The sequence below is a fragment of the Megalobrama amblycephala genome, linkage group LG7 (genome assembly GCF_018812025.1).
Source record: "Megalobrama amblycephala isolate DHTTF-2021 linkage group LG7, ASM1881202v1, whole genome shotgun sequence".
NCBI lineage: Eukaryota > Metazoa > Chordata > Actinopteri > Cypriniformes > Xenocyprididae > Megalobrama > Megalobrama amblycephala.
The window spans coordinates 43934262-43989708 of NC_063050.1; the positions used below are offsets into that span (position 1 = coordinate 43934262).

Here is a 55447-nt window from a genome sequence, read left to right on the forward strand (position 1 = left end):
TTGTCCGTACGAACCAACACATGGTAACCTCTCAGATCTGGGAGAAAGTGTTTTAAAGCTAGGAACACTGCCATCATCTCTAGCCGATTTATGTGCCAAGAGAGCTGATGGTCTTCCCATAGACCCTGAGCTGAGCGACCTCTCATGATCGCTCCCCAGCCCGTGAGGGAGGCGTCTGTCGTAAGCATTACGCGACGAACAGTGGCCCCCAACACGGGTCCCTGGGACAGGAACCGGGGGTCTTTCCACATGGTCAGAGAACGAAGACATCGTTTTGAAACTTTAATCATGCAGAAGGGATTTCCCCTCGGGGGAGAACCCCCTGGTCCTGAGCCACCACTGTAGGGGTCTCATGTGCAGAAGGCCAAAAGGTATTACGTTGGACGCAGCTGCCATCAGACCCAGCAGTTTCTGGAACTGTTTTACAGTGAGTGACTGGCCTAACTTCACCCCTTTCATAGCCATAAGAATGGCACTCACCCGAGCGGGAGACAAATGTGCCCGCATCGTGGTGGAGTCCCACACTATACCCAGATAATTGGTGGATTGAGCTGGAACTAGCACACTCTTTTTGGCATTGAGCCTCAGCCCAAGCCTCTTCATATGGGACAGAACAACATCTCGATGTTGAACTGCTAGTTGCTCTGACTGAGCTAGAATCAACCAATCGTCGATATAATTCAGTATGCGAATGCCCTGGATCCTCAATGGAGCCAGAGCTGCGTCCACGCATTTCGTGAATGTGCGGGGTGATAATGATAGGCCAAACGGAAGAACCCTGTACTGGTAAGCTTCGCCCCCGAAAGCAAACCTGAGGAACTTCCTGTGAGAAGGATGGATGGACACATGAAAGTACGCATCTTTCAGGTCTATTGCCACAAACCAGTCCTCGGATCTGATCTGTGGTATAATCTGTTTGAGTGTCAGCATCTTGAACTTGAGCTTTTGTATTGAGCGATTTAGCACACGTAAATCTATGATAGGTCGTAGACCTCCATCCTTCTTTGGAACAATGAAATAACGGCTGTAAAATCCTGACTGATTGCTGGGAGGAGGGACCCTTTCTATAGCTCCTTTTCGCAAAAGTGTCGTAACTTCTTGTTCCATAACCAGAGACTGCTCGGGGGTTACCACTGTGGGAAGAATCCCGTTGAATCTGGGCGGGCGAGACCCGAATTGAATCTTGTAACCCTCTTTTATAGTGAGCAGCACCCATTTCGATATATTCGGGAGAAGTTTCCATTCTACCAGAAAATCTACTAAGGGAACCAGTCTCTCGAGGCCACTGGCCTCTGGTGTTTCTTGAGCACTCAATTCGACGCTCTGAAGCGGCGCACCGGCAGAGGACAATCGAATCAAGTGGCCGGCCCTCCTCGGAGGGTCGGCAGAGACCGCTGCGCCCTGACGCACACTGGGTGGCAGGGTTGGCATAACGATCCCCTGAGGGCGCTGAAGGGGAGCGGCTGTTAGATATATTTTTCGCCGGCTCCCTTCGGAGGGGGCCGCCCTCATCGGTTCCTGACCCACAGACATCAGGACCGCTTCGAAGCCTTCCGGGCCAGGATAACGGCGCGCAGGTCCGTTCTGCCCCTAGCTGATCTTTTGTTTCGCTCTGTGGTGCACTGAGGAGCTCGTCGACGGCCGAGGCTGCTCCCGCTCAACAGCCTCGGGGGGAGGGTTTCTAGGTTTGCAGGGGATGAACCTCTGGAACGCCGCAGACTGTTTCTTAGCCTCCTGGAACCTCTCGGCGACTGTTGCAACAGCGTCGCCAAAGAGGCCCGCAGGAGACAGCGGCGCGTCCATAAGGGAGGCTTTGTCACGCTCCCTTATGTCCGAGAGGTGCAGCCACAAGTGCCTCTCCGTAACCACCAATGCTGCCATAGAGCGGCCGATTTCTTTTGCCGTCTCTTTGGTGGCACGGAGAGCCAGGTCAGTTGCCATCCTGATTTCCTGGATGCACTCATACGTGGCCTCCCCGCTGTTTTCCACTTCCCCCAGCAGGTCAGCTTGATATGCTTGTAAAAGCGACATGGTGTGCAAACATGCCGCCGCCTGACCTGCTGCCGCGTAAGCCTTGCAGAGGTGTCGAGGTCATGGAAAAAGCCTGCGTCATATCGTGTATTCAGCCCCCAGACCTCACTGTACAGTAACATCGTGGGCCTTGGGTGGAAGAGACGCTTGCGGGCTATCTCTCCCCTGAGTCCGCATTGTCGCTGAAAACCCCGATGTTGCCCACCAAGCCACTAAAGACCACATCAAGCTTGGTGGGCAACATCGGGGTTTTCAGCGACGATGCGGACTCAGGGGAGAGATAGCCTGCAAGCGTCTCTTCCACCCAAGGCATCGCCGCATAGCCTTGTTGTTTCAGCCCCACGATGTTACTGTACAGTGTGGTCTGGGGGCTGAACACACGATATGACGCAGGCTTTTTCCATGACCTCAACACCTCGGTGTGGAAAGCGCTGTAAATTACTGTATTGTTTGCTTAAAATGAACCCAAAGTATGTTGTAAATTAACATTTATTAATATATGAACATTTATTAAGTTTAATGAATAATAAAACAAACATTTAAAATTTAAATTGCCTATTAATAAATGTTTTATTGTTGCATCTAGTAATTATGTGTCTGATTTTTAATTTCCAACCTATTTTGGGTTCATTTTAAACAAACAATACAGTAATTTTTAAACAATAGTTGGGTTAAATAAAACTGCCCAGCAGGTTGGGCAAATATTTAACTCAACCACTGGGTTAAAACAACCCAATGGCTGGGTTTGTCCATTTTCAACCCAACTTGGGTTGTTTTTAACCCAGCATTTTTTAGAGTGCAGAATTAAGAATGGAGTTGTCCTCAAAGGAGCACTATGAAAACATCAGTGCAAGTGAAATTTTTTTCATTGATAACATACTATATCGCTCCACAGTGATAAGTAAACATTTTTAAAGCTTCATTGATTAAACATAGCCTATTTAAACTTAGCCTATTTATATTACATATTATCTGTTAATATTTATATTCATTTGAACTAAATAGTAAAAATGTGTAATGGACTGAACGTATATTATACAATTAATATATCAATCATATAAATGCTGCATCATTGGAATATCCATTCTGATTGGTCAGTTTAGTAATGAGAGAAGCCATGCTGTTATTCTTCTCTAAAGGCCAATTTACACCACACCGCACCGACAAACAGCAACAGACACTTCATCGAGTTTTGTCGGATCAGTGTGTTACCTCTGTTGGAGTCTGTTGGAGTCTGTTGGAGCTTGTTTTCGCTGATTGAACATGCTCAATCCTTGTTAGAACAACATTACATTACAAACAAATACTGAGGCACACAAAGACAAATACAATCTTGCAGCTACATAATACAGCGACTCAGAGTCTATTGCCCCAAGTATCGCCAGTCTTTAACCAGCTTACAGGAAGTGCAGAGACCACCATGACTTTTACTGGCTGTGACAGTCAAGGGATGAAGTGGATTTCCTCTTTCTGTCCTCTTTTTCTACCTCTCACTCACTTTTTTTTTCTTGCCATGGGCTACCAGAGTGAACCTAATCACCATAAAGGGTTTATGGATAGTGAAGAATATGTAAAGAGATTTACTGGCAGAGACTTGCTTGCTTGTAACATGAGTTTGTCTTTTCTGAAATAATATGTCAATGACAGGTCTTTCCAGGATCTTTAGCAATAGTTGGGATTCTGCATGCCAAAAAGAAAATTCTGTCATCATTTGCACTCTCATGTAATTCCGACCTATGGATTTCTTTTTTCTGTGAACAATAAAATATGTTGAGAAATGTCTCAGTGTTTTTCATCCATACAATAGAGGTCAGTGGAATGCTTCAAAACATATTTTCTTTCTTGTGCAGAACATAAAAGAAGATAATACAGATGATGTAAATACAAATGATGAATACAGATGAATTATATCTTTAAAAGAAGTTAGAGATTATATTGTATGTGCAAAACACTACATGGGTATTTGTTAAACTTCAAGCATTTATATATTACATTTATATAACTTTTTTATTGTAACTAAATTTTTGTTATATTAAAATACATGACAAATATATCACATTTATTTATTTATGCACCATAAAAAGATATTATACATTATTTCCAGTCAACGTGTAATTGACAAATTATGCAATATGTGTGACGATTGTCATTTATGAAATTTAGCCTTAGCAAAACAAAGTCATTTTATTACAAAAACATTTAAAATGTCATTCCCATCACAGGATGATATTAAATACAATACATCGTTCAAGGTGTGCTGGAAATGACACTGTGGAATTTGTCTGAAAAACTGATGCAAAAAATGATGCATGCATGTCCACTGTTGAACACTGTTAGGACACAAATGAAATAAACTATAGTGAGTATTTTCTAAAAGTCACAAGAAACATGTGTCATAACATATAAATGGAGACAGGATTAATTTTGAATTCAAGTATGTAATTCGCTTGCAAATTTGACCTTGTGTATAGACCCCAACTGGGTTTTAAGGAGTCATTATGTGCTTGTTTAGAAATGACAGCTGTGTGGTTAGTGTTAGCAGTAAACGTCACTGCACTCTCTTATTTTTAATCTTCAGTGGCAGAAAGAGTGATCAAACGCAAGCACAGCTAGTCTCTCCATAAGCCTCTGGGGACGTGCGACCTTAAGACAATATTTAATGAGAGATATCTGGGAGAAACTCACAAGCTAATGAAATTATGTGTGTTTTTCTATGTGCGTGTGTGTGTGTGGCAGTCGCTCCTCAGATTACCCAATTCTAATGGTATTTATAGTTTACTTTGTCACATGCTTTCTTCATTTTTCCTGTCTTTCTCGTTCTCTCACTCTCTCTCACTCCATCAACATTTTAAGATGGGCAGTATTCCATGAGTAGTATCAGAGCAAAACAACAGGCAAAGAGCTGTCTGGCAATGCTGCAGAAGATTGGTTTGACTGAAGGGCCTAGCAGTTTGCACTGATAATTCTGGCAAAACAAGCCCAGAAATGCCACATTATAAACCAAAGCAAACATTCTAGAATAATCTGAAGAGCTCTGGAGGTTCTGTAAACTTTTATACACTTAGTGAGAGTATTTCATTCCTATAAAACAGTTTTAATCAATCAATCAATCAATCAAATTAGAGTGCAAAAAATGTCAAAAATCTAATACAATGCAAAATCATTTAAAGGTCATCCCCCATACACACACAAAATTATTAATGACGCTCATGTCAAGTAATTTCGTTATATGCGCTCAGCGCTAAGGACTAGTCTTCTGTCTCGTATAGCATGAAACAAGCGCTTATGGTATATATTTAATTCAAGAGACACTAGAACCAAAAAACACATCTCTCCTTTCTCCACACTTCAGAATGCACCAGTGCATATGTGAGAGTCTGACAGTAAATATGAAAGACGTCGATATCTCAGCACACTATAAGCAATGGATAGGCATTTCTGCTGATCAGCAGCATTGCAGACAACAACGGCTGTCTCTGCTGAGGCAATGAAGTTTCCACCATGTTAAATCTTCCCCTCGACATCATCGCTATGGGCAGCTGAAAATATATGTGCAAATAAAAAAATAAATATATAAATAGACCTGACAGGCCATACAAAATATGGTCTCTCAACAAATAGCATATTTCATGGATTTTTTTGTGGGTCTGTTCTTCTTACTTTACAGCCACAGTATTCTTATATAGCTCTAATTGTTTCCTTATTTCAAATCATTTTTTTTGTCAGTCAATTTAAGATCAGATTAAGTGCATATGAACAGCTTCTTGTGAGCCTGTTATTAAACAATAATAAGATTTAAACAATACATTAATATTTTATGTCCACTCTGGGAAGTAATTTGTTGACATGACAGACTGTAAGAGAAGAGTCGAGAAGAGGACATTCCATTACGTCTTATATGTTTTATGTTGTCATTCAACCACTCACAATGAGATAAGCAATTAAAAGATGAATGCAGGCATCAGAACAGACCGTAAATGAAGACAGTGTGTCTCTGTTTATATGTGCAGACACACAACATACTATACATAAAGGCTTACTCATGCTCATTCACACTCTGAGGAGAGATTCTTAGTGGATTTTGGAAAAAAGAATAATTTGGGTGGGAAAAGATCATGTTGTTCACAGACATTCACACACACACAATGCAAGGGTGGCAAAAGAAGAGAATAGATTCCCCCCTCCTCCCATTTTTTTTTTTTTAAAATTACTTCTTAAACTGAGTTAGAGCACTCAGGTCTGCTGAGCGTTTACTCTTGGTTGTCCCTCGATCACGGCTGAAGAGTAGGGGTGACCGTGCTTTTGCGGTGGCGGCCCCGAAGTTCTGGAATAACTTGCCCCTATATGTTAGGCAGGCCCAATCATGTTTAGCTTTTAAATCCAGTTTTAAAACTCAATTTTGTAATTTGGCATTTAATTAAGTATGAGAGCTGTTCTTTTTAAAGGGGACTTATTATGCAAAATTCACTTTTTGCAAGGTGTTTGGCTATAAATGTGTGTTGGCAGTGTGTGTACACAGCCACCCTATAATGATAAAAATCCAACAACTCCTTTTTTTTTAATCCCCATAAATCATAAGCAGTGTCTCAGAACAAGCCGTTTCCAGATCCCTGACATCACAAAAGCCACAGGCCCTGTCCACGAATGTAGACAGACACTGCCATTTTAACATAGAACCGCCCTGAGCGAGTTCACAGCGAGTTGTACACAGTCCGCCATTGCTGCACTGACGAGAATGTCTCCCAAGCGTTTTAGGTGTTCTGTAGCTGGATGGATTAATCCACATAGCTCTCTCCATTTACTCCCGAAATCTGAGCCGCTGAAGACGAGGTGGATTCATTTTGTTTTCGAAGAAAATGCTCCCTCAACTCTACTGAATATCGTTTATGTCTGCGCGAATCATTTCACACCGGACTGCTTTGTGAAGGAATGTCAAGACAAAGGGTCAATACAAAACAGAGGTTGTGCTAAAAATGTGTTACTCAAGGGTAGATCAGTAAACTGTTCACGATCCACAGCCTCCAGAGTGATACTGGATATGGCAGTAATGAAGGCGAGAGCACTTTATTAGAGTTCATCAGAGATAATTTACGGATATAAAGTTTACCAGTTTATTAAGCACCACCCGAAAAGGCATAAGGTCTTTATATATTTGTTTACTGTTAGTTGTAATGAGTGTTTCTGTGTAATTTGCTGTGTATGTTGATGATAATGCAAGGGGGAGAAAGTTTATGGATAATATTTTAATGCACACTTTCACTGTGTTTTATTAAGCTTTACAGAGATTTTCTTGAGTGAAAACAGATGCTTCATCTTTTGTGTGAAGTAAAATAAACGTCATAAAACTCATCGGTAAAGTCGAACGGGGTCCGGTACAACAGGCTTGTATTAATATAGTAATATAGTAAACTAAACTATACCTGTTCTATCTCCATGCAGCATATATTCGGAGTTTCTGACATTATAGTGCGTCCTGACTGAATCCTGACAGGGGAGAATGAGCTCTTGAAGCTCCGCCCTCTTAGGCCGAGTGCAGCAGCTCATTTGCATTTAAAGGGCACACACTGAAACGGTGCGTTTTTGCTCAACCCCAAAAAGTGGCAAATTTAACATGCTATAAAAAATATCTGTGGGGTATTTTGAGCTAAAACTTCACATACACACTCTGGGGACATCAGAGACTTATTTTACATCTTGTAAAATGGGGCATAATAGGTCCCCTTTAAGTTTCTATGATCTTGTTTGTGTTTTGTTTTTGTTATATCTTGATTATGCTTGTAAAGCGTTTTGGTAAATACTCTGTTTTTTAAAAGTGCTATATAAATAAACGTTGTTTTGTGTTGAGTTGAGTTAAAATGGATGTGAGGACAGTTTTGATGCATTCTAGCTTTGAACTTTGTCTTATTGGGTCAAACGCTGGTACCAATTTTCACTTAGATGGTTAATTTGTCTAGCATGCTGCCTGATGGCAGGGATCCCAATCTTGCATTCTTGCAAATTCAGTGATCATTAGGAATACATTTAGGCATTTTCCTAGCACACTAAGTGGCTCATCAACCGCCATTGTAGGTGCACTTCAGGTAGAACATCAGCTATTCCTGGAAATCAGACCTTGAAAAAAAATCACATAGTTTCATTCATATTCTATGTGCTTTAACCCCATAAAGCCTATTGTTTCACATTTGATATGCAAAATTTAGGCCTCTAAATTATCAATAATATTGTGAGTAATATTTCAAGATGAACACTTACTGGACTGAAGCTTACCCTAGTGAAAAAAAAGTATACTTTATTGTATTTTAAATATATTCCCTTTTTCTATAGTACACTGCAAATATGCTAACAAAAAATGTACTATCATTAAATATATAAAAAGTATATTAGTATCATATTTTCACAATGCAACTTTTAACACACTTTAAAATAATTGTACTTTAGTATATTTTCTAAAAAATATATTTTAGAAAAATATACTTGAAGTGTAAGTTCAGTTTATTTTTTAAAAGTGTGTTTATTTGCACTTTATAAAAATATATTTGAGGTATATTTTAACAGTGTGCTGAAAATGATCATTGTAACAATGCACTGAAAGTATATTTAAAAAATACATTATTTAATATCCTGAAGTTGTAGTGTATCTAATGTTAAATTTGAGTATATTTTTTAAGTTTACTTCTTCATCCTTGGAATTCATTATATTACTTGTGCTATTTATTTCAGTATGAATGCATTAATCCCATTTAGTAAATGCAGTGTAGCCTATAATTTCCAAATATGTGTAAATGTTTATTAAGTTTACACTGGCAGAATCATTTTACAATCGTACACACAAATCTATATTAAACAACACACCAGCAGCACAAGTAATGCGAAAAAATATGTCGAGTGGTTAAACTTATCGGAATTCAAATGTCTCTTCAACTGTTCTTCACGCTATCAGACACAATGAGAAGCTCATCAGAAAATGGAATATAATGTGTAATTTGTATTTGTGTATAGAGGGTCACCATGGTCCAATATTTGTTTTTTCTTTAATGAAAAACATGGTAAGTTATGCTGGATCTATATTAAGTTTAAATAAAAACTATTGGATTTGTCAATGAAATGTCTCTTCATTAGTGATGTTCTTATATTTTATTTAATTGAATGGCCTTGAAAACAAATGCATTCAACTTTGGGAAAATGTGTTAAACTCTTTAAATAGTAGCACAACTGTATTGTGTGAGATTATGTAATTCAAAGTACAGTAGTCAACATTTGAAGTGGATCAAAAAAGTTAGGACAACTTTGATTAAAGGTTTTGATCCGCTTTAAATGTTGACTATATTATACAAAGTATAAGTAATAACAAAGTGTATTGTTATTGACTGCAAAGTGTGTAATTTTTAGTATTTGGAATAAGCCAAAGGTGAAGACACTCATAATTATTTTGTAATGTACTTATAACACAAAGTGTACTCATAACAGAAATAAAGTATACTTATAACACAAATAAAAGTATACTTATAACACAAATAAAGTATATTTATAATTCAACTTATATTGTAACAAAAAAATATATACTTATAACACAAATAAAGTATACTTATAATAAAAATTAAGTACACTTTAATATCACTAATCAAGCATGTAATTAGTCCCTACACAGACATATACTTAAAGTGTACTAAGTATACTTGAAGTTGTTCCAATTTAGTACACATAAGTATACTAAATATACTTAAAGTTGTATTTTAATACTACTTAATTTCAACTTAAATATACTTAGTACAAAATTAGTTGTTTCAAAATAACACACTTTAAATGAACTAATCATTAACACACTTGAAATATACTAATAATTAGTCTTGCTGCAAGTATACTTAGTATACTTTTTTTTCACTAGGGTAGGTTTACTTGATTATACATTTTTAATAAATATCATGCTAAAATGTGTATCAAATATAATACATCAGTCTTTTGAGGAATGTTTAGTTGTTCATCTCTCAATCATCATTCTATTGCATTGCATTATATGTTATGACCAACAAAATTAAAACTTCAGATCTTTGATCGTAAAACCAAGCTTTATAATGGCAGTGAACGGGACCAACAAGTATGAAGCTCAAGAAAATGCATCCATCCATCCATCCATCAAAAATGTACTCCACACGGCTCTGGGGGATTAATAAAGGCCTTCTGAAGCGAAGTGATGCGTTTGTGTAAGAAAAATATCCATATTTAACAATTTATAAAGTAAAATATCTAGCTTCTGCCAGACCACCTTCCGTATTCAACTTACGTGAGTTGCATACGGAAGGCACAGGACGTAGCCTAAGCGCTTTGAACCCCCAGAGTTGTTACACTTTCTTCGTAAGTTGAATATGGAAGGCAGTCTGGCAGAAGCTAGATATTTTACTTTATAACTTGTTAAATATATATATATATATATATTTTTTTTTTTTTTTTTTTTTTTTTTTTTTTTTCCCAAAACGCATCGCTTCACTTCAAAAGGCCTTTATTAACCCCCTGGAGCTGTGTATGTTTATGATGGATGGATACACCCAATGCACTTTCTTGAGCTTCATACTTGTGGGTCCTGTTCACTGCCATTATAAAGCTTGGACGCATCAGGATACTTATTAATATAACTCTGAATGTGTTCATCAGAAAGAAAAACGTCAGATACACCTAGGATGGCTTGGGGGTCAGTAAATCTTGGGCTTTTTTATTTTATAGTGAACTAATCCTTTAACTATTCCATTTTTAAAATTTTGATTTTTCTGACTATTATTTCATATGTCAGGCTTTACAGGGTTAAACAAACATTTATTTTTGAGGAATAATGTGTACACATAATTATACTGTATATGAAGGTGCCAAAATGAAACAAATAATATTAAAAGCAATTCTAATTATGTAATCACACATTCATGGTAATATTTGAAAGGATTAAGCTGTTGCTTTAAGAGTTAAAACTTTAAGGGTTTACCCCTTTACAGGGAATAATGACATGAGGAAGATTACTTTACAATAAACAGCACACCCATGTCTCAGTGGTTTCCATGGCAATGGAATATTTTCCATGCTAATGTTAAAGAAAAGATTAGCAAAGGCATCTACATTCATTCTGTTACCCGGCACCTGCATGTTATTGAAGTATCAGTAAAAAGGCTAAAAGTTTGTCTTTGTATTAGTAACTATGAGGACACAAATATCAATCAGTGTATGTATCATATGATATATAAACCATATATCAATAATGGAGGATTGCCAGGGATGTACTCTGTAAATAGACTCTCTCTCAATTCAAAGATGGGACATAGAAGTTGAATGTGCATTAAGAGAAAGGAACAGAAAAAGTGAGATAAAGAAACTGTTCTCACAAAAAAATCAACACTGAAAGAAATGAAGGAAAAATGTTTTATTGTATTATTATTATTATTTTTTTTTTTTTAAATTACAATGCTTAGTTTGAGAAAAGTCTATTGATCATAATGTCATGGTGGTGAAGTGCTTTTCAATCACAGCATGAAACTTTCTTTTAAGGCAATTAAAATGTGATTTATTTCTGGAATACCACTCACAGCCAATAATCAAATGTTCATATCAAACAATATTGAGTGAACTACAGTTTGTGTGTCAATGCATTTGTGTGAGGTCAAGCAAGAAGGAGAAAAACATCTTAGAAAATTAGTCCTTGTATCAAGGTCTCTGATAATCATCCTGCTCTTGAAACCCTGTAAACCTTCTTTGACAGAAGTGAATGTGTGCCTTGAAAAAATATAAAAGTGAACACTACATAAAACATATAAATATTATAGTTATACAACAGTTTGGCTACAAAGATGTCGACTGAGTGGCACTGACAGCTGTCATATGATGCTATTATTTCTCAAATGAGAAATTCTTAACTAAAGAAACAGAATCATTGGTTTATAGCTTTGAGAGTGTAGTGGGCAGAGTTTGTCATGTGACACAAGGAGGATATTCACTAACAATGAATTGAACCAGCTGATGTGTTCACTTGCATCTAAAGGAATTATTCAAATCAGGTAATGGCTGATTTTATGGCTTATTATAACACTCTACTTCAATGAATCATCATTTGATAATTTACTGCTATCAAGTTCAATAGAAAATGCAAACAAATATCTTGTACCAAGCACACAGCACTCATTTTAATACACATTCTATAAGAAGCCTAATAATTTGCATAGAAAGGTGGTTTGCATGGAAAATAATGAATTTAAATGCAAAATGCTATTTTGTACCTGCTTAAACTGGATTGTGGGTGGTTTGTGAATAAGATTCATATGTTTGAACTGAAACACCATAACTAAAGTGGTGCAACAGTTTAGTGAATTCGCCCCACAATGGTTATGTTCTGCCACAACAATAATGTGGATATGTGTTTGTGATATGTCAAAACTTGGTCAACAGTTATGTCCAAAAGTCACAGGGTCATTCAGCAGATATTTTAGAAATCCCCATATCTGCAAAAGGAAGACAAAGGAAAGAGAAGAACACCATGGGAAAAGGCAAGGAGGAAAAGAAAGAAGCAGATGTATCAGTAAACGTCAGTAAACTTTTTCACATTGAAGGTGACGTTATTGTTAAATGCAAGTTTACAAAACTCCGGAAGGCACTGGCCTCCAAACACCTCTCTATCATGAATTAAAGAGAAGGAGTAGAGGAGGAAAGATGTGACTCACACTTCCTCTGCCACGGGGGTGTTGTAGCTTTGAAAGAGGGGCTGAACAAAGAGTCCGAGTGTGCCGACGACACACACCAGGATAAAAATCCAGAGGAAGAGCCGGTCAATCACCATGGCTACATACTTCCAGTCCTCAATGATCTGCATGACACATGCAAGCAAAAATACTTTAATTAAAATTACATATATGCATAGTCATGGGAGAATTAGGGATGGGCTTAACCCTGAATGGTTTGTAAAGTTTGAAAGTGTCTTCATGCCTGGTATTTGGTTGCACACTGCAGACATATAGTATCCCATGTCTAGGAATGGGAATTATAAAGAATTAACTATTTTTTAATGGTTCCATTAATGCCTCTTTCATTATGTGTAAGTAAAAAAGTAAATACAATTTCATTAACAATTTATGAGACAATTTTCCACCTCGGTGGACAAAAAAGATATACAATACAATACAATAATTTCAATAATAAATATTTATAAATACATTATTGTATGAGGTGTTTACACAGACTTAAAAAAAAGTTTTTTAGAGGAAGTCTTTTAAGAGGAAGCATAAATACAGTCTAACAATTGGCACATTAAACATCAATACTAAACAAACAAAATGTTATAACAGATTTCTTTCATTAATGATTATTATAAAATTCTACTAACAAAATCCATAATGTCTTTCATTCTATATATATATATTGCATGTGTATATAGTGCATGTGTGCATATGTGTTTTAGAGGTCACCGTTATTTTGCCAAGTGAGACATGTTCCTGGATCAACATGCTTTGTTGATCCTGAAACAACATTACTGTCCGAAAATTTAGTCCTAACCCTATCCCTACCCCTAAACATAATACTAGCCATAACTTATCCCTAAAATCTGAGGGAAATGATATGTGAATAACACTGATGTAGAAGCACCTAACCCTGGTTGTCAGCCTAAACTGGTCAAACTGTAAACTTGACCCTCAAGTCTGATTGGTTGGTTGGAATGTTGTTTCAAGGTCAACAAAGATGTTGATCCAGGAACATGTGGTACTTGGTGAAATCAAGTTCACCGTGTTGGTGAACCCCAGGGGAACCCTGGAATGATGTAAGAGAGAACCCACATTGGTATCTAACATCTGGAAAAGAAGTAAAACAACAGAGAACAAAAATAGCAAAGTAGTTGATGATGGTAATTATTTACAGCAATAATTAATTAATTATTATTTGATCTCAAACTGATTAATAAGCAGAAGTTATCAAAGTTATATAATCATAAATTATTAACTGTAAGACATCATTAATGACAGTATTACCATTTATCAACGTGGTTTAAATAACGGATGTGTGACAAAGCCACTTTTCCATTCCGTGCCAATCCGGGCAAGCTGGTACGGTTACAGTTTGTAATCGTACCGTACCAGGCTCAAGAGGAAACAGAACCGTTCGGCCCGACGGTGGAAAAGCGGCTAAAGTTCCTATATGTAATATTATAAATGTAATTAGTTACTGTACTTTGTAGTATGACTGAGTATCAAAGATATTAATTTGTACTCGCTAATTGATTACATTTTTACAAGTATATGTACTCTTTACTCCAGTACATTTGTGATGAGTAATGCAGCTACTCGTTTATTTCTGCTACAAAAGAAGCAATATCACCATCTACAGACAATTGAAGGTACTATATGTTGTGCGTTTTACCCTTACTCATCCAAACTGGTCAACAAGGTTACTTTACATGAATGGGAGTGGTGTTTCATACATGAGAAGCATGGAGATACATGGCTATGGCTCGTCTAGTGCAAGTAGGCTTTTACTGTTTAATTTGAACTATTTAATTTAACTTAACATTATGTTATTTATCCGTTATATTGAAGCAAACTTTTTTAAGGATATTGGTTTACTTATGCCCTTTTTAAACACTTGAGCTTAACTTGAGTGTTTGTAGACATTTAAGAGGCTGTTGTGTAGATCCTGTTTGTTCTGTCTAATTAAAATTTGCAAACTATTAGCAAACCATCCATTTAGGGGGCTTTCACACTGAGCACGTTTGCTGTGGTCTGAATCCGAGCACTTTTGCTCCTGGTGCCCAATAGCAGCATTGGTCTGATCTGAATGTCATTACAAACGTGGACAGCACATAATAGAAGATAATTCACTTTTGTGTCTTAGGGTACTGCCCCAGTGACAGCTTTGTACCTTTTTAATTCCACAAGTGCGCCAATGGGAGTGACAAGTTTTGCGCATGATCTATTGTTGACACGCAAATTAAAGAACACAGACGCAGTCAAATCATTTACATAATGACCAACTCAATCTAACAAGAGCAGTGGAAATTAGCGTTTGGGTCACAAATAAGCAGAGCTGATGCTCATCAGGTACGGGTCGACACAGGCACAACTTGTTACATGTAATCTGACAAATACGTACACATACATATAGGCCAACATGGCTTGGCAAACGATATGTTCGGATAACATCTTCCTCTGGCATTCCAAAGAAATTAATACAAGTATTCTCTGCAGTGTCTCCTCCTAACAGCAACAATTGCAGCCATGTCGCAAAATGGGTTAAGAAATGCTATTTTTGGCCATTAAATATGGTGCAAATACCAGTAAATTGACTAGCGCAAACATTAGTAAATCGCGTTGCGTGATTCATTTAAATACTCTCCTCCCATAAATTTTGTGTCTGAAGGGGAAACTCTTACAAATGCATATGCAATAAGGTCAGCCACAAAAACAACTCAGTCCACGTCTTTCCAGCCCTTAATTTTGCACTGCATGTCTTTAGTAAATCCCGACAGTATTTTTTTTTTAATCCCAAAAAGAGGGTTTGCGCCGGCGCAAGCTGTTAGTAAATCTGGCTCTTAGTCTCGATTATGGTACTCCAGTGTACTCATGGGTCCGCAAGACAGCTTTCACATTACCAATTTTTCATGCAAACCTTGCCCTGTTTTGAACTAAACTGCCAGTGTGAAAGCACCCTCAATAAGCCAATAAATCAATAAAACTCAAAACCACTTCTCACCCCTTCATCATCATCCTCAATCTTCATATGTTCAGCAATGAACCTCACACCTTCTATGGCCTCATCCACATCTTGGTCATGTCTGACTTTAACTCTCTGCCTGAAGTCTGACCCCTCAGGAAGGTCACCGACCCTCCAAGCGCCGCACACACGTCCAGGGTCATCACTTAAGAAGAACGAGTCTCCATCCAACCTTATGCTCTTTGCATCAGAGGAAAACGATTTCTGCTGGTGTTTCTTTCGAAACCTCTCCCGTACATTAGATCTTCCTGGTCGTCGCATTAGAAGGAAAGCAGGAAGCTTATGCAGGAACACACGCTTGACCCACTCAGGCATACGGTGGGTTGATGGAGAACGGTGGTGCACGTTGAGCACACACACACTCGTCACGATAGAAAATGTGACAAGTACCATCGTAAACATCAGATACTTCCCTATTAATGGAACAGCCAGTGATGTTGGTGGAACGATCTTCGAAATCAGTAGCAGAAACACAGTAAGAGCCAGAAGAACTGAAATACAAAGTGTCATCTTCTCCCCACAGTCTGAAGGAAGGTAGAAAACCAGAATTGCAAGAGAAGTGATGAGGACGCATGGAATGATGAGGTTAATCGTGTAGAAGAGAGGCTTGCGCTTGATCACAAAGTCATATGTGACATCCAGGTATGTGAGGTCATTGGGGTCTTCGTTTTTTCTGCCAGGGAGTGACACAATATCCCATTCGCCGCTGGGTGTGTAGTCATCACGACTGGCAAAATCGGACGTCAAGACAAGATCCAGTTCTGTGCGGTCGTAGGTCCAGGAACGAAATTTAAGCGTGCAGTTTTGTTGATCAAAGGGGAAGTTTTGGACTTCAATAGCACAGGCGCTCTTGTAGATGGCAGGAGGGAGCCAGAAAATGTCACCAGTGTTGGAGACAACTGCATTGCAGTAAAATGATACTTCATACACCCCATCTGCACTGTAAAAGAAAGAATATACATTCTAAATATAGTTCAAGCGTACACTGTATAAAAAGCATAAAGTGTGTTACAGTGGCAAAATGTATTCACTGGCAGAGGGGGTTTTAAAATTTTTGATGTACCCATCACCAAATATGAATATCCTTTTGAGAGGGACCTCCATCTTTTAAAAAACAACAACAACAACAACAAAAAAACAATGGCAGCAATATATTTTTATTAATAAAGTTCTTTTCATACTGTGAAAAAGTTGTTTTCCCAAAAAAAGTTTCTAAATTATATTATGTCTTAAAAATTGTATTAAAGCCAAAGAAAAATAGTAAAATATTATTTAGAGAGTATTTATATGGTATTAAGTTGACGTGTTAAGTTAGTGTATGTTTTTTATGCACACTATTAGAGTATTTTTTTTAATTACGGCTGTCAATCCAATAACATTATTGTGATGAAACTGTAGTAATATAAAATTTGGTGTGTTCAAAATTATTATGTTAAACATTTTAAATTAAACATTTTAAATTAGTTTGAAAAACCTATATATATGAGACAATGAAAACACCTCCTCATCACACACAGTTCCTGGTTAATATGCATTAATTAACAGATATTTAATCCAGGATCTCTCTCTTTCTCTCTGCCTTTTGAAAATTATTAGTGTACATCTTTTTTAATTAAAATTAACATAGAAATACAATGCTTATTTTAGCAAAGGATTACATGCACCAGTGTCTCTTTACATGAGGAAATGCCTCTTAAGCAAATTAAAGTCTCATCCCACTCAATTTATCCATTTAAGCAATGAACATGTGCAAGTGCATCCTCCATTTTTATCAGCTAAAATGGGGATTATATAACACACAATGCTTCCACTAGGAACACACATCTGACCTAGATCAAACAGTTTAAACATTTTTGCTTGTCATTCATCTTATTTTTTTTTTCTTCATTCTTCTGAGCTTTGTCGTGAACGACCTGAAAGAACAGCATCAAGGGAGGCAATTGCTTTTGCTTTTGGCAACTCTTTAGCATAATTAGCCAGTCTCTTGGAACAGTGACAGCTTGCTTGTTGTATTGAGTTTGTCACTAAATAATGACGGTGCATCAAAGCCTCAAAACATCCCAAAAGTGTACACGGCTTATAGCCTTAATAAAACCGAGAACAACTGTGAACACACATTAGTGAGGTAATAATAACTGTTTCCAAAGCTACTGCTCCAGGCTATTCCAAATAAAATATTAAGAATCAGATGTTGTGGTACACATTAGAGACTTGACTATTATATAACTATACTTATACAGTATGTCAGTGCTTAACAATAAGGATGTAAACATCAAGTAATCTTCTGAACTACTCATTCAATAGAAAGAATCCTCAATGTTGTGCTCATACTATTGTTCAAAATGTTGGGGTCAGTAGAATTTTTATTTTCGCTTTATTCAGCAAGACAGTAAAGACTTTTACAACCCAAATTCTGGAAAAGTTGGGGCGTTTTTTAAATTTGAATAAAATGAAAATTTAATTTTATTCACAATAGAACATAGATAACATAACAAATGTTTAAACTGAGAAATTTCACAATTTTATGCACAAAATGAGCTCATTTCAAATTTGATGCCTGCTACTGGTCTCAAAAAAGTTGGCACGGGGGAAACAAATGGCTGAAAAAGCAAGAAATTTTGAAAAGATTTAGCTGGGAGAACATCTAGCAACTAATTAAGTTAATTGATATCAGGTCTGTAACATGATTAACTATAAAAGGGATGTCTTAGAGAGGCAGAGTCTCTCAGAAGTAAAGATGAGCAGAGCTGTGAAAGAGTGCATAAAAAGATTGTGGAATACTTAAAACCTGTTAACCTGCACTGGTGCGCCGACGCACCGAAGCTTCTTTGTTTAAATTAGCTCAAATTTACTGTTAGATTTAATGTAATTACCTTGACAAACTATACATCATTAAAAAGATCTAAGACTCGAGCTTCAATTTTTAATCTTTATTTTACTCTCAACATTGTATAGTGACCGTTATTTGTTAATATGCGTCGGGAGTTATGAATATGAGAAACGGAGTCGTTACCTTTTCATTGAAATATGAGCGTCAGCTTCAGCCATTGAGAAAAAACTCATGTTAGATCGTCATGAAAAAACTCCACAAAATAACATCCATCAGGGCTTTTAGCTTAAAAGCATGTACATTTGGAGAAATATTGATGGATTCCCGTACGTTTATGTCAATTTTCTATACAGAGGAGTAATATTTATTAAATTTTTACCCAAAACGCGCTGTTGTCGTCATATGAGCGCTGTATACACTGACTACAGTGTTTTTTCAACTCATACCTGCAGCCGGAGGGCGCTCTGTGCACACTAGTCTACAAATAATACATCATGAACAAGAGACAATCATGTGACATACACGGAACTAACAGAGGCTACCAGACATCGCTATAATCATTGATATAAACATACAGAACGTCACTTTTGAAAGTAATAAATACACGATTGTGACGATATGTGGTTTATCTGTGTTCTTCACGCCATGTCAGGTATTCATAATAGTAGATTATATTTATAATGCAATGCTAATCGAGATAGCTTTTCTCATTGTGCAGAATAGCATTAAATTATATATTTTCTGTCAGAGTTTTGATCTGAAGCCACACCACGTCACAGAAGGTTATTTAAAACAACCGACTAGTAAGTTTGGAGCAAAAACGTGGTTTTAATCTTATAAATTGTCGTGTTTTGTTGGTGTGCTAAGGTAACATGCTAACGAGCCCAGAGATGCACCTGTTCTGAGCTAATGCAAATAAATCATTTTGAATCGTAAAGCTCACTTTTTTTCTCTCTTTTTTTTTCCAAGAAGGGCATTAGATACAGTTTGAAAGAAGGTGAAGTGAGAAGTTTGGTGAATGAAATGAGGGATTAAATCATCTTGAATAGAACATCAGGAATTATAATAGAGACAAAAGAAAAGAATAATTAGAGCCATAAGCAGGTTGGAGAGGTGTGAATGTGTTCAGGGGAGACTGAAACTGAATGGGGCAGTTAGCACCACAAACACAATATGGACAATACACTTGAATAGATGACAATAAACATCAGTTAACATTTTAGGGTCCTTTCTAAATAAAGTCTCATGACATGGTCTTGAAAAACATGTAATAAAACTCAGAATTTTAAACTTATCTTCATATTTGAAATATAACATGGTCAGACATGCTGCAGAACGCATTTCTAGATTGCCACAAGGCCAACTTCACTTTTATTTTCATAAATATATTTCATATAATACATTTCTAATAACTTTTCAAAACTTTGAAGCTACTTTTAACTATTTTCTTCATTGTGACAATAATTAATTAATTATTTACCATAAACTGCAAAGCGTCTGCTTTCAAATGAGACCTTACTTGTGCTTTTAGTGCAAAGGGTTCATGAACTGTATCTGTTTTAGTTTGGGTATGTCATTTCTTGGAATTTTCCAAAAGCGGGGGTGCTGGCTAACAGGTTAAAAACAATGTTCCTCAATGTCAAATTGCAAAGGCTTTGCAAATCTGATCATCTACAGTGCATAACATCATCAAAAGATTCAGAGAATCTGGAGAAAACCTTTATTGCATGCCCGTGGTCTTCGGGACCTCAGACGACACTGCATCACTTATCGGCATGATTGTGTCAATGACATTACTAAATGGGCCCAGGAATACTTCCAGAAACCACTGTCGGTAAACACAATCCGCCATGCCATCTGCAGATGCCAACTAAAGCTCTATTATGTAAAAAGGAAGCCATATGTAAACATGGTCCAGAAGCGCCGTCGTGTCCTGTGGGCCAAGGCTCATTTAAAATGGACTGTTTGTGCATAAAATTGTAAAATTTCTCAGATTAAACATTTGTTATTTTTTCAATGTTCTGTTGTGAATAAAATATTGGCTCATGTGATCTGAAAGTCTTTTAGTTTTCATTTTATTCAAATTTAAAAAACATCCCAACTTTTCCAGAATTCGGGTTGTACATTGTTACGAAAAAATTCAAATAAGTGATGTTCTTTTGAGTTCATCAAAGAAAAATGCACTATGGTTTCCACAAATATATTAAGCAGCACAACCGTTTTCAACATTGATAATAATAAGAAATGTTTCTATATTAGAATAATTTCTGAAGTATAAAGTGACAGTAAAGACTGAGGTAATGGCTGCTGAAAAGTCAGCTTTGCCATCACATAAATAAATAACATTTTAAAATATATTAAAACAGTCATTTTAAATTTAATAATATTTCACAATATTACTGTTTTACTGTATTTATAATGGAACCTTGGTGAGCATAAGAGACTTTAAAACATTAAAAAATGGAAGTCTGTGTCTATGTGTCTATATATGGAAGTTTGAATGGAAGTGTGTGTGTGTGTGTGTGTGTGTGTGTGTGTATATATATATATATATATATATATATATATATATATATATATATATATATGCTACTGGTCACAGTTATGGCATACTTGTTATAGAGTACTATATCAGGGAGCCAGATGTGCTGTGATGGTATTCGTAGTTTTTTGATGCCCTCATACTCATTCGGATCCCACACCAGTCTGTAGTCATTCCATTCCTATAGAAAAATTAAAATGCTGTTGAAAAAAAACTGTTGAAAATGAGTCAGATGATGTACCAAACTCATTTAAAACCAAACAGCTAAATGCATTCACTCAGTTAAACAGGATTTTCCATCACGCAACAGAAATGACCTAAAAGTGTATAATTTAATTTTAACGTGCGTGTGTGCACTCATGTATTGGACAGCTCATTTGACTGTGTTTTATAACACTATCCAGATGAGTACACAGGCATAGCAGGTGAGCTTACCTGAGTCAGCCACACATTCGTTGTCATGATTTGTTCCCTCTCATTCTGTAAAAAAACAGAACATTGCATGTGTTTGTATTAGGGTTCTTATTTTCATACAGAAATAGCACAAGTGCAAATGTGATATTAATTTTATATAAGAGTTTAATAAATAAGAAGTTAATATTGTTCTGTATTTTAGACACAATATTGTCTGTTTTTGCTCGATTTTGCCAACGAAAATATTACTTATAAAGCCACAACAGAACTGTTGTGCATCTCAGAACATATTGTGCAATGACTTACTCATTTAGACATTTACCACAGTTTTAGTTTCTTATTTAGAGCATAATTTCTTTAAAAAATAATTTCATATTTTCATATTAATAAAAAAAAAGAAGAAAAGAAAATTCTGTCATCATTTACTCACCTTCATGTCATTTCAAACCTGTATGACTTTTTCTTTTCCAGAACATAAAAGAAGATATTTTCAAGAATGTTGGTAACCAAACTGTTTTGGTTACCATTGGTTACTGACTTCCATTGAATATAAAAAAAAATCCGCAACATTTCTCAAATTATTTTCTTTTACTGATCCCAAACTTTTGAATTGCTATGTTGAATCAGATAAAATGTTTCTTTCTAAAGCTACTTTTTGTAATGTCTATTTGATGCTTTTCTCATTTAACACAATAATGACTTTAAATTATCTTCTGGGGGTTATTTCTCAGCGAAATTTGATGTGTGATTAATTTGCGATTAACTACATTAATTCGGCACATTATGTAATTCGATTAAAAAATTAAATCGCTTGACAGCCCTAGTTTGTATGCAACAGTGAAAAAGGGAACAGAAAATTACTGGGTGGAGTGACAAGGATATGATGGGATCAGACTCAAACCTGCATCACCCGTGTGAGTACTAACACTGTGTCCTAACCAAACGGGACCCGGCAGGGTTCCAGCATCCTCACAATGAGTGCAAGTCAGTTTGAATGTATTTGCTGTTTAATATACAGCTGTCTGAAGCACAGAGATGAATAAATGAGATTTTGCAGTGGGTGGGGATACACAGTGTAACAGGACAAATATAGAAACAAACTGTTTTGTTGCTTGTCACTTTGTGGCATTATGCCTGGTTAGAACACAGTGTCAAATTGAATTTACCTGTCAGTCTGAATGTACCTTGAGTCTCTAATGTGTCAAGGACATGCTACTGCTGCTGCACCACAGCTCTAATGCAATTGTGTGCTTGTGACGTGAACATTAGATGCACTTTTTTAAAGCCAGAACATTTTTTAATTTTTATTTAAATTTGTAATACATTTTTAATATTTAAATTCATATTTATATAAACTTTTTTTTATGTTGCACTCAATACAATTCAAAAGTTTGGAGTCAAAAACATTTTTATATATAAGATGACTTAAATATAAATATTATATACACTAGCGTTTAAAAGTCTGGAGTCAGTAGTTTTTTGCTCTAATATTTTGTGAGTGCTGTATGTCTGTGTGTATGAAAAACACTTACCACACTAATGAGCTGTGCAAGAGAGACTTTGATGCCAATAGTGACCTGCTGACTCTTATTGACCGCAGGCCGGATAAGTTTATTGTAGCGCTCAGGACCAAGCAGAAAATCTACCAGCCTCTCCTCAGCATCAGCAGCAAGACACACTAACAGACACAAACACACACACATACACAAAACAGATCCACATGGGGGGGGAGAAATGTTTGAAGATCAATACATGGCAAATGGGTCATCATGACAAACTTTCCTTGATCAAAGATTGTAAGACCATTTACTAAAAGCAAACAGCAAAAAACAGCTCATTCTGAAATCCTTGGATTTCTGACATCTGACTTGAACAGTCTGAGCAGCACATTATTGTGTTAAATTGACTATTTATAAATTACTATAAATAAACTAAATTATGACTTCCTTGGCAAAAAAATAATAGGAAATAGAAATATAAGTGAATCACAAGAATTAAAATCTATATATGATATGACCCCATCAAGGCTGTTCTAGCTTTGTATCTAATGTCTGTTTGCCAAAACCTTTTAAAATTGTGTCATTAGATGTCAAATATGCATTGAAAGACACAAAGTCGCAAAGCAGTGCTATATCTTGACAGTTTATACAGTTATATATATATAGTTCTTGAGTTTTTGAGAATATCATGAAAAGGCCAAAATGTCTGCTAAGCAGCATGTAATCTGCTTTCACTGCAGAGCAAAAACACAAATATGTCAGAATAATTTTACTATGCATCTTATCCTATCATAACTCATAAGCCCACCAATGCTGTGGAGGGAGTGTGCCAATGACATGGCAAAACAATGACTTGCCAAGACTGTAGCAAAACACACACACACACACACACACAAACACATGCCATTTCCTCCCCACTGCATGTAGGATAAAATCTCCAGTGACTCTGCTCCTCCTCCTAAAACAGAACACTGACACACAAACACCCCTGGTTTCCATCATGAATCCAAGATTGTGTCAGACTCGATTGGTATGATCCATTCCACACCAGAAGAAACACAGACACACACACACCTTCAAGCTTTTGTGGTTATGCAGAGCCTTAGTCATTTTCAATGGCTTTTCCCCTTTAGCAACACAACGTCCAGATCCACTTCATATTAGTTTATGTGTTTGTTTGTTTGTTTTGTTTGTGTGTGTGTCTGTGCACGTGTTTTTGTGATTTATGAGGACACAGATTTGTGTAATGACATGGGTATTACACTGGTATTACGAAATTTTATGAGTCCTCATATTTAAAATAGCTTTAAAAACATACTAAAAAATATAAAAATGTAAAAATGCAGAATGTTTTCTGTGATGGGTAGGTTTAGGAGTAGGGGTAGTGTAGGGGGTAGAATGTACAGTTTGTTCAGTATAAAAACCATTACGCCTATGGAATGTACTCACTAAGATAGCAAAACAAACCTGTGTGTGTGTGTGTGTGTGTGTGTGTGTGTGTGTGTGTGTGTGTGTGTGTGTGTGTGTGTGTGTGTGTGTAACGCACTCTTCAATGATGATATTCCTATGCAAAAGTCATAGATAACTCTGGAATGACAATCAATGTGTGAGTATATGTGTGTCTGACCTATCACCTCTAATCTCAGACCCATCTGTGTGTGACCACCATTTCCGGCATAGTGCTTTATAAACAAGTTTAAAAAACATCTGCAGCAGCATCTGATTCCAAACCTAATATCCATTTTATTTATTCTATTTGTCAGTCTTTCAATGTCTATATGAGCTTCAGTGGATTCAAATGCAGTAATCAGTACACAGAACCACTAACAAATATAAGCATGTTTATAAATAAAACAGAATTTAATATTTTACAATTTATATTAAATTTTAGACACAGTATTGTCTGTTCCAAACAAAGCCAAGGTAGAATTAAACTGTTCCATGTACAATTCAAAAGTTTTTGTCAGTAAGACTTTTTCTAATGAAACCATTTTCAACATATAATAAACACTTGGCTTGCTTAATCTTGGCTACATTGAAGTACAGATGAACACAACCTGCTGTAGGGATTTCACAGTCATGTGAGTTTATGGCAAGCCGTTTTAACATTTAATCCTTAAAACGTATTAGTATCTATTTTCATGCTACTAATACTTATTTTTAAGATACTAGTGTCTTTTCCATTAAGTACTAGTACGTATTCATACTAGTACTTTAGATACTAGTATTTATTCCAAATGTTACTAGTAAGATTTTTTTATTATACTAGTAAGATTTTGAATTGAACTTTACAGTGGTGCTCCGGTGTCTTGGCGGGCGCATAAAAAACAGCATCATCTGCGTAAAGTTGGCAGCGGACACCCGGACAGATCAAAGGCAAGTCATTTATAAAGAGACCAAACAACGATGGTCCTAATATAGAACCCTGAGGTATGCCCATACGAATGTTTAAAAATGAGGATTTGTCCCTGGCCACTTTAACATATACTAGTACCTTTTGAAAAGATACTAGTACTTATTCATTAGACACTAGTACTTAATCATTAGAGACTGGTACTCATTCGTAAGATACTAGTACTAGGGGTGTAACAATACATCGATATATATCGATACATCGATCTAATGTCTAACGATCCGATGCATCGATGCAATGCGTAAAAAATCGATACCTGTGGGCTATTTATAGAGGCACCTTTGTTTTAACATTCTCCACATTTTCACACAATATCAGTCTATGCATTATCGCCAACGCATGCATTCTCATTTAAACTACCTTTCAGAACTTGTGAAAGACACTCGGGACAGTTGATGGAACTGTCACTGGTCGATATATTTTGGTTGAGTTAATAAAAATTTAACTGGTTGTGTAAAATAGGCTCAAAATATCGAAATATTAATCGTATCGAATCGTATCTTAATCGTATCGCAGAACTTTTTGAGGTATCGGAAAATATCGAATCGCTGGCTATGAGAATCGATATTGTATCGAATCGTGATGAACTGTCTGATTTACACCCCTAACTAGTACCTATTCATTAGATACTAGTGCTTCATCATTACATACTAGTGCCTATTACAGGGGTCATCAACTATATTTGTCCAAGGGCCAGAATTTTTCACTGCAGACACTGTAAGGGCCAGATACTCGTAATATAAAATAAAATTCGAATTGTATCCTAATACTGTATGTTATTATTTGATATACTAATTCTAATTCCACATTTATGTTATTTTTTACATATTACCTGTACTGCAGCAAGCCACCAGGGGGCGATAGCGATATTTTAGGCTTCATATTTGTGAGGCTTTCAAGCTGTCCATCACTGTCACGCAATTGTGCGCAAATCCCAGGCAAGGAAAATTTTGACATTTGTGAAAAAATGAGCACGTGAAACAATAAAAGATGTTCAATGAGAGAACGCGTTTATCGTCATTCTTGACTGAAGGCAGGCTATGGCACAAGCTACTTTTCAGAAGGCTTTTTGTTTCGTTAGATTAAAAATAAAAAACGGTTCTCATTCCCCCTTGAATAAGGCCGGCGACACACTGGCTGCGTGAGCGACTCAGCTGCGTGGCGTGTCCGTTTTTATTTCGGCTCCCATATTTAACAGGTTGGAGTTTGCACACTGAGACACGCGTCTCAGGCGCGCTCGAGCCACGCAGAAAACGCGTGCATGCTAGAAATAGAACCGACGCGTGTTCCAGCAACGGGAGTGTTCTCTGGCTAGAGCGCAGAACAGCGGAGTTTGTGCATGTCTGAGCTTGTGTTTTGTTGCTTTGACATTGTGGAAAATAGAATAATAGACAAAATGTATTAGCATTTTTACCCGTTATTATCAATCTAAATTAATCTCGTTTTTAATTTAACTTAATTTCGTTTTTCTTTGTTTAAATTTCTGTGTCAATTTGTTAGTCAGAAAATTATTAGACTACCTTAAAAGTATTGCTTAATTTAACAGACCTGTGTGTGTGCGTTTTATATCACTAGTGCAGTGTCCGTTCTCGGAGCATAAGCCCTGCCCGCGTGAGGTGCGCCGCTTCCCGCTCGCGCTGCTCTAACTGTAGTTTACTAAAAGTTTATTAATTCTGAATGTGTCGCGTCTCGCGTGTCCATCTATATTGCACCAAATGCGACACTGCACTCCCCTGTGAAGTCGATTGGATGAACGGTTCTCGAAATAATAAAAATGCAAACGGATATACAGACACAGATTCCTGCCTTTATTAGAGAGAAAAATATGTTCAGCCCCTCTCTCCGAAGCTTCGAATAGTCGATGTTCATCAAAAAATGGTATTCGGACCAGCCCTAAACTTTTTCCTCTTACAAGGCTATTCCTGAATTCAGTATTATTCTGGGTGCCGGATGGAAATCTCTGGTGGGCCGAATTTGGCCCGCGGGCCGCCAGTTGACGTTGCATGGCCTATTAAATTGGTACTAGTATTTATTTATTAGATACTAGTACTTCTTCATTAGTTACTAGTACGTATTATTAGATACTAGTACTTATTCATTATATACTAGTACCTATTAAATAGATACCATTAGATTTCGGTAGTGACTAACTATTCTAATGATACTACTAACACATTTAAATTATTTGCCATTGATTTCTATGGGGATCTGTCATTCAGATATCAACTATTCAGTTCTGACCAGTATGTATTCCAATTGTATTCATATTTATTAGATACTAGTAGGTATTCATTAGGTACTAGTACTTATTTTTTAGATACTAGTACCTATTACTAGATACTAGTACTTAATTATTAGACATAAGTACTTATTTATTTATTTTACTAGTATCTAATGAATAAGTACCAGTACCTAAAAAATAAGAACTAGTATCTAATAAATAAGTACTAGTATCTTTTAAAAAAGTATTAGTATTTAAAGAATAGGCACTAGTACCTAAAGGATAAGCACAAGTAGCTAATGAATAAGTGCTAGTACTTAATGGAATAGATACTAGTATCTAAAAAATAAGTAATAGTAGCATGAAAATAGATACTAGTACGTCTTAAGAATTAAATGTTAAAACGGCTTGCCATAGTGAGTTTGGCTCAGTGCTACAGAGGTAGGATCCGACTGGCTGCTCCCGCCACTCATTCTAAAACCACAGGGCTTGTCCAGGTTTTGACACCTCTCGCACCCAAAGTGAGAACACCAAAGTGGTAACACTTGAGTCATTACAAGTGGGTTACCATCATCTTTTGAATACTGATCCAAATGGCCAGTAATTTCTTTAGAAGGATGTAGTAACACTTGAGTTATTACTTTTGAAAACCTTACAAAATCCTCAAAAGCTTGCAATGACCTCAGTTATTGCTAGAGTTATCATGTTTTTCACTTTAGAATACTGTTTAAATAAGTAGTCCTTGGGAGGTATGAAAAAATAATATCCTAAAGTGTTACCTTAGCTTTATTAAAGCTACAAAGCTAATAAATATATTCATCCTTATTACAGAAAAAAGTAGCCTACACTAAAGCTACAAAGTTATTCACTCAAGATCAGTGATTTTCTAGGGTGTCAAAATGTCCTTTGTTCTTTTGATTAACATTAATGACACAGATAGCAGCAGGTTTAATAGGCTGCTGTCACTTTAAGACCTGACACACATGACGCAGATCTGACACACATCCTATTTTTGCACAACTCTTTACGTTCATTTAACACTTTTTAAGAATGTTCTTATGAAGATACTCGATAAAGCAGGAACTTTGACAGTTTTGTGTGTTTTTGTCCATTCAAGCGTGAAAGAGAACTCAATGCGGCACTGACACGCTGTCTAATTCTGTGTTTGCGTTTCGGCAGTTTGTTCACAGAGAGCCAGTACAGATTTGAGTTCTTTTGTAGCATCTTATCGCAATGGTTTAATAGCACTTGAATGAGTGATAGCGTGATCATTTAGCGCAGTCAAAGGATGCTGCATTAATTGCGTCAAATATTTTGTTATAAAATGATATTATGAAATATATAATAATATTATGAATATTATTTAAAAAATTGCAAAATTAACTTGAATTTTGACACCCTAGTATATACACAATAAGTGCATTGTATCAAATTATTAATTTAAATATTAGTACATAGTAGTTAAAGGCACTTAAAGTGAGGCCTAGAATTTTATTGTGAAATTGATATGTATCTTTGACTTTTTAATTTCTTAACCTATAAGATGTGGGTCAATTTGAGCACTGACCATGTTGCTGTCTTTTAGGTTGTTCACCAGCCTTTACATTACATCATACTACAGACCGTAGAGTTATAAGTCTTGATGTCATCAGTGATCTCATATTTACTTATGAGCCCTGTAGATCCTTTTATTTTCCCAAATTGTGCTACTCTTATATTTGTAAGATTGCCCTCTTTCCTTGTCTCTCTTTTGCTACCTCACTTCAAGTAAACATTTTAATGCACACTGCAGCTAATTACGTTAATTTATTGTATCCAAAACATGGTTCTAGTGTAGAACCCAAGAGTAAAGTCTTGCACTCCAGCTAGAAAGGTAGATTTAAAGGTAGATTTTAAAGTGTAGTCTTACAGAAAAGCTGTGTAAAAGACACATCAACATAAGTAACAACTCCTGAAAGAGCTGATAATTAAAGATTAAATAAATTGTGTAGATGTAATTTACACTTTTATGTGTGTTTGTGGCTATTCGGTGGGGCTGTAATTTATGTGAACTGCCTTTGAACTGAGGTTGTGTGTTTTTGTCATGCTTGCTCTGGTGTTAATGGCTGTTAGTGGGGGTTAAGTGATGGATGGATGTGGATGGAAGCACTCTCTTCAGCTCATACTCGTTGATCCCACTCACTGCCATTACAAAGCTTGGATGTGTCAGAATATTTATTAATATATCTCTGACTGTGTTCATCAGAAAGAAGTAAGTCATATACACCTCTGCTGCCAATTGCATAAACACAACCAATATGTTAAGACTGTGTCTTAAGTACTAGTATGACCAACTAGTGATTAGTCAAGGGCAATCAGTGTTACTTTTTGGTTTCAAATTATACCAATCTACGTTTTATGTACTTGACTTAAAACAGTTATGAACAGTCTTAAAGAAAAAAATGTGATGACTAACTTGTAAGACTAGTCTTAGCAGTTTATGCAACCGGCCCCTAGGATGGATTTGAGGGTGAGTAAAGCATGTGGTAATTTTCATTTGAAAGTGAACTAATCCTTTAATGTGGCACCTCAAAGCTGCCCGGGACTCAGTGGAGGAGTTTTTTTATCTTCCAAGGTGGCTGTTGTTTGGAGGAGTATGTGGAGGAATTCGTCGGAGTGAGCCACCGTTGCCCTTTGTGACGACATCACGTCATGGAGGGGTTTTTGATACCGACTTTACGACAAAATCCAGCTTGTAATGTCGTGAAGAATCTCCTGCTGGACGCTGGCCAAGTACATCAACTTCACCCTATGGCTCGACGGATGTTCTTTCACTGTGGGCGATATAGAAGAGGATCCAGCCGCCAGCGTCCAGCCAACTCACCATCCGTCACCACCCCAGACCCAGCACCTACATCCACTGAGGATAAGGAGCAAGAGCCTACCACAGGCCGAGAGACCAAGCTGATTCCCGCCATGGAGACCAAGCCCAAGTCAATGCCCAGCACGGAGCCAGAGCCAGCAGCTACACTCATCCCGGAAGAGAAACCAGAGGCCCCGGCTGACCAGGTGTGTGAGCCAGTTATTTCATCTGTGTCAGTGGGGGTTTTAGTGGAACTGGAAACAGAGGGATGGCTGATGGACTGGGAAATGGATGCAGTGCTTCCCATCCTGCCCACCCACAAACCTTCTCTATCACTAGTCCCCTCCTGCATTAATCTGTGTTCTGTCCAGCCTCTGTCCGCTGGTCCTGTCCAGCCTAGGTTTGTCATCACCACCGGTCCTGTCCATCACAGTATGTTTTTTGTCATCACCAGCCCTATCCATCACTGAGCCTGCTTCATCGCCCAGTCTTCCTCTTCTGCACGCTCCACCGAAGCCAGCCATTCCCTTGGCTCTGGCTCCCTTCAGCCCCTCCCCACAGCCCTGCGATGCAGCCCTGATCTGCCTTGGGGCTCGGTCACTCATCGCCAGGACTGTGCCTCTCCTTGTCCTTCATTGTCACTCGGTCTCTTGGTCTCATGGACTCCGACTGGGCCTCTTCATCTCCAGGCAGCAGTGCTGTTGGTTAGGCTCAAAGAACCACCTTGGATCGTCCCTCCATCACTGCCACCATGGGTCGCCTCCATCGTGGTCGTCTCCTGGGTCGCTCTGGGATCTCGTCGGCCATCCGGTCCTCCCTGGATCCTACCACCATTCACTCCTCCATGGGCCCTTCCACCATCATCTCCTCCATAGCTACTACCTTCATCATTGCCACTCTGGTCTCTCATGCCGGCATGTCTGCCTTCATCTAGCCCTTCGCCCACTCCTCGTCCCTCTTCAAAGCCTCCACCCCTCCTCCCTCGCTTCATCTATTATGGCACAAAGTCGCACCTACCCAGAGGGGGCATTATGTCACAATTATGTTATGTTTCACTCTCATGGACTTTTAGTTTTATTATCATCAGTTTCCTTTGTTCAAGTTTCCTACCATTCGTTAGTTTCCATGGACACTCATTAATTATCACAGCTTTTTGTTATTAGTTCATCACCATTGTGTATTTAAGTTCCTCCTTGTGCACTCTTCATTTGTCCGGTATTGTTTATGTCTTTACACGCTGTATGTTGACTACCTCTTGCTATTGGATTATTTGAGTTTGTTCTAATAAATAATACTTTGTTTTGTAACCTTTTTTTAATCATCTTTATCTTCATCTGGACTGAAATGTGACACTTAGACAGTAGTTCATTAATTGTGCATTTTATCTTTGAGGAAAGGGAATGTTGTGAAAACATTTGCTCTTCCATTGACCTCTATTTATTTAATTTACTTCCACTTATATTAAAAGGGTATATGGACATATGGACTACCTAATAGAAATATTTCAGCCCGAAAAATGTCTTAACTTCAAATACTTTCACAACTATATCTATATGTACTTTAAATGTTTGCATGTAATGGCACATTTGTCTGTTTGTGTATGTGTGTTTGAACATATTTTTTGACAAAATCAAACTCATTGCTTATGTAGTTCAAAAGTTAAATTAAAAATAAATTTTAAAAAATCCAACATATATGCAAATACAAAAGGAGAAGTAAAAGAATGCTCATGATGGTGAACAAGGACCAGGGGCCTTCAAGCTCCAAAAATGACAAAAAGCTCCAGTAAAACATCAAATGTAGTCCATACATCTCAAGCACTATATTCCAGGTCTTCTGAAGCAGTGTAAAAACTACATATCACCTCTGTGAAGTCTCAGAAACATAGAAACCAAAAGAATAGTATTTGACCTACTTATTGAACAATGAACACAAATAAACTTAATCAACAAGTCTTCCATGCACGTGTCCCACATGAACTCATGCATCCATTAGGGAAGAGAGAGAGAGAGAGAGAGAGAGAGAGAGAGAGAGAGAGAGAGAGACAGAGACAGAGAGAGAGAACAAAGAATCAAGAAAAACACCATCTTACCATGTCTGTAATAAAAAGTACTGCATGCTTAGTTCCTGTATTACTAAATATATGCTGCATATATAAAACAAACTATAAAACATAAAATAAAATAAAATAAAATAAAATAAAATAAAATAAAATAAAATAAAAAAGGTGTTATTTAAAAACAAGTATGCCTTACTTGTCACGCACAGCCAAAACAGACAGGGACATAAAAACCACTTTGATGCCATCATGGTGCCCATTACTCTCTCTCTCTCTCGCTCTCTCTCTTTCTTTTCTGTCCCGGGTGAAGGTTCACAGTGATGTCCAGTCTACGGCCACTATCACCCTCCAGGAGTCCTCCGTCCTCTCCAGGACGGGCGCTGTCGTGTGTTTAACGCAATACGATGCTTATTCTCTGTGCTCCAGGCTTTGCGCTTCCTCTCTCAGTATTCAGCAACCGTCTCCCAATCATCGACAGATGCTTTGCTCGCGTTAATACAATGTATTCCAGTCCGGCAAGAGAAGCGCGAGCCCGTCCACAGACTCCAGTCAGCTTACGCGCGCTTACATTTGAAGTACGTTTAAGACATTTATCAAGTCAGTACACATATCTTAACAAGAAACACCGTTGTTGCATTTGTAAACACGTTTCTCGACAACACGAAAATAAATGACAGTAGACACCGGCTCCAACTTTTAAACGATGACGCGAACTGCTGTCGTTACTCTGATGGGTTCAATCTCCCACACACACACACACACACACATCTGCGTTTTCTGCTTTTTTATCTCACAAACTTCGGTAGCGTCAACATTTTTATACTATCGCACTAGGCTATTGTTTGATGTATTCCTGTCTGAGTGATCTTCGGATGCAGTGCAAGGATCTGTGAGAATAGAGATACATTCTCAAATGGGACATCGCTCCTAGAGAATCACGTGACGGACCGCGTTTTCCGTGCGAGGTGCAGGAAACGGTTGTTAACAGGTAATTTATTTAACAGTTTTATTTAATTTATTGAACATCTATCTATCTATCTATCTATCTATCTATCTATCTGTCTGTCTCTTTTTTGATGGGACACCACATCATGTTGTTAGACAGTAGGCTATTTAAAGGCAGCCTAATCTTTCGTCTTAGTCCAACAAAAACTCAACTATCAGCAGACTCAAAAGAATTCTCTGGTAATCAGTTCATGTCTGTCCACAAAAAAATAAATGAATAAATAAAAAATAAAATTCTGTAATCATTTATGTTGTTCCAAACAAGACTTTTGCTCATCTTTGAAACACACACACACACACAATATATATATATATATATATATATATATATATATATATATATATATATATATATATATATATATATATATATATATGAAACCTGAGAGAGTTCTGTCCCTCCATTAAAAGTCTACTGCGGGATCCGAACACCGAAATCCTTTCTGTGACACCAATTATGTTTCTGGTTTTCTGGTTTACAGGTGAGAGATAACATGGCCAATGGTCTAGTGGTATAGTTTTTAATTAGCATACAATGACATCAGGGTTCAAATCCCTTCCTAATATATAGTTACAAAGGTTTACAAAATATTGATAACTTGTTTTGCACAACAGGAAAAAAAGTTTCACATCACATGAAGGTTGATACATTGATAGAATGTACATGGTGATTTCTGCCACAACATTGTAGATACAAAGATGCCTTTCTTTTATAGTTACATTCAGAATCTACTTGACTCAAAAATCTGAGGGGCATGTCTCATCTGTTTGAATGGGCATGATGTTTCTGCAGATGCCTGCTCTTTCTCTCTCACACGCATACACACAAATACTAAAAGAGACAGTAGGGTTAAGGCTTTAAAAGGCTAGCTTCTGCTTTTCACAACTGCAGTAGATTACCTGCCAACTGTTAAAAGCAGAATCATGTTCACAGCATAGAAATCTCCACACTGCACACACACACTTTCATTTAAACTGTACAGTAAATACAGTTTTATTATGTTTCACTGTGTCACTGAACACTCAAATTTGAGACACTCATTTCAGTGGGACAACTACTGTTAAGCTAACAGGAACTGACATCTTTGGCCTCCAGAGGATCTAATCTATAAACATGCATGAGATTGTTGCCTAATTTAGAATTGGTATCCTTTAAGAGGATTTCTATTATGCTTTTTGTTTAAGAGGAGTATGATGCTTATTTGGAGTACTTAACAAATAAAGTATACAGAGATTTCAGTTTAGATCAGATCAGTTTATTATCGCACTCGCGCAAAAAATTGACATCCAGAAAGACTTGTCATAATGTTTGTTGACATTTTAATGGTATGATAACACTTCACGACAATTAAAGTTAATTTTGGTAACATTAGTTAATAGTGCACATACTAAAAATTTGTTTTCACATTTATTGTTAGATATTCTATTATTCATTGTTAATTCCTGTTTGTTTATGATATGTCAATGTGATAATGTATTAATAATGTTAATGTATACTTGACATAAATTTATCATTAATAATAATAAATAAATGCATCGAAAGTGTGGATGTGCTTGATTTTCCAGTATGTGCACTTACAGTGTACCTATACAAGAAAGTACCATAAGGTAACAACTTGGACTTAATGGCAGTTTCACAGACAGGGCTTAGCCTAAGCCAGACCTTAGTTCCTTAGTAATTAGGATATTTAAATAGGTTTTATAAATGTACACTAGAAGAAAAAAAAAAAAACATTACTGGTGTTCATCTTGAGTCAAAACAATGACACTGACATATTTTAAGATATGTCAGTACAATTTGCTTTCAGTTAAAACAGCTCAAAGATGCATTTTAGTCTAGGACTAGCCTAAGCCTTGTCTGTGAAACCAGGGGAATATGGGTTAAGGTTAGGCTAGGGTTTGGTTCAGTTTTATTCTCACTGTTCCAGAAAACGTCTTGAAGAAAATTCCTTCAAAAGCAATTAACGTTATCAGTTTAACATCCTCCTTCCACTGCTCCTCATGTACTGTAATTATGCATTGATCTGTTGTTACTTTAAAACACATACAGATGTTTCGCATTGACTCATTAAAATTTATTCAAACGCTTGGATGCCATATTGTGTAGATGTGGTTTATGACAGAGAATTGTAGCGTAAATTTTGCTCAGACACACACCTCTCATTTACAGGATGATGGAGATTCCAATATGTCGTGATGGACTTGGATCACCTCTCTCCTTGTGTGGCTCACAGTAAAAGAGATTGAAGGGCATTATAAAGGTGTGTGAGAGACAGATTTCTGTAATATCTGGGGGATGGATACAGATTTTAAAACAGGGCCAGGGATGATTCATTAGATGTGCCAATTTTATTCTTTTTCTGGAAGACAAACACCTGTTATCTATAGAGGGGAGATCACAGTTCTGATCCATGACCCTCCACATCCAACCCCTCTGGCAACCAGCAGACACTTTTCATAACATTTCCACAACTGTTATTGATATAAGTGTGTATTGTGTTCAAGATATTGGGGACAGTTAATGGTTTAAGTATATGATCTGTCTTCAAGAGCAATAAAAACACAAGCACTGTGGTCAGTTTATGAGCTTTATGAGGTGGCACAACATATATAATTTAGAATGCTGTAGGAACAAAAATTTGCATGTTTGGTTCAATGAAAACTCTGGTGTAGTTCATTTGAATAAGCATGAATTCAGAGATTTTTTAAGTTAGCACTGAACAAATACTCATTTAGCATTTTGAGCAGTGAGAGGATTCACAATCCAGGATTCTCACAAATCCTCTCATTACAACAAGTAATTATGTAAATATGAGATTCATTGTGCAGTCAGCTTCATTGATTATAACGGAACTTTGTGGGATCACAATAAACTAAGATTAGAGACAGCTTTTTAGTGATGATAAAGTGTGTGCTCTTTGCACACTTTCTGCCATGCCATATCCCGCATACAGTATTCTTGCTTTTCTGTTAAAATTAACAGCGTTTTGTGAACGTAAGACGCTTCAAACACAAATAATTTAATTTGAAAATGTTGTTAAAGGGGAAACAATCTCCTTAGCCCTACCCTCTAGTTGGTTCACCTTCCACCTATGTTGTGAATGCTGCCATCCGAACCTTGGTGGACACCAAACAAGTGCACCAAGCCCTCTGAAAAACTAGGTCTCGGTTCACTTCCCAAAAAACTCTGTTGCAGTTTGACTGAAATATAAAAACAAGGACCAAAGACATCTGAATGAACCAAAAACAGGAAATGATGTCACAAAATGTGACCCTAAAAAGAAAATTCTCATGCATACCTGTTTTTCTCATCATAGGTGCTACATTACCCATTACAGTTTGGTACAGGTGTCGGAAATGCTGTCTCCTTGCAGCAGATCTTCATTTGTGTGTGAAACGGTGGAATTCCTGTTGCTGTTTTGATTCATTTACACATTTTATAAAAATAAATGTAAAAATACCAGCATATATATGCACATAGAACAAGCACAATTAACCCAGCAAACAGCATTGTTTTGGATGTTAAGTTAGTTCCGACGCAAAATATACAAAAGCCTCTCTCTTTTTTTTTTTTTTTTTTTTGTGTATCTTTAGGTTCAGTCTTAAAAATGACAGTGTGAATGCTAAGCAAACCAGGACTAAATGTATCATTTTCTGTTTTGATCCAGACCAAAAGAACGGAGAAAACATCTCTGATTACCTAACATAAAATATGTTTTATTAACAAAGTTCGAGAGGAGCACGTTCAGATAATCTACCCAATCAGTGCAAGAGGAGGCTTATATATAGAGCCAACTTACCTCTGTTCCACGACAGTTTTTCCAGCATCCCTCTTCCAACTCCTCACTCTCAATTATTCCTATCCCAGCTAGGGATGGGGGGGATGCTCTGAGCCATCTGCTCAGACAGCATGCCAAATGCGCATATTTTATACTATATCTGATTTTATGTAAGTGTGAACTTGTGAATCGTAGTTCCCTGAGAGGAGGGAACAACACATGGCGTCAGTAGCTGCACTATGGGGAAACCCTTTTTCTCCTAGAATACTAAAGCCCTGATTCATAAGAATTACTGGCCAAAGACAATTGGGCAGATCCATCCTTTATATAGCATGATGCTGGACCATCATTACTTCAGAATCTTTTGACTAAAGATTTAATAGAATTCTATTAGACACCTGCTCTGGAGACTGGAACACAGCATCTTACGCAATGTCTATTTTTTTTTTTTTTTTTTGCTCCTCTCAGGGAACTATGGTTACATTAGGTAACCAGAGATATTCCTTTCAAGTTCAGTTCACACGACATTGCAAAGGTATGCTGTGCAGATCATTCTGCAGCTAGGCAAATGTCCCTTGGTATGGCCTCCAAAACAGACGAAGAGCTGCTCTGACAGACAAAACCAGCTGGAACACTCAATATAAACATGCAATGCATGTACAGGACACAGCAGAATGGCAGTTGCGATCTCTGACCCTTCCGGAGAAAACGCTTGCAGCTTTATTACTTGGACCCTGAAAGGCGACTGCGGCATGCCTGGGCAGGAGGTGGCTCATGACCTTGGATTGCTTCTGGGCCTCCAAGAACCTCTCAGAGAACGTGCCCACAGTCTAGTTGTCATGGTCTCCGCTGACATTAAGGGCTGTTGTGGTCATCACTTGGTTAAGGTCCACCATCTGATCTGGATACGGACAGGATCCAGCTGACTACAAAAACATTGGGATAAGGATGAAACAGAGAGACTAATATATGCATAGATGCCATTCTTCTTATGATGTAACAAGTTCATCGGATGTTATGAGAAGCATTCAGAGTTCCGGCTGACCTAATTTATGCAGCCCAAAAATCCCTAACAGATGTGAAGTACAGAAATGTGATAGTGAGTTATGTGTATGCTTGGTTAAAGAGATGGGTTTTTAATATAGATTTAAACTGACAGAGTGTGTCTACTTCCTGAATAATGCAAGGAAGACTGTTCAAGATTTTGGATGCTAAATAGGAAAAGGATCTACCACCAGCAGTTGATTTTGATATATTAGGTATTATCAACTGGCCAGAATTTTGAGACTGCAATAAACGTGAAGACTATGATGCAATAGGAGCATGCTCAAGTACTGATGAGCTAAACCATTTAGAGCTTTGTAAGTAATCAGCAGGATTTAAGATGTATGCAATGTTAAATAAGGAGTCAATGCAGTGTTAACAGCACCAGGCTATTGGTCATACTTCCTGGTTCTAGTGAGAACTCTAGCTGCTGCATTTTGGACAACCTGGAGTTTGTTTATTAAGCATGCAGGGCAACCACCCAGTAAAGCATTACAATAATCTAGCCTTGCGGTCATGAATGCATGAATTAACTTTCCTGCATCTGACATTGAGGGCATATGTCATAATTTAGATTTATTTTGAAGATGGAAAAATGTGGTTTAACAAATACTAGAAATGTGGCTTTCAAATGAAAGAGATTGCTATCAAATAACACACCAGGTTCCTAACTGATGATGAAGACTTGACAGAGCAGTTATTGTGTGCAAAAGTTTTTGGCCCAATAACTAAAATCTCTCACCAATAACCCCTTAGTAGTAATTTTAGGAAATTACATTTTTTATATAGATTATGCATTCCTTTAGTTTTGTGAATTGGTATGTTTCGTCAGGCCGTGAAGGAATATAGAGTATCATCAGCATAACAGTGGAAATTAACACCAGGTTTTCTAATGATATCTCCTAAGGGTAGCATGTACAGGGTGAAAAGCAATGATCCTAGTACTGAGCCTTGTGGTACTCCATACTGAACGTGATTGATTTGATACCTTTTCATTTACTGCTACAAATTGATATTGCACAGATAAGTACGATTTGAGCCATGCCAATGCAATTCCACTAATGCCAACATAATTTACGAGTCTATCCAAAAGAATGCTGTAGTCGATAGTATCAAATCCAGCACTAAGGTCCAGAAGCACCAATAGAGAGATACAACCACAATCGGTTGATAAGAGCAAATCATTTGTATTTCTAATGAGAGTAGTCTCAGTACTATGATTTGGTCTAAATCCTGCAATCCTGGAAATCCTCACAGATACCATTTCTTTCTAAGAAGGAACATAGTTGTGAGGATACTGCCTTTTCTATTTTTGATAGGAAAGGCAGATTCAAGATTGGTCTGTTGTTAATTAATTCTCTAGGATCAAGTTGTGATTTTTTTGAATGAAAGGCTTAATAACAGCTAGCTTGAAAGTTTTTTGGGACATATACTAATGACTCTGATGAATTAATAATATTAAGAAGAGGATCCATGAAGCATCAGGAAGAGGATTCCTTCCAGAAGCATCTCTTTCAGTAGCTTAGTAATAATGATTTAACAAATTTAGACAATTCTTCCTCTCATATAGCAAAAAAATCTATATATTGGAATTGTTTTTCAGGGGGTCTACAATGCACTGTGATACTGTAGTAGAAGGTTGCATGGTTATAATTGTCTTTTTGATAATATCAATCTTACAAGAAAAGAAATTCATAAAGTAATTGCTGCTGTTCTGTTTAGAAATGTCTGACATTGTCGAAGCTCTATTTCTCATTGATTTAAAAACTTTAACAGTAGAGGATGCTGGTTGCTGGTTTGCTAGTCCCTAGCAAGGAAGTAGGAGAGCTGGAGACCAGCTTCACCAGCTCAGTTTTGCTTAAGAACAGCAACTATGTTGGTCCACCAGCCAGACCAGCACTATACCAATGCTATACAAGCTCTAAACCAGCCTGGACCAACATGGAATTCATGCTGGTTTATGCTGGATTTTTCGGCAGGGCAGACTGATTACTTCTACACCAGATTGGTCAGCTGACACTTGCAGTCCTATAAAACATCCTATCACCACTTCTCTCGTCAGCCTTGTTGCTTGCTTGCTGTGTTTGCCTTCAGTTTTGTTAATTAGTATTTGGAGTAGTGATTTTGAGTGATTTTAAAGTGTTCCATGTGATTGCTTGATTGTTTGTTTGAAAGATCGTTTGTGATTGAAGGGGCGTAACACCTTAAAGATGAAGTGTGAATTTTGTGCCATTAGCAACAGCAAACAAAATTGTAATCTGTTTGTTTTATTAACATCTGATAGGTAAATGCTAATTTATAAAAAAAAATCACTTTGGTTGTCATCTCAGGTGAGTGATTTATGATCATGAGTGTCTATTTATCGGCCTAACTAATCTGAGGTAACCTTTGTGGTTAAGAATTTATACTCTGTGCTTGAAAATTTGCATGAGTTTGAGATGCCATTACCTGTATGCTTAGATGGGAAATGTTTAAAACTCATTCAAAATCAGTTGTTTTTGCAACTTTGTTTGTTGCCAATAGTGTCATAGAAATCGCACACTTCAATTTTAAAGGCAGACATCCAGTCATTCCATGATAGTGTGTTTTTCCCTTGTTGAATGTGATTCTGCTTGTTCAGCAGCATTATTTCAAGAAAGTGGCAGCAAAATCACAAGGTCAAAGACAGTGGAAATCTTTAGCCCTGACCGCTACTCTTCCAAAGGTCAAAGTCCATTTCAGGGGCAATTCTGAGATGAAGCGAGGATAACTGGGACTGTCTCTGACACTGTCTTTCATACATACAGATGCAAATGTACACACACCCGGCCACAAGGTATGTTCTGTCATAGAAATGCCAGCTTTGGCACTTTTTTGCTTTAAATTTGACTATAGTAGTTGGGCTGGAGTATGTGTGATTTTTGACATAAAATCTTTCTTTCTTTCTTTCTTTCTTTCTTTCTTTCTTTCTTTCTTTCTTTCTTTCTTTCTTTCTTTCTTTCTTTCTTTCTTTCTTCTCCTGATTTTTAAGGCACAGTGACATCATTCTATGGCAATTCTCACAGATTTTGTTAACCCTTAACATAAAGTACCTGATTATCATGCCTACAGGAAACCTTCTCTCCAATAAACCTCTTTTTCTGTCATCATATCTAGCATGAAAGTACAACACTTTTAAATCCGTTGCCCATGGTAATAAAAGTCATTACCCATTACTCCAATTAAGTATTAGTTGTTGTTTTGTTTTTGTTTTTTTGTTTTGCCGTCATTGTAGCACACTTCACCCAATTGAATATTTGTCCATGTCTGTTGTCTTCTGAGCTACAGCTAAGCTAGTTGTTAGTGAAGGGCTGGAGACCATGCTGCTCACTTACTTGTGGCACATCAGAGTTGCCATGAAATCATTTCACTGTGGATCCAGAATAATTAATTAATTAACTGCATCTAAATTATGACTCAGGTGATTGGCTCAAAAAAAAAAAAAAAAAAAATGAGTTCCCCTGAGCAAAGATGGCAGCAAGCAGGTTGCGTACTGTGCCAGTTGAGCAACTGTCACTGAGATGAATGCCTTCCAACATACTATGTGGTCTGCATGGTGCATTATACGATAGAAACCTAAGCTGCCTGTTCCTTTAGAACAGGTAATAATAGCATTTATATTTTTACCCGCCAACAAAATGGCCGCTGGAGAAACCATCAAAAGCCTGTCTATAAGCTTTGAGCTACCATAGTCTTCCCTTGTGATTGTGCATGTAGAGTTTTAAGGCCTGCAGTGGAGACACTCAAACAAGCACATTACAATTTTAATACAACAAATTGATTGAATTAGTGAATGGGTGGCTTATAGTGGCACGTGGGTCAATAGTGTGTCAAGAGTGTCTACGATAAAGAAAATGAAAAAGGATAAATCTATTTTTTTTTTATAACATATGACATATTATTTAAAAAATACTCTTTGTGTTCATGTTGGCTTTGTATGGTTTTTAAAAGCATTCATGATATTTTCAAGAAAGGTTTGATGTGATGACTGATACATAACTGTCAAGTAAACTGTTATATTTCCTCACACCTCAAACACTTGTGATTATATACATTTTAATAATTATTTTAAAAAATAATAATTCTAATTTTAATAAAAGTTATTTGTTGGAATGTTGTTCCTGGATCAACAAGCAGGAACATATTGTACAGTACTTGGTGAAATCACGTTTATCAAATAGGATCACATGACACTTTACAACTTGCCTTACGTCTATCATTTCTCTTTTGTTTTGTTTTGCATGTTCGTTTCACAACATGATTTTGTTGGTCACACTACAGTTCAAATATAAATACAGTACAGCAGTTTTGTTAAAAATTTATACTTTTATTAGACATATAAAATATTTCACACTTAACATTTTCCTTTCAAGAATTTCATACTTTTTTTTTTTTTTTTTTTGACAGTTCCATCAAAATGAAGAAATTAAAAACATGATCATAAAAGTGCTGTATTTAAGACATTATGGATTGCATTTCTGAATAAATTAGTAGACAGGACATTCAATGAATCACATCACTGAGATGCCTATGCATAATGCATTATACACACTTCTACTTTTAGCAAGTTCATAGATGTACTGTGCCTTTCAGTGCTCTATAACTACATCCTTCTAGTGGTTAAGCACAGCTGAGCTGTAGATTATGGAGCTCCTTCACAGAACACCAGTGGCCAGGGGATTATGAGTGAGCTGATCAAAGTAAGGCTTTCAAATCGAATCCAAAGCACATGATTAAAGGTTATTACACATTTCCCTTCCCTCGTCCACCAAATACCCAGTTCTGTTGAGGGTGTCTTTGCTATGTTTTGTCCCTTACGCAGTCACTCCCGTTTTATTAGTTTACTTCAGCATTTAGCTAAGCCATCTTTATCTCATCATTAAAAACAGTACAGCAACAGAAATGCAGATACGTATGCCCCTGTTGCCCTAGTGTCATTTCACAATAATGTTGTTCTCTTCCCGCCTCATTGGCTCACCACTGGGAATCTGTGTTAATTTGTTGTCTCCTCTTGCCCAGTGGGGACGGATGGAATGTGGCAAATGTAAATGCACTGTTGTGGAGTTGAGTTGAGTCAAATGTCAAGCTCAGCTGCACAGCCACATGCTCTGTGAGTATGCAGCATCTGTGCACATGGCACTCTGTGGTTAATGTGATTATTCTAGCAACAGTGAGCACTGTGGGTGATGGAGAAACAGAAGTCACACAAAACCATGCACGATTTTAGACTGAAGAGGATCAAAAATTCTGGGTAAGATGGTTTTAGAGGCTGAAGCAAAAACGTGACTTAAAGCTAATTCAGACAGTATGCACAAAAACATTAAGTTTGAGTACTAACTAGTTTCATTTACTTTGCAAAGCCTTTAAGTTGGTCAGAAGAGAGATATAGTACTCAGTGTAAATGAGTACACCCCCTTTGAAAAGTAACATTTTAAACAATATCTCAATGAACACAAAAACAATTTCCAAAATGTTGACTAGACTGTTTTATATAACATCTGTTTAACTTATATCATGAATAGTTAATAATATAACTTAGAGAACAAAATGTTCAGTTTTACTCAAATTAGGGTGATGCAAAAATGAGTACACCCCACTGAAAGTCTCTGAGTCAAAGCTACATTTGTCAAATGTCTAATTTAACAAGAACTGAACCACACGTGAGTCTAATTATTCATTACACAGGTGTCCAGCAGACAGTTGGCTATAAAAGGGTGTTAAAACCCCTTCCCATTTCATGCTGTCAGCAATGGCACCACATGGAAGAGAAATGTCACAAGACCTGAGAAAGAAAATAATTTCTTTACACCAGAAAGGTGAAGGCTACAAGAAGATCAGCAAAGCTTTCCTTATCAGTCAGAATACTATAGCAAAAGTGGTACAAAATTTTTAAAAAGATGGAACTGCAACCATCTCACAGAGACGTCCAGGTCGTCCACGGAAGTTAACACCTCGACAGGAGCGTCTTCTGATGAGAAGGGTTGAAGAAAATCGGCATACAAGTTCACTGCAGTTATCTAAAGAAGTAGAAATCCAAACTGGGGTGACTATTTCCTGTGACACAATATGGTGTACACTGCAGAGAAATGGCATGCATGGCTGCTGTCCACAAAAGAAGCCTTTCCTAAAGCCCAGGCACAAAAAAGCCCACCTAGGGTTTGCCAGGGCCCATGCTGACAAAGATGAAGACTACTGGGACTCTATACTCTGGATTGAAGAGACCAAGATAAATGTTTTTGGAACTGATGGCTTCAAAACTATATGGCATCGAAAAGGTGAGGAATACAAAGAAAAATGCATGGTGCCTACAGTGAAACGTGGTTGCAGTGTCCTTATTTGGGGCTGCTTGAGTGCTGCTGGTGTCGGGGAGCTGCATTTCATTGATGGCATCATGAATTCACAGATGTACTGCTCTATACTGAAAGAGAAGATGCTACCATCACTCCGTGTCCTTGGTCGTTGTGCACTTTTCCAACATGACAATGATCCTAAACACAAATCTAAGGCCACTGTTGGATTTCTGAAGAAGAACAGGGTGAAAGTGCTTCATTGGCTCCTGATCTGAACTCAGTTGAACACCTATGGGGAATTCTGAAGAGACAAGTTGAGCATCATTCTCCATCCAGCATCCAGTCTCTAAAAGAAGTCATTCTTGAAGAATGGAAAAAGATAGATGTTGCAAAATGTTGCCAACTTGTTCATTCCATGCCTAGAAGACTTGGTGCTGTCATTAAAAATCATGGAGGCCATACAAAGTAGATGTAGTAGTCTTTGTTGTGGGGTGTACTCATTTTTGCATCACCCTAATTTGAGTAAAACTGAAAAATGCATAATCTAAGTTATATTATTAATCTTAGGTTCATGTTATAAGTTAAACAGATGTTATATTAAACTTAGTCTTGTCAACATTTTGGAAATTGTTTTTATGTTCATTGAGATATTGTTTAAAATGTTACTTTTCAAAGGGGGTGTACTCCTTTACGCTGAGCAATGTATATGTCAAATTTGTTATCACTCCATCAGCCGTTGTATTTCTGTAATTTAATGTCACAGCAATATAACATAAAGTATATAAGTATATATTAAATGTTTTTTAAAAATGAAAATATAAAAAACTTACGATGTATACGATGTTAATAACGGTGGAATCACGTATGTGAAAAATGTCCGTTGGGATTCTTCAGAAGAACATTCAGAACTGTAGGTGCTACACACAGGCAGGAACAGCACAAGATCTGACAGACATTCCCATATTTTACTCAGTGTTTTCATTTTTGCAATCAATAAGTTCTGTGCCCATCTACTCTCATATCCAGATAATATCCAGTTATTTATCCATATTCCATTTACATCCAGCCTCATAAATGTTCCTCCATTAGTCAGTTGGAAATAAAACTGCATCCATCCTTTTCTTGCATTACATATACAAAAAACCTGGTTAAACACACATATAAATCCTAGCTGATTATGCATACTATACATGAGAAAAGAAAGAAGAACAACAAACAAACACCACCTAAACACACTTCAGAAAAGTATAGACTATTTAATCAGTGAAATGAGTCTGAGCACTCACAATTAAGACAGAGCCAATTAAGAGATTTGGTCCCCTTGAACAAACCTTGTTAGTCTCATTAGTTGATTTTTATTCATGAGAGGCATAAATTCATCTGATCAAGAATTAATTTGATTCAAAAGCTGTTACAGGGTACTGCATTATGTTAAGCATATCAATTAAAACCCACTTGATCTTCATTTCAAACACTTTAAAAAGGTTTCAACTTGAGCAAACATCTTTCATTGATATATGGAGAAGAGCTAAAGAGCTAGAAAAAGAATGTTTAAAACTACAAACTGTCTTTCTCATTCATTTTGATGTATAATCCCTTTAGCACTTATATTAGTGCTGAATATGATAGCACCCTTCTGCACTTATCATTCCCTATTCACTGATGTGTATGCGTGTTTCATATCCGTTTCACTGCACTGCACTGCAAGTAACCATATTTTTTACTTAGTCAGTGTCAACATTTGCCCTCTAGAAAATCAAAAATGCTGAATTAGAAACCAGGGAGAGAGAAAAAGAGATGTAATCAAGAAGCTGTATTGACTCAGGGAAGTGGTCTACATCACAAATCGCTTTGTGTGGGAAGTATAGTGGTACGTTCCGCTGAATATGAAGTGTGTCGCAGCTATTTACCTGACCTTAAAAGAGTTGAGCTTCTGCTACTCTAGAGATAGCAGATATGCTTTTAAACAGGTCCTCAGCTTTTTTTTATTCAAAGGCCCACCATTATCCAACACAATATTCAAAGCCCATATTTTCATATTTCCGCTGTAATTATAACAAAGATGGTTGTTTTCAAACTTTTTTATTACAATATTAAATTAAGCACAGTTTATTTTTTTATGTTTCCAGAAATTTCATGAACTGTATGTTCTTCAATAAAAAACAATTGCTTTTCATTTGCTGAAGTAAAATGTCATAAAAGTCAAGCTAGAAAATGTTCAGAAAGTTGAACTGAACATGACATTCAGATATATGGCTCTATTAATAATTTAAAAGTTGAGCGTGAGGGCCAAGAAGTTACTCAGGAGTTGCTCAAGGCTCGACAGATAATCAAAGAAACTTCCACTGAGTGACTTCTGGCATTAAATGTGAGGTCATGACTTTAAGTTACTTTCTTTACTGGTTTTGGCAGGTCATCAGATGACCTTTCCCCTTTTGCAAGTTGCAACATTAGAAAATGATCTAAAAAGATGCCAACTAGGCTTTTCACCAAGAATTGCTTGTGAGTCATAGCAATCGAAAACCTGTATCCACATAGCAATATATTTACTGTCACACACATTTACCTGAAAGAAAACAGATGAAAAATTAAGTGCTGACTGAGTTAGCTTATATTGCTAACAACATTTGTTTCCATTTTATTTCAATGCAGTTTACTTGGTGGGAAAAGAAGAGTGGAGTATCCCTTTAACATCACTCATCTCAAAGTCGTGCCTTCACACAAATCACCATGTTACTTGAGGTAACACATAAAAGTAGCACTACAAAGTCCAATGGGATTTTTGTCTGGTATGGGGCGTTCTAGTACAGGCTAGTCATCAAAGACCAGTGCAGCATTATATAATTGAAAATGTTGAATCAGCCTCGCAATGTCTCCTTCTTGACTGACATATGAGGTCAGTATGAAGCCCTTAGGTGGGGTTAGATTTAATTAGCATCTTTCTCTACTCTCTTTCTCTTATCCTCTGGAGTCAGAGCACTCACACTAACTTATTCAAAGCACTGACCAGCCCTTTTGTTTCTGGACTGTGAACCATCTAAGTACTGTAGCACTAGGTTGTTTTCCAGATAATTTGCATTTTTATTCTCATTCTGAAGGTTAACACAAAACATGTCCTAAATTAATTAAATAATAATTTGTTTAAATAGGATTTTGCTAAATGGCACTAATGACACATAGGAGTGTCTACAATAAAGAAAATGAAAAAAACTATAGTTTAAAACAAATGTGTCAAGTTTAACATTTATGTTTAGTTTCATTGTGTTTTGGTTCTGTTTTGTTCCTGTTCCCTGTCATTGTATGTTGACCTAGTTTCCTAGTGTGTGCCAGTTAGTTACTGAATTAGTTCACCTGGTGTTCTTTTAGTTTCCTTGTTAACCTCTGTTTATTTAAGCCCTGTGTTTTAGTTTCTTCTTGTCAGTTCTTGTTTGCATTTATGTGGTTAGCGTTCTATAGTTTTGCTTCTGAGATCTGGATTATATGATTAAAGACTGTTTATTTTGGATTCTTCTTTGTCTTGTCATGTGCTTAACACAGCCAACGTGATGTATGAAGTTACTGAACATCTGGCTGCTCTGTTTAGAGCAAGAACAGCAAACCAAAAAAGAACTGAGGCTTTTTACAACTGGTGTGCCTCACTGACTTCCCAGATGTGCATGTTCTATTTTACCAGCTTGAGCGAGCACACTAAGGCACACCTGCCCGGTGATGGTCCTAGGGGAACATTTGCCGAGTTTGTGGAGTGGGTGCTGGAGAACCGAGGGTCTGCATTCACAGTCTACGCATTGGAGGATGACCCAGCCAGCCCCACTCCAAACCCAGAGCCCAGCCAGACGCCTCCCCGACACTACACAGAGCTTTCTCCAGAGCCCACTACAGACACGGAGACTGAATCTGTCACGAATGATAGAGCCAGAGAGAGTGACAGAGCCAACCATCACCTCAGAGCCTGAACACGACAACAGGTCTGATCAGGTGTGCAAGCTGGCTACATTGTCTCGTCTGGTCCCAAATCTCCTGCATCTCCAGTGATCCCACCCTGCCTCCCTCTCCCACCTCCTCTACCAAAGACAGTCCTTTGGCCTGCCTCCACTGGTTCCCTTCAGCCCCTCAACTTGCATCTGCCTAGGGTCTTTACCTGGCTCCACCAGGCTCCCTCATCCTTCTGGCTCCACATTGGTCAGTCGTCGTTCTGCCTGTGCCATGGACTTCCGGGCCTTCAGCTGTGCTTCATCCCTCCACCCCTTTGGCTCTGCTGGGTTCCGCCTTCCCTCCAGCTCCGCTTTGGTCCTCAGTCCCACCGGCTCTGCATCAGTCCTCTGGAACCCTGGCTCCACCTCAGAATGCTCAATGCTGTGGCTTCGTCTCAGTCTCCAGAATCATCAGTGTTGCCCAGTCTCTATGGCTTCTCGGATCCACTTGGGTCTCCTATTGTCCTTGCTCCACCGCTGGTGTTCGGAGGGCTGACCCAACCTCCCACCATCGGCTCTGCCATGGACCTTGATCCTGGCTTGGCTGTGGATCATCCTCCTGCTCTCATCTCCTCCCTGGCTCCTCCCACCAACATCACCACCCTAGTTTCTCCCGCCATCATCTCCTCCTGTTCTCTGTCATTCACTAGCCCCTTGTCCTCCTCCAGAGTCCTCACCCTTCCTCCTTAGTTGAACTACTTTTAATTCACCTGTTGTTCATTAAGTTTCTTCTTTAACCCTGTGTATTTAAGCCTTGTGTTTTAGTTTCTTCTTGTCAGTTCTCGTTTGCATTTATGTGATTAGCATTCTATAGTTTTGCTCCTGAGATCTCCTGCGTGTTTGTTTGAATTAAATGACTTCTTGTCGTGTGCTTAACACAGCCACAAAATGTTTTTCTTTTGTATTTCTTTTGGTTTCATATGGTTTTGAAAAAAATTCAAAGACAAATTTTCAATTCTCAATTTAATGTTTAAAAATGTCATGCGATGTAACAATAATGTAAAAAATAACATTTCCCTTACAATTTAATTTAAAACTTATGAATAAATAATTCATAAATGTTATTGTTTTTAAGGGGTTGTGACACATTTTTTTTCAGTGAGAGTTTGAATATTAAAAAGCAATGAAGTCGTTTTTTTTTAGAATAAATAATAATAAAAGATTATTCCAAAATAATGAGACTATTACCAGGGCAGTTTTTAAGGTATGTACCTCAAAAAAAAAATCTAAATTATTACAGAAATTAAAAATATGCTAATAAAGAGGTATATCAAATTCATTGTTTGTATGAAGCAGAATTATTACTATTAATATTGTGTTTTTAATTATTTAAAAAAAAAAAAAAATTAATAGATAAGACAACAAATGATCACATCATGATACAAATGCTCCCAGTAGTCTATGTTCATTTTCTGATGTCACTGCACAGTCTGTCCCAGTGTCTGTTTCATGGCTGTCTGATTTTGGGGGACAGATTGCATAACAAGTACAGGCATGATGCGCCATCCGGGTTTTCAATCGAGGAGCTTTTAATCATCTCAAAAGCTCAGTCAATTAAACTAAGTCATTCTAGCCTACAGACTATCCAAACTGGCCCTATACCACCTAACACACCCACATGCACAGCTTTTTCTCACCCAGTACCCGCTGATGTCTCCTCATGGCTTCCGCCTCAAGGGCAGCAATCAAGCAAGATTCTTCAGAATCATGCACCAGAAAGGTCATTCTTCATTAAAACACAGCTGAGAGCTTGCTGTATAAAACAGAATGATTAATACCATCCAAAAAGTAATTAGAACTCAAATTAAAAAGCTCAAGAGATTAAGAGATATTAATTGTACTAACATAACAATAAGCATAATGTTAAACTCACACTTACCTACAGTTATTCAGACAGATAAGAAATGCAAAACAGTAGGTAAAGACGAGCTTAATATGTTTTAATAATTTCCAGCATAAATACAAATGAATTTCTTCATTCTCTAAATAACTTAATGGTAAACGTTCAACATGTTTTACTTGAAATTCTTTAGATCCATGTAAAGGCTTTCTGTGCCTTGCACCATATCCTCTCAGTAAATTAATGGTTTTGAGGGATTATTCACGTTACAATGTCGCCCTCTAGTGGCTATTCAAACATTGTCAATACAATATGACTGAGAGTGCAAGTTAATGCAAATCTGCAGCCAGACCCTGTTGGAATCTTTCAGTGGAATTACATCTGTTTTACTGACAAAATCTAAACCGTGAATAATTCTGAATAAAGTCAGATTTGTATAAGTGACATGGGTTAGCAGATGGCTAACTCAGTACTACTGTGAAAACTGTTCCCTGTAAATTAAAGAAATTTGAACTGAGAAGCTACTGGCTGCCCTTAGATGTGAGTCTGCCATGTTCTGGATCATTCCAGAGGTTGAAGTACATTCAGTTATATACAATACTTTAGGGCCAAATCTGATTCCATAGATATATTTTGATATGTTTTTGATGTTATATATTATTTGGTCACAAGTCTATTACAATTTGTCACATATTAAATTGACTAAAATAATGTGTCAGGGTAAAAGTGACTAAATGTATATGCTAGAAAAAATATTGAGTTAAGTTTTCTTCTATTTTACTTCACAGACTTCACCGACAGAGATACAAAATGTGCCTTTCAGCTCAAGTGGCTCTTTGCTATTTCAAACAAGCCGTTTCTATTAACAAACCATCAGTTCCCTTTCGAAAGGTAACTCACACTGCATCAAAATGCTATGGGGAATGCCTCTGCGTGAAACCGATGTCTGAAACGCTTATCAGATCACGGCAATTGTATTGACCGGCAACAGTCCATGGCATCATCAAGGTGCGACCCGAAAGTATATAAGGGGCACCTAGAGAACATGTCATCCTCTTTTCGTCTTCAGGGACTGTTTGTGTGAGGCGCGATCGCTGGCAATATGAAGTGCACAGAGAAAACTAAGCATTTTCAAAAGTGTGTGCATCCGTGTCCCAGATGTTTGACACTTGATGACACGCACAAACTGTGCATACTGTTTGGGTGAAGAGCATGCACAGTCAGTTCTCAAGGGAGCTGCCTGTGCCAATTGTGAGCGTTTTCCTCTGAGAACGTTCCGCTCTCGTCTGGCTCTCTTCTTGAGGGAGGAGAGTTCAGCATATGGGCCTGGTGGTTTGGGTAAATAAGCCGAACCACCAGGTCCAGTGTAAATAAGCCAGAATGCATGAAATAGCATTAGAGCCCCCCCTTTAAATGGCAGGGCATACGTGGCAGTGGGTCAGGCTGGTGTTGCCTTGCATACTATTGCAGTGTTGCAGGCATACCAGGCGGACTTGCTGAAGGATCTCGATTAGGGGCAGGGCCTTTTCCCTGAAGTGGTGGATGAGCTGCGCCACACCACAGATCTCACTCTTCGGGCCACCAAGCAGACTGTTGCCATAATCAGTCGATCGATGGCAGCGATGGTGGCCATGAAGAGACATCTGTGGTTGAACCTGGCCGACACAGGGGAGAAAGAAAGGGGCTTTCTCCTCGATGCGCCGGTTTCGCCCTCTGAACTTTTCGGCACCTCCTTAGAAGCGGTGGTTGGGAAGTTCAGAGAGGCAAAGGCACGCTCAGTGGCATGTAAGACATGCATACCACTGAGATCCGAGTCTGCACACAGACATGCAGGAGCGCCTGGCCCATCTCAATCTGAGGGTCGGAGACAGGGCCAGAAGGCGAATGTCGCCTCTTGTGGGAGGAGTAGGTCGCAGATAAGGTGGGACCGTAGAAAGAAGAAGGATTTGAGGGAGGTGATCCAGCTCAAATGCACTCAGCATTGGTGATGGATTGCCTCCCTCCAAAGGTGACTAGAACTACCCTCTCTGTTCTTCCTTCTCCTCCTGAGTTTCCCCCCAGACGCTTCTTACATCAGGCCTGATGCCGGGCCTGTGATGAGTTATGTGTTTTCTGATGGTCCGCCTTGGCTTTGACAAGAAGAGTGCCCTTTCAGGCCTGAAAGGGTGATAGACCCCATGTTTTCTATGGTGGTAGGTCTCCATTCTGCAGACTGCAGGTTGAACTGCGTATGTCTTTGTGCTATTTTAAATTTCCAAATAGTATTTGTTGCAGGCCACTGTTCCCTGTATAGATTTTGTGGGGATTTACCTAGTGATACTAGTAATGTATTAGGGCCATGAAGTTCCCATTGTAGGTTGGCTAGAATGATATTGAAGTACCGTTTCGGTCTTCTTGTGTGAGTGTGTTAAGCCGCCGCTATGTTTAGTTTCACGTGTCAATGGCTGGCCCTTGTCGGGCCTTGATAGCCACCTCATAGTAGAGTAGCTGGTCTCCTCTCATGTAAGGCTTGGAGAGTTGACGTGCAAGAGACTAGTGCTTGAACTTCAGATTAGGGTTGTGCCGATGGACGATATCATCGTCCATCGTGATGGCTGACCAACATCACGATGGAGAGACACCATCGTGATGCCACGCCCCCACCCCGCTCCGCTCCGCTGCGAGTCTTGTGCGTCTCTTCTTAGGAAGGAAGCTACTTTTTCCCCCCTCACCTGCAACCTATTGGAAAGCCCGGATGAGTCATTAGTTGGGAAATAAAATAACCCATTCGTACGTAAGTTTAAAATATTCTGGCTGACCCCGCCACGTGAGTTTTTCAAGGCGACCGTTATTTAGAATGTATCACTTTATTGTTTCCATGGTGACGCGTCATTGCTTGTCATGTCACACACCACAGTGCTGTATGACTGATAATCTGCTTTTATTTCAGTTTTCCTTTTTTATTCAAAATATTCACAACTTTGTTAACTATAACATGAAATATCTGATAGATTGTCAAATATGAGCAAGTGGATGTGTTTTGCTGTTTAAACACCTTTATAATGATCGTGTTAGTTGAGCTATACACGTAATGACCATGTTAGTTTGTGCCGCAGGTTCTGTTGGATTTACAACATGTGAATTCATCCAATTCTCCCAAAATACATGAAAGTAAGTTAGCTGGTGAACTGGGGAAGAATAGAATAAACTTTAAAGTTACTTACACAATGTGTATCTGATATGAATAAAACGTGTCCTCTAATTATAATGGAAAGAATTGTTATTGCCGCTTTTATATACATCAGTGCGTATTTTACAAACTCTAAATGTATTGTTTTGATAGTACTTATATGTATTTAAACATCCGAAACCTAAAATAAACATTATGTAGTTGAAAACACTGCATATTTGTGATATATGTCACGTCCGTCTCTGGTTTAGTGCCAGCCAAAGCGCACACGCACATTTGAATTTGGCAATTGATCACGTGATGCACTGAACGTTCTAATCACACCAGTGTGATCGTACGCTTCAGGGACTAGCCAAGACTGATCGCGTCAAATGGATGAATAAAGTAATAAAGTAAAATAACGAATATTAATTATATAATAACAAAATATTAAAATAATCTCCCCAAAGGCCTGCCCCTTTTCTGCATTTGTTGTAAATGCATGTTGTATAGCGGCTAGGGTCACAGGCTATTAACTTAGGCCTCCCCGGTGCAGTTGTCTCCTCCAGAGCATGGCAGCATAAGACTGTACTCCCCTTGCTTAAAGGGTAAAATGTGTTTTTACTGAGTACACTGCTTCTGGCAATGTGATTAGGCTCCAGGACTGTAGGTGCTGTGTAACAGTTTTTCTGCTAGTGAAGACTTGCTATCAGGTAGTTGGCCTTGGCAGGCCTCCCTGAGCGCTAGTCCCCAACATTTGGGTATTTAGCGGCCAGCAAAGACTTGCTCTCAGGTAGCTGGCCTTAACAGGCCTTCCTGAAGAGCAAGTCCTCAGCATTTGGGTTCTTGGCAGCTAACAACGACTTGGTATCAGATAGTAGGCCCTGGCGGGCCTCTCTGGAGAGTGAGCCCCCAATGGGTGGGCACTTCCCAGCAGTAAGGCTCGCTATCAGGTAGTTGGCCTTAGCAGGCCTCCCTGAGGGTGAGTCCCCAACACTTTGGGCACATAGCAGCTAGCAACACTTGCTATCAGGTAGTTGGCCTTAGTAAGCCTCCCTGTGAGCAAGTTCCCAACAATTTGGGAGTTTGGCAGCTAGCAATGACTTGCTATCAAACAAGCAGGCCTTAGCAGGTCGCTCTGAGGGCAAAGTCCCCAATAGTGTGGGTATTTTGAGCAGCAGGACTTACTATCAGGTAGCTGGGCTTAGCAGGCCTCCCTGAGGGCAAGTCCCCCATGCTTGGGTATATAGCAGCCAGCAAGACTTGCTATCAGGTAGCTGGCCTTAGCAGGCCTCCTTGAGGGTGAGTCCCTAACGATGTGGGTACTTTTTTAGCCAGAAAGACATGCTGTCAGGTAGCTGGCCTTAGCAGGCCTCCCTGAAGATGAGTTCCCAGCAGTTTGGGTATTTGGCAGGCAGTATAGACTTGCTATCAGATAGTTGGCCTTAGCAGGCCTCTCTGAGAGTGAGTCTCCAACATGTTGGGTACTGAGCAACTAGCAGTGACTTGCTATCAGATGGCTGGCCTTAACAGGCCTCTCTGAGGGTGAGTCCCCAATGGTTTGGGTTCTAAGCTTGCTATCAGATAGCTGGCCTTAGCAGGCCACTATGAGGGCGAGTCCCTAATGGTTTGCGTACTGAGCAGCTAGCGATGACTTGCTATCAGATAGCTGGCCTTAGCAGGCCTCTCTGATGTTTTGGGTTCTTTTCGCTATGAGATTTACTATCAGGTGACCAGCCCTAGCGGGTGTAACAATATTTATTAGCTCAA

At 37.9% G+C, this 55447-nt stretch overlaps 1 protein-coding gene across 1 annotated transcript; it reads right to left on the bottom strand.

Annotated features, from left to right (window-relative positions):
• Positions 1–11425: 11425 nt before the first annotated feature.
• Positions 11426–33479, bottom strand: chrnb5a (cholinergic receptor, nicotinic, beta 5a). The gene is made up of 7 exons (XM_048197646.1): positions 32779–33479; positions 23081–23226; positions 21570–21614; positions 21206–21315; positions 15742–16702; positions 12726–12868; positions 11426–12506 (listed from the first exon to the last, which is right to left on the bottom strand). The coding sequence occupies exons 1-7, from the start codon at positions 32840–32842 to the stop codon at positions 12491–12493; spliced, it is 1485 nt and encodes a 494-aa protein (XP_048053603.1). The 5' UTR covers positions 32843–33479; the 3' UTR covers positions 11426–12490.
• Positions 33480–55447: the final 21968 nt, after the last annotated feature.

What these genes read in the sequence shown, in the direction of transcription:
- chrnb5a (XM_048197646.1), bottom strand. Translation starts at nt 32,842, where the DNA reads ATGGGCACCATGATGGCATCAAAGTGGTTTTTATGTCCCTGTCTGTTT. An exon ending in TTGCACAGCTCATTAGTGTG is followed by an intron (nt 21,615 to 23,080) that starts GTAAGTGTTTTT and finishes GTTTTTTTACAG; the next exon opens with AATGAGAGGGAACAAATCAT. An exon ending in TTGAGGATGATGATGAAGGG is followed by an intron (nt 12,869 to 15,741) that starts GTGAGAAGTGGT and finishes TGTGTCATGCAG; the next exon opens with ATCATTGAGGACTGGAAGTA.